Below are 72,089 nucleotides of genomic sequence, written 5' to 3' on the forward strand. Positions count from 1 at the left end.
ATTAAACAATTTAAGACAGAGAAATTAGAGTAATTTGTTAAAAAGTATTATCATCCTGTTACATTCCACAAGGATCGCTATGCATTGAAGCATTGATGTAAAAAAACAAATTGGAAGATCAGCAGTTAAGTTATTGTGTAAGATTGTCATATTGGCCTGCCTGTTGGTTGCCATCGGCAGCAGACCAAGATGCAACCTGTCTCAACTGGGACACTGTTAACCCTAGTTAGCATTGCAATCTGGTTAAATGCAATCCTTCCAATTATCTCAAATGAGCCTTCAAACTAAAACTGATGCAAAAGCATGCAAGCAGAACACTGTCATTTATGCAAAAGAGTAATACACACAGATGATCCTTTGTATAATGTCTGGTTAAAGGCAGGATTGTAGAATACACATTGAACCAGACGCTGCCCCATTTTTGGAGCGTGATGTGATTTGAGTTTTACAGACTGGTTTCATGGTGCAGATGGAAAAGTGGTATTAAGGCCTCCAGTTTTTCAAAGGGCAGCCTCCCACATGGTCCCAATCATTTCCACTGCATTGTCTAACCCTAACCATAGCTCACACTTAGACACTACACACTCTACTTGGTAGACAGTGTATGTCTTGCATTAGAACACCTGTTCTTCCAAGAACTTGACGACTGACAGCATGTCTAAGTACCTTGCATTTTAGAGGCAGACTGTGCAGCAGGTTTATCTTTATTGTTCAACATTATGAAAGGAACTGGCAAAGGCAAAGATCCGCAAAATAATGCGTCAACGATTATGAATGGGTACTTTTGTTATTGAGAGTAAATGAAGAGTTCCCAAGTGCTAATTGTTGTACCAGTACTCTGCTAGAACTGGCAGCACATTCCCACATCAGTGTATTTCTAATTCTATTAAAAGAAATCATAAAATAACCATCAATGTTCTAAAACTATGTGTCCATTTTATCCATTGCTTTCTAACAGTGTCATGGAAGTTAAAGTGAATGAAGAGCACTTTACCGTGCGAATGTTTAACAGTGCCCCCTGGTATTCATCCAGTGACTACAGGTAATAGGCATGGTTTGTGGGCTGTCAGACTTTTCTGATGGTTTTTATTTAAGTATTATTATGCTGTAGTTTCAAATATGTTGCATTAATCCTCCTAAATTCACTTAAAATTGATATTTTATACCATCTATATTTTCATAATATTTATGTTCTGTATAATGTATTAATTATTTGCCATGCTTTCTAACTATTCTAAAAATAGTTTTTGAAAAGAAAAGAATACTCAACCCTGATTATGAGGAGGTGTGGTGGGGAAGCCAAGACTCTAGTGCACAATGCTTCAGCTATGTGCTTCAGCGCATAGTGCAATGCTAAAATGGTGACATATTTGTCTTGTGGTGAAAGATAAGCAAATTATTAAAATCAGAAGGACAACAGAACACTTGTAATGATTAGGGGAATTTGGAATTTCCCATACATTTGTATTAATAATATAACAGAATATATATATAGGGGATATAATATATATATATATATATATATATATATTGTACATACAAGTAACTGTAATTCTTGCCAGCTTTAAAGAACTGTGGAATGTGCTTTCAGAAATCTCATTCAGTCAGACAGCTCTCTGCCACAAAACAAAGCTTGGTAGGGGTATTGTGTCACCATGGCAACTGTTGGAACACCCCCTCCCCCTTCCCCTTCCCAGGGGCTATCTCCTTGACAAAGCCCATACCACCATTTTCTCTGCAACTCATATAACAATCCATGAAATTCAAATCCCATTGCAAAATGTTTTGGAGGTTGTTAAACTGAATCTCTGTTACTTTTTATCCCAGACAATTTTCAGTCAAGAACAGTTGGGTTTTTACAACTGACATAGCTTTACCAAATGTGGAGGAACAGACAGACGGGTAATCCAAGTTCCATATCCTTGCTATATAGGTAAAGTAATAACAATGGGAGCCAAAAAGAACAATGGTCTTATAAAAATAAAATATTATGTGTGGTCATGAGAAAGGGTAAGGGAATCAAGTATTATTATTATTATTATTATTTAGTAAAATATTAAATGCAATGGTGTCTATTTTACTACATTATTTGCTTAAACATGCTGTCATAAATTTGACCGTTTCAGACTGATCCGACTTGTTTGGGGTTGCAGTGATATGCAGCACTAATAAAGAACCTTGGGTTGTGTCGTCTTTCCATGAGTGTATCCTTTGCCTTTAAAACTGGCGTCACACCGCTTTGACTGACCTGCGGTAACTGAAAGCGACGGAAAAGGAGGAGAACGGTTTCTTTCCAGCTGAGCGAAAAAGGAGTATCAGCGCCTTCGCCGCTCGCTTTAGTCCTCCGATCCAAACTGGAATAAAGGAATGATAATGACTTTAAAACATCTGCCAACAAAACAATATAGTACAGTACTTTACAACACAGCAACTCACTGATGGAATTGTTTCAGTTTTTTAAAAAGTTTATTTTTAGTTTTGAAAGTTTTTAAATCCGCCTGATTGTAATTTGAAACCAAAACCTATCTGCATTGTCACCTACAGGGTGCTGGGAATCGCTCGGTAATTTGTTTTAAGACAAGAAAGAGAAGAGCGACAACATGAAACGCTTTTTCGACAGCTTTTTTGTCCTATCTACAATTTTTGGTGAGTATTTTTATTTTTAATCCAGTACCATAAAAATTAAATACGTCTGAGTTAATATTCCTGTGTGTGTGTGTGTGTGTATAAATTAGTAACCCTACGGCTACATTTTATAGTCTACTTGTTCTCTTTACAAATGAAGGTTCGGTAATGCGATTCATTAATCTTTATTTATAGTTGTCGTTGTCTGTTTATTTTTGCTTGTAATTTGTGTCTGTTTGGTGCCATAAAAAAAAGAAGAAGAATGCACTTTTTATTAACTTTTTTTTTTTTTTAGTGTTATGCTGAAAAAAAAAAGTGTTCGTTTTGCTGGAAAGTCCAAATCAAATGCAAAATCCTTCTTGTCTCTAAAGTGACCATTTGGTACAGTCGTCTACTGTATGTTGACCAACAAACAAAAATACATGTCACATGATGTCATAGCTGCTAAAGATTTGAAGTACAATTTGTTGACCAAAAAATATATATTTGTTTACACCGGTTTTGTGTGAGGTTTTGTAAACCAGAATACAGTGAACGATACAGCGAGCACGTATACTCAATGGTTACGACAGCAACTAAAGCTTCAAGATGTCTGCACATATTAAACACCAATCCACATGGAGTAAAATTTGAATAGTTTAATTAAACATCAGATATATGCCCATTGAGCGCTATTATAACAATTTTAGTGAAACTGGAAGTAATTTAGCACAGTACTAGTAACACAACTAAATAACTGGAACTGATTTTTTTGGGACTAGGTTTGCAACATTAACAAAGATTTTAAAGAGACCTGAAACAGCACTCTCTACATACAGACACACAGACAACATGTTACAGTGCGGAGCACAATATGACAAAATACAGAATTGCGGAAAATGTACCACGTTAATCATGTATAAAGGGTAGCGAGCCAGTTAAGAACTGTAGGGGTAGTTTGTAAACTGTAAGGCGTGTACAACGTTATTCATGGGGAAATAGAATCAGGCAATCTGTAGAAAAGATTTCATGGAAAGGAGTGCTGTATTCCTTTACTGTACCAGATGTTTCTGTGAATCTGTGCAATTTCACAAAACTGCAGTTGAGTGCACCTGAGGCTATAGCGTCATGATGTGTCACGAATTATGTTTGTACTTGAAGCGGGTGTTATCCAGAGGGACTTTTAAGTTAATTAAAAAACTTTCCAAATTAAAATGTTTGTGTTGCCCATTGTCTGTGGACTATGTATCAGACAATGTTAGATCACTATTTCGCTACATTTAATGCATCTTGACTATTTACTGTAACAGGGTAATTATACAATGGATTGCTCCTTTACTGTTGGTATGACTGAACGTGCCACCTCTCTTTTTAAAGTTACTTATAACAGATATTAATCTTGGACATTAACACATAGATCAATTGTATTGTATGATGGTTTGGGTGGTGCATATTATTTATTTAACTGATGCCTTTATCCAAGGCGACTTACAGAGACTAGGGTGTGTGAACTATGCATCAGCTGCAGTCACTTACAACAGTGTCTCACTAGTAAGATAGAGCACAAGGAGGTTAAGTGACTTTGTGCAGGCCACAGTGAGTCAGTGGCTGTGCTGGGATTTGTACCAGGGACTACCTCATTACAAGCCATTTTCTTTAACCATAGGACCCTCTCCCTGTATCAACCTAAAAAACAACCCCCCCCCCCCCCATTGGTAAAGATAATTAAATGTTCTACTGTCATGTATGTTTTGACTTGGTTCAGTAAAGAGTATGCATGTTCAACTTTACTATAAAGCTGCACCCATTGCAAGTTATTGCATACGGGTAAAGCTGTAATAGAACACATTTTGGCATTTTCTCATCTAATGTAACACAGTAACAAGATCCTGAATATGTATTGTCCCAGCTATTGCAAGGGTTCTCCCGCCAAGCAGCTCTATTGACAGGTGCTTGTTGGAGGCACGCAAACCCACAAACCAATGCTGGTCCGTGGGAGGATTTGGAGGAACAAAACACTTCAGGGCGGAGGATAATGGGGGGCTTTGTGAGCAGATTCCAGTTAATTGTTAAGTGAGTGAAAACTGGAGAACAGTCTTAAGGGCAAGGCATCTTCGATATACTAGAGGGACCAAAGCTGTCTGTTTATTCCTGTTTTTAAGGGCTAGAAAGTTTGTTGAAACTACCAAGTGCTAATTGGAACTGTTGGTTGTAACAACATAACTTGTTTTTGGCATTTTATGTTAATTTGCACTTTAAGTTGTTTTATTGATGGGTTTAAATACATAGTGTTGCTTTTTAAGTTCTGCACTTGCAATGCTTAACAAACCAAGGAGGACATTTATTCCACACTGAGCAAGATAAAGTATCCCACCCTGCTATGGGCTCTCAGTGGATAGATTTTCTACCCAGAGGAATAGTGGAGATTGTAAAGCTTTGGGGTGCACTGTCTTTGGTTTGTTTGGTCAGTGTGCCCTGCTGCTGGAGCCTACACTGGGGGAGTACAGAGTGATCAGCTGCCTGTAGGTTGAAACAAGTCTGTGTTTGATTACGGTGGCTTGAAAATATCACATTCAAACAGCAAAAAAGCAGATTTTGTAAAGGGTAAACAATTTGCTTGATTACAAGAACCCTCCCCACCCCCTCTCCTAGAGGCTGCAGTGCTGTGAAGTGCAGCTGCCTTGGAGGCAGTAGCAGGTACTTTTAATGGATGTGTGACACTTTCTGCCTGACATTTCCAAGTGGACAGGCTATGAACTCTCTTGTATTTAAATAGAGAAATGGCTAACCTTTACCAAACCGGTTTTGCTGCATGCCATTTTATTTTGTAATTATTCATTTAGGAACTGTTAGTTTCAACCATAACTTCATGCATTTGCCGAACTGGAAACATTCTACACTGTTTGTTTGTTTTAAGAGTCACAAAGATGATATGTTTATTTGGATAAGACACAATCTCAGGGACTGTCTTAATCCAAATAAATATATAATCTTAGTGAGTCTTATAACAAACATTACCAATCCTTTTTTTTCCCCCCCTCAGCTGTTTGTCTTGGACGGATAGTAAAGGTTCCTGCTGGTCCCCTGATCAGAGTGGAGGGTAGGGACGTTGTCATCCCCTGCAATGTCAGTCACTTTGACGGCCCCCCCGAGCAGGATTTCGACTGGGAGCTGACCCAGGGCCCAGGCTCTAAAGTGCAGGTGGTCAGCACACTTGACTTTTCTTTCACTGATAAGTTTTACAAAGACAGAGTGAACAGTGGAGAGATTGCTGTGGAGCGAACCAGTGCCAGCTCTGTAGTTCTCAGGATTAAACATGTGAGATTAACCGACAGTGGGAAATACAAGTGCCTCACTCCCAGCACAGACGCCTCAATTAGTGGAAACTATGACGCGGAAGTCGAACTAAGAGGTGGGTTAACGATTTACTTATGACGTAAGATTCCCCTACGTTATCTTTCCTCAGTATGCTTGCCAATTCACAGAGACACAATGGGAGTCATGTCTGAGTAGTCTTCCATATTTATTTTTATCTGGCTGAGACCATAAACTGAAAATGCCATAATCAGTTTCTGGTAGGTGCACCAGGGTGTAAAAATTGGCCACAGGGAATAACAGGGGTGCCATACTCGCTGTTAAAAAAAAAAAAGTGGTGTCTTTTTATACAGACTACAAAACAAATGTATATTTTTACATGTAGAGGCACCTTTTAAAACGTAATTAACTCAAAACAGAGGCACCACGTTCCTTGTTCTTTTTAAAATGCCTGGAACCAGTCTTGGAGTTGAAACTCCTTTTTGTGTGTTCCAGGAACATGTTTTAAAGTTATCAGCAAAACAGAATGGGATTTACAATGCAAAAAATATTAGATTTGGTCTGCTCTTTATAAAAACACATAACACTTGAACAAAATCTTTCCGGCGCATTTTGAGTGACTTTATTTGAAGGGTTTTTTTGTCTCTTTGTTTTTCCATATCTGATTCAGACCTGGAATTACCCGTCTGAAATCCCCAGTTAATCTAAAAATAAAAATAAACACTGTGTTGACAGCATTACTTAAACTTGTGACCTACTTGCCCCAGGACAAATATCGCTTGAACCCCTGCTATATCATAACAGAAAATAACAAAATATAAATTATTCCTTGTTCTTTTTTTCTGTAACAGTTATTTCAGACAGCCTGAAAGTAACAGCACCAAAATCTAGAAGTAAAACAGGAAGTATAACAGAAGGCAGCTTGTTCGATCTGCGTTGCACAGCCTCACAAGATTCAGTGGAAGGCACCCATCTTTCGTTGACCTGGGAGGTGAGAAGAGGCGCTGCTTCTGAGAAGATCCTCTCCCTCAATCCAGATGGAGGGGTTATGGCTGGAAGTGGCTACAGACAGCGATACCAGGCCGGAGGTGTGCGCCTGGAGCTGCAGGGCAGCGGGGTATACCGCCTGGTGGTCTCGCATGCTCTGCCTACAGATGAAGGCACCTATGTCTGCGTGGCCGGCCAATGGGTGAAAGACAAGAGTGGTGCCTGGGAAAGCATCCTGGAGAAGAGCACGGATGTGGGAGAGGTTAAAGTGACGCCCATTGGTGAGTGACACAGAGGGAGGGGGAGAAGGAGGGGACAACAACTAATTCTTTTACTTTTGCCACTAGTGTTTGAATGGCTCATATTTAAAATGTCTAGTAGATTTGCTTCTGCTTTCATTTATGGCTGTGTAACCCTTCAACTATACTTTGTTTCCCTGGTAAATGCTGTGTAGTCATTACAGCAGACCTCATGCAGGGATCAGTTAACATTAGCTAAAAACAAGGCAATAAAATTGACACAAATTTCAAACAGAATACAATTACTGTAGAATGTTGCTATTACAAGCATTGCATAATTAATTAGGGTCCTTACGTTTTAATATGCAAATAAAAATGGGTTTAAGACTGACATAACACTTGTTAAGCGTCAGCATTAAAAAAATAAATAAGAGGCGTTTGCTTCTACTAGTAGCAAATGTATAAGGTTTTTTTTTTGTGTACTCAGATAGGTAATAAGCTATTCAAATAGTTTTATATTTTATTTTCATGTATTCGACTCCACTGACCCATCCCTAATTAGGATTATTATAATTCAGTTCTAGTGTTGCTGTGACCATATGGTAACAGCTTGGTGGCGGGTTTGCTTGTGAAAAAATGAGTATTATTTGTACACATTTTCAAATCTTGAATACAGTATTTATTTTCTGACAAGCACACACGTGTACATGTTAAGTGGCTTAAGTAACATATACTGAAGGCTTTGTTTAGCCACTTTCTTTTGAAATGTGGGCTCTTTGGTTACCATACACAGTTAGCAATATAAAAACCATCATGAAAAAATATATAAATATTGGGCCAGATAAAATTGTATCCGGGCCAGTAAAAAAAGTAGCTCAGTGGCCCAAGGGGCCAGTAGTTAAAACTCTAAACGTAGAGCCTTGCACTCCCCACCATTGCTTCAGTAACGTTTTTCAGTTTTCGTATCCTTGCTTTGTTGCTTTTGAAACTTTGCAGTGAAAGTAGATTGTAATCGGGAGGGGAGCAGGTACCCTTTAGTTTATAGTTCTGCTCAAGTTACAGCGTTTATCTGGAACTTCAGTTTTGGTTTGGTGAAAGTCAGACATTGAGCTCCTGTCTTTACGCACATCCTGCAAACTTACAGCTCTTCAACATAAAACACATTTTTAATTTTAAAGACTTTGGAAAGAGAGGCAATGAAATGACAGGAAATTAACCCAGAGCTTCAATATCTGGGTGACGGCTCTCCAGTCTCTTGTGACGTGGGAGAATCAGATATGCAATTCAGTGGTGGAACATTCTTCTAGTGGCTGCACAGGAGGTATCCTCATTCTCATTCTGCGTTTGTGGAATTTAAGTACAGTGGTGCAAGCTATTGCAGATGTACTGTTTATAGCCTAACTCGCGAACATTAAGATCATTATAATGTGAAGGGATATCTGTTATTATTGAAACAAACATATTTATTGAAAACTGAGGCAAAGGAAGCCATTAAAGTGACTTTATTTTGTGTTAACTTCTGAAATAGGTGGGGTGGAGTTTGAGTTTGATCTCCTGAGTGGTGCATCCAGTAAAGGCGCTCTGCGTGAGTGCAGGATGTGCCCTATAGCCTGGACGTTGCCGGTTTGAGTCTGGGCTATTTCACAGCCGACCACAGGAGTTCCCAGGAAGCGGCGCTCAATTGGCTGAGCGTTGCTGGGGGTGGGAGGGTTTAGGTTGGCCAGGGTGTCCTCTGCTCATCGCGCACCATCAACACCTGTAGTCTGGCTGGGCGCCTGTGGGCTTGCCCGTTAGCTGCCCAGGAGCTGCGTTGTCCTCCAGCGCTGTAGTTCTGGGGTGGCTGCATGGTGAATCCTCAGTGTGTAAAGAAGCGGTCGGCTGACGGCACACGCTTCGGTGGACAGCATGTGTTCATCTTCGCTGCTCCTGAGTCAGACAAAAATAATTGGCAACAACTAAATTTATAAAAATAAAAAAAAGATGGCACAATAGTTGTTTTATGACCCTGTTGAAAACATTTGCTTTAAAATGTTTTTTTTTTTTTTTTTTTTTTAAGCGATAATCTATTTTTAGTATACAGGTATTCTGCTTAATAAATCTTTGACATTCATCACAGAGTTCTAGGAATAATTTAGTGGACAGTAAAGACCAGTAAATTAGTCTAATACACTTTGTGCATCTGTGTCCGTTTTTACACATTTAATACAAGACACTGAAGCTATTTAATTGGTTATCCTAGGGTAGTGCATCGATTAAGTTGTTTAGTGGTGAAAGAGTTCATTCAATATGCACACAGAAACATTAGTTCAATTCATTTTTAATAGAGCCTGTTGGTATTGGAAAGACAAAAGGAAGCATTCAGAGAATTGCATTTTTGAACAAAGCCAACCTTCCAAACGTCTGTTTTTAAATTGAGTACTGTAATTTTCCCGTTACAGCCCACAATTAACTTCGAAACTAGTGAGGTTTTTAACAATACATTGAAATGACATATAAAATGACTGTCTTTTGAAGAAGAGTATATTTGTGATCAAGTAACTTGACATTTGTTTTTTATTAAAAATGTTTGATAGAATCTAACTGGATCAGAAGAACAAAAAAATAGAAAGAACGGATCATAACATTTGAAGATATTTTAATTGAACTTTGTCAGTTAACAGCAATGCTTGGGAATACAAGGGTCTTTAGTTTAACACTGAAGTCTTGGACTTAGCTTGTTGTGGTTATTTTTTTGTTTTTTTTTCAGCGCCATCCTTCATGGTTTCAGTTGGAGAAGGCAATGTTACCTTAAATGCAGACTCGACACTTGAATTAACCTGCACTGTTGCAACAGCAAACAGTGACGTCATCCGCATGGAGGTCACATGGTATGTTAGCCCTACGCCCAGCGCAGACCAGGGTAACTTACGATTTCTGGTGCACATGGACCGTGACTCGGTGGTGAATGGATCAGACGCAGTCACTGTCAGCCGTGTAAGTGCTGACGCCACCCGACTGGTCTACCGTGACGTTGAAAAGACGGACGCAGGATATTACTTCTGCAAGGTGGTAGGGTGGATGCCACAGCCTGGCGAGACATGGTACAAAGCGGCGGAGAAGACTTCGACACCTGTCTGCGTGACAGTTACTTTGTTAGGTAAGTTGCTGTGTGTTGTCAGCAGAAGTGGTTTTAGCCACTGTGTTCATCTGTTCTTGGGGCTTTGTTGGCACAGTTTATTGAAGTTAATGATGAGGTTAACTTTATATGGCAGTGGTTGCAAGGAGGTTGTTTACTGTATATTAAACAGTATTTTTGTCAAAGGCATATTATCCTGCTGACACGACCAAAACTTCAAAGCATGCCTAGTACCTCTGGGCAGGGTGTTCCAGAAAGATTGTGTATCTCTAAAAGGAAAGTCCTCCCCTTGTTATAATAACCTTGTTAATACATTCAAATGTATCGTATCTGATCCTGTGAGACACAATACCTTCTGTTAACGAGTGGACCTCTGGCATATGTAATTTACACATGCTGCTATCAGTTGAACAGTACAGATGGACTCTGAGCAGTGCACATTTTAAATAGTAAATTCAACCCTGAGCAGGACAAAATGGATTCAGTTGCAGATGATAAAAAAAAAAAAAAATACCCAGTGCATTTGGGAATTCACTTTCACTTTTTACATGCTGGCACTTCATGTGAAGCAAACTGGCCAGTTTAACCATGTTCAATAAAAGAAAGCAAGGGATTTAGTATAACTGCTGTACTGTTAAAAAGCTGAAACAAGATTTGTTTTCTTCTACATACATAGCCAGTTTGTGTTTCTGTGCGTGCTTTGGTTTTCAATAGTCTGTTTATCTATATATATATATATATATATATATATATATATATATATATATATATATATATATATATATACATATACACACACACACACACACACACACAGTGCCTTGCAAAAGTATTCAGACCCCTGACCAATTCTCGCATATTACTGAATTACAAATGGTACATTGAAATTTCGTTGTTTTGATATTTTATTTTTAAACACTGAAACTCAGAATCAATTATTGTAAGGTGACATTGGTTTTATGTTAGGAAATATTTTTAAGAAAAATAAAAAACTGAAATATCTTGCTTGCATAAGTATTCAACCCCCACATATTAATATTTGGTAGAGCCACCTTTTGCTGCAATAACAGCTTTTGGGGTAAGTATGTACCAGCTTTGCACACAGTGTCGGAGTTATTTTGGCCCATTCTTCTTGGCAGATTTGCTCCAGGTTGTTCAGGTAGGTTGGTTGGACGATGCTTGTGGACCGCAATTTTCAAATAATGCCACAGATTCTCAGTGGGATTGAGATCAGGACTTTGACCGGGCCACTGTAGGACATTCACCGTTTTGTTCTTGAGCCACTCCAATGTTGCTTTGACCTTGTGCTTGGGATCATTGCCCTGCTGAAAGGGGAATTTCCTCCCAACATTCAGTTTTGTAGCAGACTGAAGCAGATTCTCTTGCAGTATTTTCCTGTATTTTGCTCCATCCATTCTTCCTTCAATTGTAACAAGATGCCCAGTCCCTGCTGATGAGAAGCATCCCTACAGCATGATGCTGCCACCACCATACTTCACTATAGGGTTGGTGTGTCTTGAGGCATGGGCAGTGTTAGGTTTGCGCCACACATAGCGCTTTGATTTTTGGCCAAAAAGCTCTATCTTGGTCTCATCTGACCACAAAACCTTTTCCCACATCACAGCTGGGTCACTCTCATGCTTTCTGGCAAACTCCAGACGTGCTTTCAGATGGTACTTTTTGAGTAACGGCTTCTTTCTTGCCACCCTCCCATACAGGCCAGTGTTATGCAGAGCTCTTGATATGGTTGACTGGTGCACCATTACTCCACTCCCAGCCACTGAACTCTGTAGCGCCTTCAAAGTGATTGTTGGCCTCTCTGTGGCTTCTCTCACAAGTCTCCTTCTTGTTTGAGCGCTGAGTTTTGAGGGACAGATTATTGATCCAACTGTGCTCCCTGGGATATCCAAACACTTGGATATTATTTTGTACCCTTTCCCTAATATATGCATTGGTATTACTTTATCTCTAACTTCTGTAGAATACTCTTTGGTCTTCATTTTCCTTCAGATTCACAGCCTTACCAATGATCCTTCAACAGTGGGGTTTTTATCAAGAAAATGTGACAGCAACTTTAATGCTTCACAGGTGGAAGCCAATGGTAAAGTAATTGTGTCCTCGTTAAGGCAATTTCTTTCATCGGTGCAAACTGGGAACTTCCACAGCACAGGGGATGAACACTTATGCAAGCAAGATATTTCAGTTTTTAATTTTTCTTAAATATTTCCTAACATAAAACCAATGTCACCTTACAATAATTGATTCTGAGTTTCAGTGTTTAAAAAATAAAATATCAAACAACGAAATTTCAATGTACCATTTGTAATTCGTTAATATGAGAGAATTGATCAGGGGTCTAAATACTTCTGCAAGGCACTGTGTGTGTGTGTGTGTGTGTGTATATATGCATGCATGCATGCATGCAGTACAGTACTTTCTTGTTTTGCACACCCTGCTGCTCCTGATTGGGCTGTATTTACTCTGACAGATCTAAGTGTAACATTACTTTTACCAATCTGGTTCAGGGTGCATCCTGCAAACTGATTTCTAAATGCACCTCTTAACATGAGAGCCATGCTATAGTACACACAGACGAAGCTGGGGTTAAGGTACATCAAAAAAGAGAAATAATACAAGAGAAGAGGGAGCTTATACTGTACAAGCCAATGCAGCAGTCAAGTCAGAGGAAGTGAAAGGTCTGGGTTACAGTTCCATCAGAATACAAGCGCAGCGCAGTTTAGGTAGAGCAGTGCCGTGCCCAAAGCATTTCCTTTTTTTTCAGATAAATAACCACAAAACCACCATATTGGTGAAGTATGCACTACTTTACAGTTAATGATCATTAGTCAGTGCTTTGTAAATCATAGTGAATTTGTGACAAATGATGGAATACCTGAAGAACTGAGACAGTTTCACTAATTCTATCAAGGAAGCACAATTATTTTCTCTATATTCACCATTAACCATGGCTGGACCAGAACTGATTTAATTTATTTTAATTGCTTGTGAGACATTTCTTATTGAGAAAGTGATTCACTGATATTTTTGGTTAGCTTTTCAAATCCCCGAGGTCTGCCAGGATCAAAGCTCAGCTTTTTATTTCCCCCCCACATTTTATTTAACGTGTTGCAGTACCTTCCTGTACACCTTGTATTTTTAAACTCTTATAATTAGCTCTTGTACTACCCAGCCTGCAACTTTTGGCAGAAATCACAGTAGCAGTGATTATACATCATTATAATGTCTGTGAACACTATCCCGTTCTTGGCTATTAAACACGTTCCGACCAAGTGCATTTCAAGCTCTGTGCTCCCCTGCAAGTATGTTTGGTGTGTGTTGTTTAACCCCCCAGGAAGTGGTGTTGCTTATACTGGAGGGAATGTAATGAATTTAGCCATATGGTTCCAGCCTTTTGGCTTGGTTTTAGGGAATTTTTAATTAGGCGAGTGCTATTTAATGTCCTAGCTTGTAAAGCAGAGTCACCAGTTCAAACACCACCCCCTGCGTTATTTAATTACAGCAGGAAGGGTTTAAAAGAACACAAACAAAACTGAAACTATAACCTGAAACTGTAGAATACACCTAGATCGTGCTTCATTATATACCACACTTGGCACAGGTCATTGTGTCAAATTCTGACAAGATGCATGCATTTTGGACCCCCCCCCCCCCCCCCCCCAATATGGCTTTCAATGTGTTTGGATTAGCATTAAATTATTTCCCTGCTTTGGGAATCCCAAAAGCCTCTTACTGTAGGTCAACATTGATTATTTAAGTGCTTTAGTGATCTTTACCCTAAAAGCTTCACATCCTCAAGCACCTTGTGTAATCAATTAATCCATTTTAGCACTGAACAGTGCAAACAGGGAAACTGATTTATAGCATCTTCACAAACAGATTTACCACAGTGTTCTTACAAAAAAGAACTACGCCAAATAAGAACATGCATGTATGAAATATTTTGGTTATTTGCTTATAACACCGTGTAACACTTTTTTTTTTTTTTTGTTCCTGGGTAGTAAGTGTTATTTCCTAATTTCTTATGCCTCAAAAGTATAGAAAATAGCTATTATTCCCCACAAACTTTGCTTTTGTGACCAGGACAGTGATATTTCAAAATATCACTATTTCCAATGGGAAAACGGGCAAATGTGTGTATTTTCGTTCACATAGTCAGTAAAAAACAACATATGAATCCAAATTAACATATATTTATACTAAAGTAATACAAAAATGACTACAAAAGATTTAGAAGTGTAGTTTTTCGAGATTTACGATTATACTGTAAATACAGTATAATCGTAAATCTCGAAAAACTACTCACTTTATGTGAACGAAAAGACACACATTTGCCCATTTTCCCATTGGAAATAGTGATATTTTGAAATATCACTGTCCTGGTCACAAAAGCAAAGTTTGTGGGGAATAATAGCCATTTTCTATACTTTTGAGGCATAAGCAATTAGGAAATAACACTTACTACCCAGGAACAAAAACTGTGTTACATAGTGTAATTAATAGTAAATTCAGTAATCTGAATAGTAGATGAGACCCACCAAACATTTAAACTATCGTAAAAGAAAGCATTTTTCGTACATCTTTTATGTAGACTACCATGGAACATTCTACTTTTATCAAGAGTAATAAACTTGCTGTACGATCACAGTTGTGTAATGGGATAGTGTACACAATATCAATAATGATTTTACAATCTCTCTCTCCCAGAACCTACCTTCAGTGTTCTCCTTAGCGCCCCTACCACTCCACATTTCTCAGATGACCCCACAGAGCTGGAGTGTAAAGTGACTGATGTCAAAAATGCAAATGGTACCCGCATGACTGTTTCCTGGCACTACAGGAAACCCTCACCCGCTGACTTGCCAGTCAATGACGACCTGATTGCCACAATGGACCAGAACTGGGACTTACAGGCTGGGGAAAAGTACAAGGAGCGGGTGCGGAAGGGACACATTGTTCTCACCAAGCTGGACCCAGCAGTTTTTAAACTTCAAATCCTGCACACCCGAGACACTGACAGGGGAGAGTATTTCTGTACTGTATCAGCATGGACCCAAGCAAAAGATCACAGCTGGGTGAAGACCAAGGATGTCTCATCCAGAAATCTCCCAGTATCCTGGGAGCAAGAAGGTATGTGTCTTTCATATTGTGTCTTGAGTAATTTTATTGTTGAATACCTATTTTGTGTTTTAATGGCTTTCTAATTATTAATCAATTACAGTTATATATTATTTAACTTTTGTATCCATACTGTGTTTTACTGTGTGAGTACTGCACATCAAAGACATTTATGAGCGTTGTATCACTTAAAAATCAGTGTATTACATGGTTTTATATCCGATGGAAATGTTAAATTAAGATTAGCTACACTATTTAATTATTCTTATATAAGGCAAATCCTATATGATACTAAAATATATATATCTGTAACATTTAAACCATGGCCAGATAACTGTAAGTTCATTTTCAGCCTTTTAAAACAATGCAGTTACTGTACTTAATTTGTCCTGGTTTTCTAGACAATACCTAGAAAGACCGGGCAGATTCATTTTAGTTTTCAAGTAAAACATGTGTGTTTATTTTTTCTTAAAAAAAAAAAAAAAAAAGTCAGTGTAGAGATTTAGGAAAATAACACCAGTCAAAACAACACAACACTGCTATCACAGTCTAATGAAGATAAAAATGCAGACCAGTTGATCTGCCCTTTTAAGTTTATGGTCCTACAACAGTTTAGGTATCTTCTGGTTGTCTTTCTTTGTAGTTATGGGTCACTGAAGGGGTAGAATAGGAGTGCCAAGTAAGGAAACTGTGCTGACTCTGCAGTTGCTTTGTGAAAGGAATAAGCACGAGTTTATTCAAGGGTTATGCAAAGTTTATGGTTCCAGCTGCATATTCTGTATCCTTCATGACATTTGGGTTTGTCAGCACTTAGTGGAGCCTTGGTTACCTTAAACCAGAGGCTATAGTTCATTCGCTCCAGCCTGCCTTGCTGCTTTCTTTATGTGATACTGTAAGAAAGGAAAGTAGTATTCATGTATGTATGGAAAATACTGAGAATACTGTGTGTTCTTGTTCAAGGAAATCCGATTTAATTGTAGAAATCTGCTGTTTTAAATTACAAAAAATTGTTTTTTTTTTTTTTTTTTTTTTTTTTTTTAAACTGTAAGAAAACCCGGAGGTGTGCATTTTGACCTTTTGCTGGCTTTGAATATATTTGTGTCACCTCCTCAGCCTGTGCTGTAAATCACAGTTAGTCAACTAGTCCTACTTTTACCAGATAAGCGTTCTGGCATTTACAGTACAGCCCAAAGGGCTGTTACATATGCTTTTATTTAGGATGTTAAACAGGGTTGTTTGAGATATATGATTCATAGACCACTTTAGAATTTTGATTCAAACAAGTCTAAAGTGCAACACAAAAGTGTATGTGTGACCATTTAATTGGCCTGCTCCTACAGCTTTTTAATTTTATAGTTTGTGTGCGTTTTATAGTTGTGTGAATTTCAAAAAGGTTAATTCTTTTGAGTTTTCCAGACCATTGCAGAGTTGAAACGAACATTAATCATTTTGTGTCATGGATCGCCAAAGAAACGTCAGTGGAAGAATGTCATGTGAAATAGTCCCAGTGATTTTATCTCGTGTCAGCAAAACCTGGGACTGGCACATTGCTGTCCCAATAGCTCATATTCTTACCAGGAAAATCTTAAGTTCTTGACATGAAAACAAAATCTCAAGTTCATGAAAACAAAAAATTAATAAATAAGTAAATAAACTTTGTTTTCTGGACCAGCCAGTGAAATAATGGTTTAGGCATTTTAAACTAACTCTAAAAATATTTCTTGCATGATCAGCAACTGGAATCTTTAACATGTAGATATATTTCAACCAAAGAATTATGTCATAACTATATAACTATATTTTGCTGGAAATTCAGATTTGGAAATTTAGAATAACAAGTTATGATATCAGCAAGCTTGGGTATGTTGTGTTTTTTTTAATTATTTTTTAAAACCAAAATTTGACTTGTCTAGCAGGTGTTTGGTTCACATTGGTGTAACTACTATAATTAAACAAACCATATTTTTTCTACAGGAAATGTGAATCGCAAAATAACTGTCCTATTGTCCATTGTCTAATCAATAAAAAGGAAATGGTTTATTTACTATCCTTTTACAACAGGATTCAGGAAACCAAGTTAATCTCTGTAGTAAGCACCATACAGAGTGGTTTTACTTGACCTGTTCAAGGATGGACGAGAGAGCGATGAAACTTGTCAGGTTGTAAGAGAAGACACTGGGTAAAAAAAGACAGCAAGGCAGAAACCATGCGTCATGGGGGACTGTGTCATGTAGCTCAGTCAGACCACACTGTAGACCTAAAACGTTCCATTGCTCTCTGCTGCATGTCCTTGGCATATCTATAAACTGATGAAGTGGCTTTGAACTACACTGAATGTTTTTTTTAATGCAAAGACTGTCTTTGCCATTGAGGAGTTTTACATGTATTGAGAAGCCATTAGATGTATTTTAGTTGCAGCCTGGTTGAAATATTTGTATCTGTTCTTTATTTATCGACTTTTTAGATCCAAGTCTCATAGTTGTTGCTACCCCTCTTAAAGCGGTTTTTGCTGGGGGAGACATCTTTGAGATGGCTTGCAAGGTTACTGGAAAGAAACTGAAGAACCCAAAGTACTCTGTGCTCATTAATGTGGAGGAGCCTTCTGGCAGGAAGATTAGGAATATCCTGTCTATGAGTCAGGACTCCGTGACTCATCTGGAGGAGTGGAATGAAAAGGATCGCCTGGACAGTGTAGTCCTGGAGAAATCCAGTGAGGACACTTTCCGCTTTAGGATGTATGGAACTCAGATCTCAGATGCTGGATACTACTACTGTGAGGTCACAGCCTGGACGCCTGATGCCGGGAACACATGGAGAGAGGCCACCAAAGGTATTTCAAACAAGGTGAAGATCGACTTTGAAAATACAGGTAATAAAAAAACATTCCTCTTTTCATTTCATTGTTTAATATTAAAGGCTAGAAATAGGGAAGCTGAATTTCTCAACATTCCTTTCAACAAACCTGTTCCTCTCACACAGCAGTGTCTGATGTTTCACAAGGACCTGAGGAGATTATACATTTGCATAGTAGAGACACTTCTTGAACCATTAATAATAGTGGCTTCAGTCATAAGTAGCACACAAGCATTGAGTAGTGCACCACGATGCAGGCTGTGTCTTTCCTAGAACCACAATGACAGGGCCCTGTTCATAAATCTTCTACTCCTGCTCTGTTTATTTAAGAAATTATGTTATTCATGAAATCAGACATGAAATCAGGTAGGGGTGTTCCAGCAATATCAGGTATAAAAACGTTTTACTTGTTCACATCAGAGCTACTGCAAAACCAAAGCCAACTGGGCTAAAGAAGCTGAAGTTTGTGTGTGCGTGTGTGTGTGACAGCGAGTGAGAGAGCACCGGAGTTGGATACCAAAGAGTGAGTAAGCAAGTCGAAACCGCCAACAGCCGCGCATGAAGCCACAGTTTGTTTAGTGTTGAACAGAGAAGATTAGTTCAGAGATTGTAGGTTCCGCTAAAGTTTTCTTGCATGTTGTATGTACACTGGTAGTGTCACGTGAGCGGTTCAGTGTGTTTATATGTAAATAAATCCTGATTGTCTGCAGGGCTTATCAACTTCAACCTCCGTCTCGACCTCCTGCCTGTCACTCAGCAGCAACTGCATCACCCACACAGCAGACGGCTACCCTGGCATGAATATTAATACCCTGTATCTTTCTAAACAAGGGATTTAAGGGAGCTCCCTAATAAAAGCTGAATCTCAAAACAATCATTGTGTGAAATATAGTAATTGTTTCAGATGTATATAATGGTATTTAAAACAGGATTAATTTATCCAACTTTTTACATATCAACCCTTGCTCTGGTCCCATTGTAATCGGAAATGCAATGGACTAGTGTACTTGCGAAGTGAGATACTATACTATGCAGAAAAAATTGGTGCAAATTTAGCACAGTGGTAAATGCTGTGAATATGGTGTCACGACTGATAAGTTACCGTATTCTGCCTTAATAACTTGCATGCCTCAAAACAGAACCACCTGCACAGCACTTTAAATCTAGCTGCTGGTGGGGAAAAAAAGAAAAAAAAAAAAAAAATACAAAAGACAATTTTGACTTTGACAGTGGAAGTGGAATTGCGCCCTCACTAAGCCGAGGAGTTATTGAGAGCTTTGCTACTACTGATGAAATGGTCAGAGGGCTCTCCCGGGACTAGTTCAGCGAGTTCTTACAAAGAGCCTGCTGTATAACATTTTAGCAGTATCTTATCTGAGAAGTCTTTTGTTTCCAGCATGCTCCTTGTTTCAGACACATCTGTGTGAAGCCGAGATGAAGTGACTGTTTAACAGCAGGTTCAAACATGGATTTCTTGAGAGCTGATTCCTTGGCTGTCCTTGACAGTACGCAGTTCACACGAATGATACGCTAAAGAGCATTGGTCTGAACTAAATGGTAATGCTTCTCAGCTCCCTGACAAAATCAGCTTTAGGTTAGCGAATAGGGTGTGGACCTTTTTAAAAACTGTTTCTTTGTAATTGTCTCAGATTTATCTCTACTTTATTGCTGCAGGGCTTGCTTTTCTGGGGTGAAATAAGTCATGTTGCTTCACAAATCTGTTCTCATGAAAGAAAACAAAAAGTGATGTTAAAGAAACCCTTCATCTTCCGGACATGCTAATTTTACATTTTGTCAAAGGGTACACAAATGCAGGCTACAGCAGAAGTACCACATGTGTAAACTATGTCTCGCAAGGCAGTATACTTACAGTATGTACAATGTATTATGAATCCTATTTTTGGGATTATAATTTTGGTAAACAAAATGTGGCGAAGGCTCTCTCGGATTCAGCTCTACAGCTAAGGCAAAAAGTTTTGCATCACCTAGAATTTTAGGATTGAAACATTATTTAAAAAAAAAAAAAAAAAAATTGTGAACATAATTTTGATCTTATATTTAACATCACGTAATCCAAGAAACTACTAAATGATATCGCAAAAGTCTGCAAGAAGCCATAATAGTAGTACAGTTCTTCATATTAGATTTCAAAATGTCAATTTTGAAATTTGTCAGTTTTTCGTTAAATATATGGAAAACTACAAAGCATATGTAATTCAGCATGTTAACATAACATTCAGCAGGTTGTTTCGGTCGACTTTATGAAGCAACACTTGTTAATTCTATAGGGCAATGCAAAACTTTTGTCCATAGAGGTACATACTGATTGGAAAACATTTATGCGTGTTGAACAGATATCCTCACTCCTGATTGTTTTCCACTCTAGGTCCAGCGTTCAACGTGTCCCTTCGTTCAGACAGACTGAGGGTATACCCTGGGGAGACTGTGAAAATCGAGTGTGTCATCACTGTTCACATGGCATCGGCTGATACAGGTACATTCCAGTGGTGTGAAGTCCATTTTGTCTGTTGGGCATTTTAAAGCCGTCTCTTGCCTTGTTAATAGCACATCGGTTATAAATAATGGTTAACAATTAACTTACAGTTGATATACAGTAAGAAAATAAGTTTCAGTTCAGATTGTATGCCCCCAAATTCTTACAGACTTTGAACTGTTAATTGTATCACTGCATTACATGTAATTCATTTTATACAGCATGTGACAGTCTTAGATCTGTTATATTGTTTCTTGTACTGTACTGGTTAAGCTAAATAATCAAACCCAGATTATTATTATTATTATTATTATTATTATTATTTTGTTCTATAAAGCTGTAACAGTGGTGTATTCTAGTCCCTGCTACCCTTACCTAATAACTACTACAAAAGATACCTTGGCGATTGCCAACAGGAAACCCTAAGCTTACCACTCTGAAGTTCAGTTATATACACAATTACATCAATTACTTTTCATACCTTAGTATTTTTGTGTTTAACTGATATTGCAAATCTAGCTGGCCAAGGTAACTACAAGTGAGGTTTGACCAGTGAGTAATGCATGTATGACTTTTTTTGTACAGACTGTATGGATTAGTGGTATTCTTATTTTGCCCTTGTAATGACTGGTAGTAGCAAGATACAAATGTTCACCTGTAATGAATGATGTTGTATAGAGTCAATGGGTTAAATCTCCTCATCGATTTAGTCTGGTACTTTCAACTACATCCAGATACCAATTTATTCATTTTTGTTGCTACTGTTTTTAGTTATACTTATGAAAGTAGCTACAAGGCTGGTGTGTTTCAAAGTTTTTAGAATCAACTTTAAAACATGTTTTTGTTAATGGCAGTTAGTCTCACCTGAACCAGTTTAATAATTGTTAAATTGCAAGGCTGGCAGCACACTGTCTAATGAAGCACCCTCTCTTACTCCTGGTAACAGGAACATGGTTGAGGAAAACAGCTGCAGCTGATGTGTTTGTCCACGCACTTGAAGGATGAGGTCATTACACTGGATGGGTTGGGGGTTAGAAATATAGAATTGTAGTGGTGATGCCTCAGGATCGTGTGATAAAGCATGTAACTGACTGGGCTCCATGTGGTGGTATTTGTTCAGCTATTGACAATTTTAGCACACAAACAACTGCCAGTTACACAAAATGGAGCCACCCAGTACACAATTACATTCCCCAATACGTACATATTTGGTGCATATTTATTTATTTATGTATGTATGTATTTATCATGTAGTATTGCTCTCAAAGATTGCTTAAAAACCTTCACTATATTCACCTCCGTTGGTTCTATTGTGGAGGCAGGTTTAGACAAGTGGTCTAAATTATGTCTGTGGCAGTGATGATAGCATCAATTTTTTTTTTTTTTTTTGAGAATTTGTTTTCTAAAGACAGCATGTCACTGTGCTTTAGGCTCTTGTAAGAAAGGCAGACGAATGATATCAGTTCCTGGAAATGCAAGCCATGCTTTGTCAATGGGATATAAATAAAGCGATTGTCCCACTACATGTCTGTAGTCTAAACCATACAAAAGCTTCTCATAATTTAGAATGAACTGCTTGCTTACTGCATGCGGAAATGTGTCAGTACTATAGAGCAGATCCTTACAAACATGAATTGAGAAAAGGGTGTAGTGCCTGGTAATTCCAAGGCATTCAGTACTTGTGTAATACTGTACATGCTGTGAAGAGGCTTGTTTAAGCGTGTATGTTCAGAAAGCTTTATTCCAGCTGAAAGCCTCTGCTGTAAGACTTTCTTTGGTTCAGGTGGAAACAATTATACTAAGAAAATGTGCTTTTGTGAGATGAAGTTTTTTTTTTTATTTTTATTTTTTTTATAAGAATTGGAAAGAAATGATTACTCAATGGCATATACAGTACATCATCACTTCAGGGGACTGAGCTAATTCTGATACTTGGACACGAGTACTTTATGAAGGCCACCACTAAGAACAGGGGTGGCCAAAGTTGCCCCTTTCACTCCTGGTCTTTCCAACACTGTTCTAAGTTGTTTAATGGAACCACTTATACCTACATTCAGACCCTGAAGTAGTAGTTCATTGTCTCATTTTACCTGTTAAACCTGGAGTGGAATGGCCCTCAAACCTATAGATTTCATATGTGCTACAGTAAATCTAAACTATACCATAAGATAGACTCTGAAGCAACCTCCAGTGTACGCTCATCCCTCCATCACCAAGAATCTATGGGCCATATTTTCAGTGTTTCCTCCATTCTTTAATTAATGTTGTTTTTTTGCTTTTTTTTTTTTACAAAGAAGAAATCATGTTGATGTTAGAAAATGAAAAACAAAACACCTTGAACTTTAGAGAACTTTAAAAGTATATATTATATTTTTTACATTATATGTATTTTTATTACATCTCAAAAAAAAATAGGAGTTAATTTAAAGAATGGAAATATTGCCCTGCAGCATATGTCTTCTGCTGGGTTTTGGTGTTAAATATGCTAATAATGTTTACGGACCAGGCACAGCCTCAGGATGTACTTTTAAAAACACTTGTATTGTGAGAACATGACAGAAACAAGAACTGGACAGCAGGCCTGGTTATCTACTCTTCACTAGCAGGCTGTATGGCAGAGCACTCTACCAGAACTAATGTGCCATGCATGGATGTGCTTTCAGTAAATTATTCCTAGTATTTTTGTACAGTATGTAACCAAAAGCACGTACTAAACAGTAATTTTATGTTGCTTGGGATTGTATAGACTGTTGCTGCAAAACAGAAGTAACCAGGATTGTGTCATAAGCCAAAGTGTGTATATCCTATGAATAGTGCAGAGTGAATGTGCTTTTTTTTTCACAAAGAATACTGGTTCTTCTGGGCGTGGTTGTCAGTTTTTGTTCTTAATTTCTATCCTGCCTAAATGGAAAACTTAATGACTTGCTGAAATTCTATAAATTGAATTTTGTCAACACTTATGAATGACAGAAAAAGTGCTATGAGCTATAGTTTCTGTTTCTCGCACTCCACCACAAGCACATTATTACCTTACTGGCTGAAACTGGAGTTATTGTTTGATGCACTGTTGGCTCAGAAACCAATCTTCAGTAAATTTGAGATTTGATTCACCAAATTTTAACAGTAATAGATATAACTCTTGAGTGACCTCCGCTTATAGTGTCTTTTTTTTTTAAATTGTTTTTGAGTGTTCTGGGTTTCATTTGTCAGGAGATTCTCGTTTGACACATTAATAAAAATGCTTTAGTGCCCTGAGGGATAATCTCACACAGAAACAGCAGCCCAGAATCCACCTATGCGCTCTTGTTGTTAATTATGGGTGACATTAAAATATGCTATTGTGTTTGATACACCAGTAGAGATTTAACAGGACCTGAGGCCGGCAGATCTGGTTATCTGTTAATAAGTTATACTGTGATGAAGCCCTGGAAAGGATACTTTTCAGGTTATATTAAGCATATTCGATACTGAAAACACTTGCAACCTCATTAGAATGGTCTGTCATAGGCAAGGCACTTTATTCTCCATCTGTACCAATTTTAGCTGAATTATTTTTTCACAAAAGCTATAGGTCGATATTTACAGGTGTTTTTTTTTTCCCTCCCACTCAAGCATGTGTGAATTCTTATTTACACCAAGAAAATCCACTACATTCGGTAGATGCATTAGGGTTGGTGTAATCTAGATGTGATGGATATGTCTGTTTAATATTCTAAACTTGAATAAAATTACACAGTTTGCGTTCACAAAAAAGGAGAACTACTTTACTATCCAAAATTATTTACCTGAAAATCTGGGAAATTAATTATTTTCACAATTTCAATTTTTTTTTAATTTGATATTTATTTTTATTTATTTATTTATTTAATACACACTAGTGTAAAGTATTGAAGATTTTCTGCCTGCTTGATATTTAATCAACATTAAAAAGCCCCTGGTGTACTGTAATCATTTAGAATGTGATTGCTGTTTCCTGCGTGTGTTTAATTGACTCTTCTGCATCTTCCTGTTTCCTGTCACTGGTTGACTCACTTTCTGTTATATACTCGTGATTGATCCTATAATTCCACTTGGGAACCAGTTTTCAAGTTACAGCTAGGGTTTATCAAAGTCCATCTATGCAGATTGCACAAAGCAGCTTTCAAATATTTATTTTGTTTTTTAAATCAGTGTTATGGATTCTTTAAAAAATCACAGCCAGAAAAACTGAGTAATTAAAATTTAAGATGACAAACATTTTTAAGTTAAACATGAAAACTGTTTGTGTAAACAGTTGTTTAAATATGTCCAGTGAAAAATGAATTCATGTTTTTTACAAATAATATTTAAATACATTGGTTTTAAAATGCATTAAGATACAATAAATGATTAAACTTAAAGTCTGTGCATAAACCAACATTTTCAGTTAAATGCTAATGAAATCCTTTTTTTTTTTTTTTTTTTTTTTTTTTAGAACCTTTACAGTTACTACAGTTATATTCAGTTAGAATTTTTTTTTTTTTTTTTTTTTTTTGTTATGTGTTACTGTAGAAAAACTACTGTTTTATTTATTTGTCAGCTGAGGAGTAGACCCCTTTGCAAAATGCAGTCACCCAAACTAACACACAACTTGTGGTACATGATTTGCAACGGGCAGCAGTCGTACCTTGAACTCTCTCTTACCTTCTTACCTCTTTTTTTTTTTGGGGGGGGGGGGCTTCTGTCTTTTTTTGTGTTATCAGAAACTCGTCATTTACAGGCCCTAAGACTAGCGTCAAAGATTATGATGTTGTTTTTAAGACTAACACACTGAGTATTGGCAACGTCTAAGTAAGAACATGAAACTCAACTACAGCTCTCGAGATCCTTTGATCTCCAACATTTTTTTCACTGAATTAAAACAACCCCACAGCTGCTTTTGAGGAGCAGGATGTCGAGGAATACATACATACATTATAACGTGGCGAATACCAATTGGAAAGTGTGTTACACCAACACTATCAGGTGTTAAAACTAAAAATGAAACGCTCTATAAATGCTTTTGAAGAAATAAGAATGCCATTGTGAATTATTATCCCATGCTGTGGATGCATAGTGTTTGATTGAGGTTTGACGGCATTTCTGGAGAAACAGTCACTTGTAGTCATTTGAAATGAATTTGGAGATAGGTTGTCACGAGTCCGTCATCATAGTAGGGAGATCAGTAACAGACTTTGTAAAAGGTTGTGGGCATTGAGCTTTCTTATTAGTGTCCTGGAAATACGATTAACAACTGTGTAGGAGCTGTACAGTTCCGATTCATGCCAAAATGGTTAAGGGATTTAAAAACGTATCCTATCCACCTCCCTACTTATTTTTCTTGTATACAGCTGTTTTTTTTTCCCTTATTACTTGGAATTAATATCTGTCTTGTAGGTTGTGTTATGAACTTCAGTTTCAAATGCTTTGAACTTGCATGCTGCTTTAAAACCAATGCTACAGCCTGGTTGTCAGGATTGCCCCTTTATTGATGGAATTCAGCAAGGTCACCAGGGTCAGTACTCTTGTTCAAGCGCCACTGTATCTTAAAGACTTGATAAAGTTGGCACATTTAAGGTATTTGTCCTTGCAAACCTGCAGAACATTGATTTGAATAACCAAACTGCATTTTGGTTTATGTCTTGTATTATAAATTAAATGAGGACAAAACTGCATTCACAGTTTTGAAATGTGTGTGTCACAGTCAGTATAACACAACAGTTTTTTTTTTTTAAATAAATATTTAATAGTGCTGTATACAGAAAAGCCTTGCACCGTCTGACCCCAGTGTTTCAAGTGTTATGGTGCTTGAAAGTTACCCAGGTCACATTGCACATTCTTGTGACAAGAATGCAGCATGCGTCTGAATCTCGAGTTCAGTGGTCAGGGGGTTGCTGTCTGTCTTGATAACTGGGAACTTGAAAAACAAAACACCCAGCTGACCTGGGAGCAGCATTCTATGGGCTGTGACGGCACTCTTCAGAGCAGGTTATGTTGTCTGAGGGGTTCAACGGTGGTGGACAAGATAAGGCAGAATTGTCTGCAAAAAAAACCCAAAAATTGTTGGTAATCATATTTTTAGTGTAGTAGAATCGACTCTAGCAAGATCTAACTGCACCTTTCGCTTTGACATGTAACCTAAGAATACTGACCTATTGGTGTGTGTGTGTGTGTGTGCGGTACACAGCTGTATTCCATGAAACTCTAGGTCAAGCTGGATCTTTGGTACACCGCTGTATTCTATGATTTCTTAGTCCAGTTCCAAAATTAGCTGTTTCACTAACACATTGTTTTAATCTGTGATATACACCAGACACTTTGAGATTCTGCATTTTTTTGTTTTGTTTTTGTTTTTCAGTGAACTGCTTCACTGACATTGTTTGAACCACTGGTACTAAATCAAACTCTTTACAATTTGTAGGTGTTTAATAACTATTCTATCAGATATGCCATTCATTTGACTTAATACCACTGAGGATACTTTATTTTTGATTTCACATACGTTTAGTTCAAGTTTATTCCTTTGTTTTAATACCATCAAGTTTACAAGCAAATATGGTTTCAAGAGCATGGCCCAGCGAGTCATGAGTTAAAAAGATGTAATGCGATGTGTTTTCTAGCTGGCTGTGTTGGAAAGTGCATGTAGGAGCATTTCCTTGCAACCCGAGTAGTACTGACTCATGTTCTAGGTGTGGCAATGAGCTGAGGTAATGAAATATGTTGGGGTTCATACAAATTGGAGAGAGCTGGAGGTGACCTTTACTAACTGTTCTGGAACGTCACCAACCTGCGTATGTTTGGCATCTTCCAAGGCTGTTGTCTTGTTAACTGAAACCTTCACCACAGCTTTGAATCCCATTAAAATAACATCAGACTTATCCATTGTTTTAATTCATTATTATATCATTTTTTTATGACAACCTTTTTTTTTTTTTTTTTTTTTTAAATAGCCACTTCATCAATTGCAGTCTTCATTTTTGTTTCTTCAGTGTTTTATCAAGCTGGGAAAAAAAAAAATACATGCTATGTAAATACTGCTAGAATGCTCTGTTCATTCTTAATTCTAAAAGGTTGCACTAAAGCAGCTAGAAGTCTGTATACTTGCATAGTCTGGCATACATGGAAGATTATTTACACCATTAACTAATACATTTCACTTACAGATGACATTTCCTATGATGTGAAATGGTCAGTGAGCACAGAGAACGAATCGGTCTCCCTGGTTTCAATGGACCGATGGGGTGTGGTGGCGCTGGCTCCACACAATGGCAGCAGCGATTGCAGTCTGGAGAGGATCAAACCCAATACGTACCGCCTGAGTATTCACAACACCAGGGACGTTGATCACGGGAACTATCAGTGCTCTGTGACACCCTGGCTCAAAACATCGGACGGATCCTGGCAGAAATCGCTGGAGATCCAGTCTGAGCCTGTTCTCTTAAAAGTGGACTTTGCAAGTAAGTGAACCAGCAATGCAATAACATTTAATGTTTTGAAAGCCATTTGTAATTTGATTGTTTGCTTTCAATCATTTAATATATTATTTGTAGGCGTCCTTATAACTTTGTATTACCTGTGCTACGTCTTGGATTAAAGTGTGGCTGGAGGCTCTAGACGCTGCTGACAAAGTTCATGATAAAGAACGAGCGCATACTCTGTAATGTGTGAATCTCAAGTTTGATCATGTTTATCACACACACAGTCATACTGACTCTTTTCAGGGATAAATAAACCTTACATGCTAAATGTGTTGGTGACTTTGACATTGACATCTGACCTAATGTGCCTGTCTGATTTTGAGGTCATATGACTTTTGTTGTTTGGGTATAAACTGTCCACTTTTGAGTTATCTTAATTTTTTGGTGCACAGCTGTGTGCATTTCTCAATTAGGTTCCATTTCCTGTCTTGTCCAGTAAAATAAAATAACTATTTCAATGCAACATTGTTTGAACTTCTGGTCATCTCAATGTCTTTACTGTTGGTACATTACAAGTGGGTATCAAGTAGAAATTAACCGTTACATTGACACATTGTTCTAACTTGTGAAGTAAAATGGATAGGAGAAATAGATCTCTGTCTTAGATATGACATTCCGGGGAGGCTTCGTTTTTGCTCACTGACGCTGTCATTTCTGGTTTTAAAACAAATCTATACAAAAGGGTTATTCTTGTAGTTAGACAGATGTGTGTTTTAGTAATTGCAAACATGTTTGCTGTTGAACATGACATTAAAAAGTAGGCTGAAAAGGTGTGTTTCTGTTTTCAGTGCTGGAATCCCTGAAGTACCCCTTGCTGTTTGGAGCTGCTGCTGGACTTGGTGTTGGGCTCCTGGCCATGCTGATTGGTTACATTGGTGCTCGATTCTGCTGTAAGAACACTTTGCAAGGTGACATGAAGGGTAACCGGCGGTTAGTGTCCATGGAAATGGACTGAGCAGAAGAGAAAGAGGGCAAGAACTGGACAATCCACAAAGAGCCGTAGTAACCATCTAAACAAAGTGACACCTTTAAACTGTAACCCTTTTCTCCAAGACGCTGGTGCAGAAAAAAAGGGCTCCTGCAAATGTTCCATTTGCTTTTGCAGAACTAGAGTGAGACGATATTCCAGTCCTTGTGTGCTGCATTGCTGAGAGCTACAGAAATGCGGATCAAATTAAAGCGGGTCATCAGCCTTTTAATTGCCTGCTGCTCTGCGACTTAAGGGGGAAAGAGAACCACTTCTTGATTTAAGAGACTTTTATCTATGAACGAATATTGCATAAGACTCAGGAACTGTTTCAGTGGGAGTTTTGGAACACCTCTCATTCGAAACAGACTAAATTACATTTTGTATCCAAAAGATTTATGAGGTTTAATTTGAAACACAAGATCTCTTGTGTCCGGCTCCCTCTATCAGATCTCGCAAAGATATTGATACTTACCAAAGGGTATGGATTTGCCTTTGTTTACAGTATTTCCAGCCTTTTTGATTGTAACAAAATTGTTCATATCAGGAGAAAATGCAAAAGCATGACTATGAATGTTGAATAACATTATCAAATGCCTGCTGTTGCAATGCTGTACAAAGTGTGACCTTTAGAAAAAAAAAAAAAAAAAACATACTGAAGACTATTATTCTTTCAGTCTGAGCTCCACAGTAAAACATTTCTTTGTGTTGTTATTTAGAATTATGTGCCAAGAATGGACTTAAAACAGATATTTTAATAAGATTCTACTTTTTAAGAGTGAAGACATTTATTTTTTTACAGGTATTTCTCTGTTTCAAAGAATCACTGGTACAAGTAGGTGTTACTCTTATAAACGTTGTGCCTTAGTGAAGCAGTTTTTTTTAAATGGGGGAAAAAAAAAAATTGGCACAAAGATGGTAACAGTTACTTTATGGTTTTAGCATGTCTTTTTCATTTGAAGAAAAATTCTGATTCAGATTGATATATTGATAACTGAGATTGAGTGCAGTTGCTTCAGAGCAGTTACTCATTTTGAACTATAGGCCTGTTTTAAAATATAACAGTTTTAATAAAAACTATAGCAGAAGATTAGGTAGTTGACCAGCAATGTCTCAAGCCGAACTGAAGTTGTATTTATTAAGTCATTTTATTTTTGTGAGTGTTGTGTTCAGATTACTAGGTTTGCTGGTATCGTGTACAGCCTCTGAACAAAAAGCTTAATTCTAAAATGAGCACCTGGTCACTAGCATTAGTGAAAGGTCATCTGGATATTCAATAAGTATCTAACTGCATGTTAATTTCGTATTGAGAAAGACATACTTTTATATTGCCACCTCACCATGTAAAATTAGGGGTAAAGAGGGAAAACATTATCTTTAGAAATAAATTCATCCATTGATTTAAATTTTTTTTTTTTTTTTTACAAATATTTTGTTTTATTTAAGGAGCTTACTTTTTAATTATTATTTTATTTTTTTTGTCTTCGGATTTATTAAACAGGAATAAGATTCTTTTCTTTTTCTTTTTTCTTTCCAAAATGTGCATTTTTTAGGTACTAGAGAAAAAAAGTGTCGATTGTAGAGGCAAGCTGTCACAATGCAGACACTCCCCAAACAGCTTGCTCAGTTAACGATCCACACCCAATGCTGTGCCAGGCTTCTGTTACGCCCAGCTGATTTCAGTGTTACTCTTTGTTCATTGTGAGCGGAACCTGTCAAATGTGGTGATGATTCTAGACCTGGGTCTGAGCTATGAGCTGCCTTTTAATAGAAATGCCTGGATTTCCTTTCATACCCTCCCAATGGGACAATTCCCAAAGCCTCCCATTTCCCTTTTACTTCTTTTACATGTGTGTTTTTTTTTTTGTCTTCATTCTTTTAAGGAACAACTTGGTTTGGGGGGGGGGGGGTTGCCCCGGTGCTGGCCCCTGCCCTGAATGTGATGTAAATTATGTTTTTGTTTCCAGAAGTGTCTTTTAATACTAGCGTTTTAAAAAGGATACACTGTGATTTTTTTTCTGAGCTTGTGTTTTTTGTTTTTTTAATTTTTTTAAAATTAACATTGGGTATTAATCTGCTACTTGGCATCAGATAGTTAGTTAGATATAGTTCAATTTTAAACCTGTGACTGTTCAAATAAACAACTTTATTTCTCTTGGAGATTCTGTACATTTAGAGGACAAGTTAGGTTGGCAAACAGACAAAACCATACTGAATTGGACTGGTGAAAAAATATACACAGCCTGCATCATCAGTCCTAGCCAGTGGAAATAAATGCATTGGTACTTTACCCTTCAACTGTATGCACGTTTATTGGTTTGTATTATCAGTTGATTAAAACAAAAGAAGTAATTTTTCAGTTTTATTCGTTTCCATTACTGGGGTTTTGTGGAGACTGGCTCAGGGGTTAAACATAGGTCTTGGAGTCTCTGTGATTTGTGTCAGGATGACATGTGCTAGAAATGGAAATCAAACCAAATGCAAATAAAAGAAACTTGTTTTGGTTTGCTTTCTAATAAACCTCTTGATTTCTGTTGTACATTCCCCAATTCGAAAGGAATTTTAAAATGTTCGTTGTAACAATTATGTGACCTCACTCTGACCCTGGAGCTGCAATCACCCAAAACCAGTAAGGTTTCTAGAGCACCGAACTTGAAACAGTGCATTAAATGCCTTCCACTCCTTCATGTTGTACAGTATGCCAAAAGAATTGTAGTGGACATAATTGTAGTAGTTTATAGACATACATAATAATCTGTCCAGAATATAAGAAGTCAAAAACTATATTTTATTTTCAAAATTACATTTTGAATATTGATGTAGAAGAGATTTGGGGTATTTTCCTATCCTAGGGAATGTAAATATTACCAGCCACAGATCAAACCCCAGGTTTTCAGGTAATACGTTTTGTGTAGAACTGATACATTCCCAGGGAACTCTAAGTAAAACCATCAGATCGAACATGGTGTTTCATGCTTTTAATCTCTCGGTAACCATTTGCATTATGATGTGTTTTTGTTACTAATCCATGTTTGTTTTTTTTAATGTGTTTTTAAAGAAAATGTTCTTTTTCCAAAGTGTTTTATACTGTAGTTAGGAAGTAAAATATAAAGTTAGGTATGCACAACATTCAATTTGTCTTTGTTAGAGAACTCCTATTGCAGATTACATTTACTGGTACTTTTCCAAGATTCAAATATCTGCTAAGTCCTCATTCTCTCGCAATTCATCTCGGAGAGAAATAATAGAATCTAATTTTAGGTGAGGTATCCAGCTTCAGCCTCCTGCGCAAACTCTTTATATACATACATTGGTTATAAAGAGTACAACATGGCTTGCTCTGCATAAGACTGTGAAAGTGGAAACTGCACCTTTGAAACTGTATCCCTGACTAATCATGTATATAAAATGTGTTCTGTGTTATGCAATTAAACCAGTACAGATTTTTTCATTTACAAAATTGCTTTGCAAATTATTGATTAGCAATTACAAACTAGTGCCCTGTAAGTAACAAGTAAAAGTGAGTTGTTTTTTGGCCATTGCTTTGCTTTTTTTGTTTTTGTTTCAATTTCTGGTACAAAGTGAGACCAAATAGTTCAGCTGCAAGAGCAGAGTTATTCTTTGCTGCGTATATGTCACTCAAACTGCATTCACACAAGCATTCCGGGATAATGGCATTTGTTGTTGTTGTTATTATTATTATTATTATTATTATTATTATTATTATTATTATTATTGTGGAATGTTCTTTAAAAATAAATGGGGATTTGTGGACATGTGGGTGAGTGAGTGCAGGTGAAGGCAATGCAGCAGGGTAGAATGAACAGACAAGACAACGATATACAGGTGCAAGGATGTTTATTGCATGAACACTGTCCAGAGCCTGACGGCAAACAACTGTAAATAATAATGCTGGAGTGATAGTGGCGTGTGTCGCTCTGTATTTATAATTCCTGGGTTTGACCTGCAACCAAAAGTCCAGCCTTGTACACCGACACAAAACAGACACAATTAACAGTGAGTGATATTAGTGCTCGTAGTGCAAAGACAGTTCTCTGTGAACAAAGGGAAAGTGCTGGCTGAAAAGCAACATCTCCAGATTGTGTTGTTAGTCTAGAAATAACAACGTTTTATTTCGACAGACAAACAAACACAACTCTTACATTCTTGATTTACCCGGAACAGATTACTTGCACTACGACCCCTTATATACTCTTAGGTTAACGAGCGCATCCGCTCCTCCAATCCTCTGATGCCACGCCATTTCCCCTCGAGTCATTGAGTTTGGGTACCGTAGCTCCGCCCCTTTTCTAGATTACCTACTTCCATTTAGTCCAGGGTACTCTGTTCCATTTACACAGCGCCCTCACAGGTCGGAAGGGAGATCTAACATCAAGAATCATTCGATCTCCGTCACAGGATTATATTATAGGAACTGAATTATGATTGAAGTTTTGAGAATGATGCATGCGATCCTTCATTTGATCTTCTTAAAGGCATTTAGGTAACAATAGTCCCTTGACTGAAGGCTAACATCAATAATATAGCATCCTTTGTGCCATTCAGCAAAATGAATTTGCAACATGGGCACTAAATGGTCACTAGTGGAAATCTGATGTTATATTTAAACAGTATTACATCACAAAGTTCAAGTCTTTTTATTATTTCAATATATTTATAACTTAGGATAAAAATCCACTTAGATGGAACATCTCATTTACAGTGGTGTTCTTAGAGTACTTACTTTCCAGTTAGTTTTTACACACTTTACTGTACATCTGTGCATCATGCATACTTTTAATCATCCTAGTTTGGTGTGGTGGTGTTAGAAGAGTGATCTGACATATTCTCTTCTATTGTTCTGAGGAATACTGTTTCAGTACACCCTAAAGTGCTGGTATGCAGTTTTTTCATTACTGAAGTCTGGAATGGCACAGCAAAATCAACACTGCTTAGGTAAATATTTGAGTAGCTGGACCAAACTACAGCAAGCAGACTGGAAAGGGGAAAACCAAGAAAGAAATAAGTCATTTATTTAACACTACTTGGTAAGGGTTGCTTATTGATACTATTGCTTATTTAAGTCTGACTAGAATCAGAACTACTCTTTCTTGCTCTAGTGTGAATACATCCGTCAGGGAGTGGGCTCACACTGGGGGATGGCAGGAGCAACCCCCGAAAACTGAAACCATACAAATTCATACAGAAAAATATCTACTGCTGAAAAGTTCAAATATTTGTCATCATAGCTCATTTGCAACTCTTGATTCGTTTTAAATCTTTAATTATGAGGATTATATCTCTGGCTCATTCCAGATTTGGTTTAATTCATAACGTGAATAACACTTATTCCGTGTGAGGTCTGAATAGTAGTATAATGTATTTTTTTGAGGCCTGGGATTCCCTTGGAAAAAAAGTGGCGTGAGATCAAAGGGCTTAACTTCGTAAAGCAGAAAATTATTCATTTACTGTATCATCTCCATATCTGAGAAGTGATAAGGGAATTTAGAATTTACACAATTTAACATCAGACTAATTGTCCATTTATTTATAATATTATTTCCCATCAATAATATTATTTCCCTCTCAATGTGATTCTGTATATTTTTCTCAACGCTATAGTCTTGTGCTGAACTCGCATGCCAGAACCTCTGGAATGGAGTTGTTAAGTTATGCTTGCGTGATGTTATTAGACAAGTCAGTCAATCTTGTATATCAGTACAACATCTGTGGCAGTTTGGAAGTAGGATATTAAAGATGTGGGTTTTTTTTTTTTTTTTTTTTTTTTAAACAGGCAAAACAGCAGTGCAATAAATGGCAAGCCACATTTATTGAAACTGAGAAAAAAATGCTTGAAGGTCTTGACATTTTGCTATTGTAATTTGTTTTATTAGTCTGACAAAGTATCATAAATCCTGCTTATAGGAGTTTAACACTTTTACGCTTAAACTTCAGATCTGTGCCTGCTATTTATCTACATTGCATTTACAATAACAAGATTTTTTTTTTGTATGTTTTAATGCTGTTGTGGCCCGATTAGTACATTTCTATTTTGCTAAAAGGATATGGATAGAAAACACTGAATCAAGAGGCACCATGACAACAGACCCTGATGGAAACAGTTACTCAGTAAGCTTCTGTAATTTGTATTATGCCTCTTTTATGATTAAGTTATTATAGGGTTGCTACCTGTCTGTTTTTTAACCAGCCTGGCTGTTTTTTGTACTGCCCTACCTGTTGCCAGTGAAAAGATTTAATGAGATGCTTTTTTCACTTGAAACAAGCAGTTAAGCACACAGTGACCGTTTATTTATTTATTTATGTCTCGGAGGTGGCAGTCCTTATTTATGATGCTACCTTAAAAACAAAATGAAACCTTGATTCAAGTTGTGACCTTGTTGTTCTGTTATGCTAAAATTTAGTGGCAACGTGTTGTGTTACCTCAGTACGAGAAGTTGGCAGGGATTTCAATTAAGGTCAGCTGTACCTCACCCACTGAAGTTACAGTATTTCAAAACCAGGCGGCTCAGTGAAGTTTTTCCACTGTAGAAGCTAAGAGACATGTAAAGGTAAAGTGAATATCAACATTTTTAAGTAATAACCAGAACAATACTGATGGGTGTTCTAGCAGTGCACTATGTGACATAATCCTGGAAAAGCTTCAGGGAGATGTTAATAGTTTAAAAAGTGGCAACTGTAGTCAAGATGTAGTCATTCATCAAAAAATAAAACATGAAAAGGTTAAACTATATATATAATATATATAGATATACTAATATATATATTATATATATATATATATATATTATATATATATATTATTAACCACACATTATATATATATATATAAATATAAATAATAACACAACACACACAACATAATATATATATATATATATATATATATATATAAGAATATATATATATATAAATATATATATAACTGTATATACATAGATACGGCATATTACGACCCTAGCCAAAAGAACATGTTTATTGTAACACATACAAGCTATATTTAAACTTAACCATAACTTCAGAAACAATCCGACACTCTAAAAAACTGACTCGATGAAAAATTGGACATTTTTTAGCTAAAACTTTTATGTATCAATGTCAGGGTTGTCATATTTCAAAATCAGTCACAGTATAAAGTGTTTGTTTCTGCAGCTTGGTTCTATTGTAGTAGTTGTTATTGTTGTTGTTTCTATAGTATTTAAATATACAAAAAAACATAAATAAAAAATAGCTGTTTCTGTATAGTTAAATCTCAAGCTGATATGACCAGAGAGAGGACAGAATGAATGTGTTTCTTTAAATCATTCAGTTTTACAAATTAATTAATGTACTTTCTACTTACCAGCAGTCAAATCAGAAAGCTGTGCGTTTTATAGCCAGTTTCCATGGTAATGTGCCAACGTATGGTAACCTTTTGGTTGTCCCTTATGTTTACTGACCTCTCAACTTGAGAGCTGGAGATTGCAGGAGCAGCTGTACTGCTCCTACTTTTTTCTCTTCATTTACTTTAGATTTAAGCTGAGATAAGTGATGGCAACAGCAGGATAGCAGTGCCATAAATTCAACAGGTGAGGACCCTGCTCTGGTCTGCAGTTATATCTTAAGATATCCAAAGACCAGATTACTTTTTGCCTGCACATGACTGGTTCATTCCCTTAGAGGCCAAAAAAAAGAACTTGGCAGTCAAAACTTTCAGGGATAACTTCAGTTGCTTCTGACAGTAAGGGGGATCTGTCAATTTCTAGAACAACGATACATATCTGGTAATGCTATCAATTATTTCTCTCGAATGTAGTGATCACATTGGTAAATGCATGAGTCTACATTATAAACAATCCATTGTCTTACCTCTTATTAGCACTAGCAACATTATTTGGTCTCCCTTTTCTTATCCTGGATATCTTACCTGGTATATACTTTTATTTCAAGATGTTTCAAAGACAAAGTTAAAGAGAGTCCTGATACTTTAAAGGTTAGCCTTTATGTGTAAGTCAGGGAATGCCGTAGAGAATGTTCTCATTGCGTAAAGTAGTGCATATTTAGCAGTGAATAATCATTTTTTTACTTTAAAAAAGTGACGGAGGTGCTGACTTCCTCAATTGTCCTGACAGGAACATTTTGTGGTAGCCTGGGGGAAGTGATCTGCATGGAAGTGAAAAACTCCCCCAAGGACCTGAAACATATTTGGAATGCAGTGCAAAAAGCACTCAAGATGAAGAAATTATTATTATTAATATTATTATTATTATTATTATTAATAATAATAATAATAATAATAATAATAATAATAATAATAATAATAATAAATACTTTTTCAAACCTGGATTTAAACCTGTTAATCAAAATGGATCTCTGGTGTGAACTTTTGTTTTGCAATTTTTGAACTGGAGCAAAAAGGGAAGAGTGGGCTTTAATCATACAATCTCAAGCTGACCACAGATTCAAGACAGTCAGAAAGTTATCATGTTGATAATACAAAACAAGCACGTTATGAACAGGTGAAGTGGGTGTAAATCAGGGCCAGCTCTGTCATTATGTCCTATTTTGATATTCTGTAAGTGCCAAGGTCAAGGCAAAAATTTCCCTCTTGGGAAAGAAAAGCATTAGCATAGCATGGGTTACCTAATAGCATTTTAACAAGGGCACACACTGCTGAATTAGGAGGTTAGCCAGCAGAGAATGTAGGGCAATTCATTGCCTTTCCAGTCTTAAAAGTCTTAACAGGTAGATTTTAGGCAGTGGTGTGTGGTAAAATGGGAAGACAATAAAACAAGAAAAACTGGCTGGCTGTGAGCACAGCCCACATTCTGTCTACTCTCCATTGCAAACCATGCATCTGCTTACTGCCGCTTACTGACTTGCTGCAATAGAAAACCACTCTTTGTTATTTCCTCTTGCAGCTAAAAGACAGTGGTCTGTCTCACAAATTGATGTGAATTGTAGACACTTCAATGAGGTGTCAGGATGGTCCGGTTCAGTATGAATCATCAGAGCGCCTCTCTGTTGCGCTTCCTTACTTTCCTTCTGCTATGGGGTAAGTCCCAGCCCTTTGTTTTTAAGTTAGACTATCTTGTTGGATTGGTATACACTAAGCGTAAGCACACATCGAAAGACTTTTTTAATTTTATTTTTTTGTCACCATGGTTACCAATTGCTTTTATAGATGTGGCACAGAGATCTGCTGTAGTCATAAAGAAGTGAATTGCCCTCCCTTTGAGGGTTCACCACACTGTTCTACTCATATTTCAAAAGCCAATAAATCAGTACAGACAATACCAACTTGGATGACAGACTGCAATTTTAGTAGCCATTTTAACTGTATTCACTAATATTGTAACTGCCATTTGACATGATTACCATACTGCTGTATCTATGCTAGTTTTGTACCAAGTGAGTTACCTTTTAAATCTATTTACCTGAACCTGCTATTCTTTTTTTACTGTGAGATGAATCAATCCACTTGTTTTGGTTTGACATTGTACTTTCATTTGATGCCTTTTATTGGACTAACTAAACAATAATTAATCACAAGCTTTCAAGAACTTTTCTTCAGGTAAAAGTAGGTGCTTGCCTCCTTTCATTTGAAAAATAAACATTTGAGGTCTTGAAAGCTTGTGATTAATAATTGTTTTTTTAGTCCAATGAAATGTATTGCTTCTCCTTCTTTGTCTAAACATATTTTAAAATCATTAATACATGATGAGGTTGGTTATTCCAGGAAGAAGCAAATCTAACTGCAAAAGACACCTTTTCAAAATTGGTTTAACATAAGGGAGTTGCCAGGACAGCCTCAACACTAATCTTAGTAGATCATTTTCAAGTCCTTTTGTCATTAGAATAGGTAACCAATGGAGAGCGCTCTGGTTTTTTAAACAATCTAATCATCTATGGTAACAAGAATATTGTTTGCAAGGATTTTTTTCAGTGTAAAATCACTATTGGATTTGCCTTCAGTCTATTTTTCTTTGTTGATATTATCAGAATGCTCCTGCAATATTTCCCTAAATACCAATTAGGCAGCCTACTAGCACTGTTCTTGGATATGGATGTTTTAATGTTCATCATTTGTCTTTCAGTGTCTCTATAGTTTTGGACCTCAATACATGGATACTAGATTTCTTACAATAACTCTAGATACCTTTATTTTGGTTCGAAAAGATAATATGGGAACTTCCCTAGTTAACATACAAGTAATCAAGTCATGATTCACAATATTTGTGATTTGCTGATTTTCACACATACTGGTTTGTAAGAAGGTTTGGTTTTTCTCTGATTTGCAAGTTTGGTTTTTGAGCTATGTTTTGTTTTAACAGATTACTCTGCTAGCCAGAGAACAGTCCAGATACAACAAGGACGGCTTTACAGAGCAAAGGGCTATCCAGTGACCATAGCGTGTAATGTGAGTGGACACGCAACAAACGCAGAACAGGATTTTGAGTTCTCTATCTTCAGCCCTGATAATCCACAACAACAAATAAACATAATCAGCACAAAGAACACCAACTTTGCCTATGCTAAATATGGAGGAAGAGTTAGGCAAAAAGACATTTTCATTGAGAGACGCTCCAGAGACTCAGTTTTGCTCCACATCAGAAAACTAGTAGATGGTGATTCAGGAGAGTATGAATGTCATACTCCAAACACTGATTCGAAATACTTTGGAACCTACAATGACAAAATGAACCTTACAGGTAGGACAGTAACTTCCTACAATGTTCGTAATCCCCAAAATGATCTTGTACCCTTGACAGATAACTTGCTTAGTTTTCTATGATTCTTGCGTCTTCAAAATTCAAACCTGCTTTCAGTTTAGGGATAGGTGTAGAGGTGTCATTTTGTCAGACAAATATATTCGTCAAAGCAAGGGTTTACAACCGGAACTTTTTTCTTTTAAACCGCAAATAATAATAAAAAAACATTTCAGCCCATTTCATCTCAGCCCTTTCTTACGGGTTCTGGAAATTTACTTCAATCATAATCTTAAACCTATAGTTGTTGCTTCTGTGAATTTACTATTTTATTTCAAGGATATTAGACAATAGGTTGCCTTCTAAAATAATATTTGCATGTTAATCTGCTGCAGATTTTTTTTTTTTTGCGATAGGCATCATATACAATATCTGCAGCTCCAGTGAGAAGACCATTTTGGCAAGATTCTTTGGATTCTCTTACATTCCTGCTTCTGAATGTAGAGCTGTAGACCAGGGGTAGCACTGGACAGTCGGCCTCATAAACTGGTAGTTGACTAATCGCACACTTCAAATTCAAAGCAGCAGCACTATAGTGCTGGCTGTTTGAATTAAACAAAGCCATTGTGAAGTGTGTGATTTCAGATGGATGGGATCGCAGTTGCAGTAGCAATCCATTACATAACGACATTTTGGAACATTCATAGTTTCAAAAAAATTTCAAGCAGCTGACATTATCATCTACATGATTTATTAATAAAGTGTGTGTGTGTGTGCGCACGCACGTGTGTGTATGTATGTATGTAAAGCACAAAGAGCCAACTTAAAGTGGTGAATTAAATAATCATTCTACCCCTACTGTGCACAACACCTTCTCTGTATATGACAATGTAAAGGGCTATCCTGTAACAGTGTTGGTAACTTTCTTTACAGATCATATACAGTATAGCATGTTCATTACTGAGGAATTGTTCTAAATTACAGTGCAATTACGTGGTCATTATAGTCCAATACGTAGGTAGTTATTGTAGCATTACATGTAATTATCATTGAACTCAGTGTGGTCTGATGTAGTTGTTGTGCTGCTGCTGCATGGTAGTGTATGAGCATGTGCCTTGGAACAGAAGGCTTAATTACACATTTACACTGATCACTAAGTTGTTGCCAAGTTATTCATAAATAATAGTTACATTAATAAAACTTTGTGCCCACTATATGATTGTTTCCCTTTTCTTAATAAGCAGTGTCAAATATCATCACTATTACATCTCTGACTATATGTAACATTCAAAATCCGATCTGAGAAATGCTAAAAATGTTTAGAAGTATGGCTCAATATTTTTTTTTTAATGTGATTTTTTTTTCTTATTATTATGCATATACAATTAAACAGGTACTATATTTTTTTAGAACTTTTACCTTATACAGTGCAAATATCTTTTTGCAGTTATTGAAGACACACTTGATGCAACACTGGGTAAGGAGACTCTTAATAAATTTGAAGGGGACCCACTGCAGTTGAAATGTGAGGTATCAAAACAAACCCTCCAGCACACACACATATCGGTGACCTGGTACCTTAATAAGACAGAGGACCTGAGACTTCCAATCATCTCATTGATGAAGGATTTTGTCTTGAACCCTGGAAGTGAATACAGAGTCAGGTATGAAGCAGGACACATCAGATTGGATAAGATCGGGGAGACAACGTACAGGCTGAGTATCTCCCAGCTGCAGCAATCAGACCAGGGACAGATCTACTGTGAAGCCGGCGAGTGGATCCAGGATCCGGACAGATCCTGGTACCAAACTACTTCAAAAACAACAGCAGCCACTACTGTTAATGTTCAGAGTGTGGGTGAGTTTTTTTTTTTTTTTTTTTTTATTTATTTATTTATTTATTTATTATATATTCATGGGACAGGAGCAAGGGCTGAGTGAAGGAAGAACCTCTTGAATTGAAATAGGAGAAAAGTGCTTGTGACCAGGTAAAACACCCTTCCGTCCTCTTTTCTAAAGTAATCACTTTGAAAATATGGCTCAATAAGTGTTAAGGACTTAGATGGCAATGCCACTGGCTTGGTGTTGACCAAGTGTATTATTCAAGCAAATTGGTTATTGGATGTTGGTTAGCATTTTAAATTGTTGGTATAAGCTAGGTGATTTGAGAATGTAGAAATAATGTAATTTCAAATTAAATAATATATATTATTCTGTTCCAGGGAAAGATTTCAATACACAGATTGTGACCAACCAAGGACCACTTAAAGAAGGAGATACTTTAGAGATAAGATGCACGGTGGAAGCACAAAATATTCCAGACCGCTATTTCTCAGTGGTTTGGTTAAGAAACAATGAGGAAATGGCCAGCTTCGGACCCACTGGTGTACCAGACATTGGGGATAACTACAGAGCCAGAGAGAGCAATAGGCAGGTGAAAGTCATCAAAAAAAGTAACAGCGACTACTTATTTATAGTCTACCATGTCAGCAAAGAGGACAGTGGGTCATATCAATGCAGAGTTACCGAAATGGAGAAAGGATCAGGGGAAAATTTCATAGGGAAGACACCAAAATCCACACTTGAAGTAATGCTTGATATCCGCCCTTTACGTAAGTATTGCATGACTCCAATCAATAATTGAAATCAATAATTTGTGCTAAACTTGTTAAGGTGTTTGTGATAGCCATAGAAATGCCTGAATATATTCACACCCAACAAGAAGTTACAGAAGACTAAAAATAAATAATAAAAAATGGGGCCAGTCTTAACTTTTGAGATGTATGTAATTATATTTACCAATGATGGTGATGATGCGTGAAAAGGACATGCAGCAGCAACTGTAGCGAACTGCTCTTATGATACTTTTTCAAGTTATAAACTGCTGAAAGGTGAAGTTGCTGCTAAAATTATTTGTTTGGTTATTGTTTGCGGTATTGAAAAAAACAAGGAGGTCAGAGAGGGTTAAAGAATCATAACCCTAATGAATTACATCCTCAGGGTGTTATAATGCACTGTTTGTGTTAATCCAGCACATCAAAGCATATTCTGCATCTTAGATCACATAATAATTGACCTTTTATGTTAAAACTACTGTACCATGACATACAGCTATTACTTCACAAAGGAGAACCCTTTGTACTCCTGTTCTGTTTTTTATGTGTGAACATAATCTGTCTGATTATATCCCAAATATGACAAAACAAAAACTCGGAAGGGTTATTCAAACAATATTTATACTTGTTTTTCAATAAATGAAATACTATTTCATAAAGTATAATTTATGATAAGGGCACTGTATGGCTTATCTCTTGTCAATGCAATATATGCTGGATTGTACACAGGGGTCAAACTTCAAATCATAGTTTTTTGCCTGATATTGTTTTGGTTATTGGCTGCTGTTTTAAGGATTTTTTTTTTTTTTTTAAGAACTGTGTTTTAAAGAGTTGTTAAAACTGCTTTAAAGAAAATATTGTATTTGTAAACCTTTCTAAAACCGCATGTCTCTGAATCTGCGAAAAAGCGATTTTTAAAATGTATTTATTTATCTTTTTTCAAAATGAAACTAAGTAAATGTAAAGTGTTGGGCAAGTGAAAATCGCTCTACCCTAACATCCATTTCAGTGCTAGACTGTCACATAAATTGTGTTTTTGTGGTTCCTTAAAGCGTGTCAGGCTATGTGGAGGAGGTAGAAGCACAGATAAATTGAGCTTTTTCTCTTCCAATCTTCCCTTGGGAGGTAAAGAACCTGAAAATGGCAGTATCCTGTTTTAGTATTGCAGCTGATGCTATGAATTCTTATTTGCATATCAACTGCATGTTGTTTTATATCAGATTCATAAAAGTGGATAAAATAATTTTTTGGGGTCTACTCAATTGATCAGAACAACCTATGTGTGTAGATATGTAGATATTTTAAATAGAGGCCCTTTGAGTACCAAGGTCAAGAATTTCAACTTGTGCATGCAAGTCTCTTCAGTGAATTATTTTGGTGTGAATAAATCATGCAAAGTTTTTAGCTCTATGCTGCAGGTGGTTCATTGTGTTTTATCTTGAAGTGTGAATAACTAACTCTGTCTAACTCCTTTAAATCAGGGGTCTCCAATCCTGGTCTTGGAGAGCCCAAAATCCTAATTGTATAGGTGTCTATGCCATCAGTGGCTAAGGATCTGGAACACCAGTTAATCTTGAATAATTAGCCAATAATTGCTGCAAATAAGTAACTGAGAGCTTAGTTGAAATGAAACTTAGTTGAAGTTGAAATGAAACCAGAAGGCCCAGTAGCTCTACAGGAGCAGGGTTGGAGACCCCTGATTTAAAGCAATACTGAACAACAGTGCATATTTGTCATTTCACCAAAAACGAAGTAAATATGAGTGGAAGATAGGGCCAAATTAATATATTTATTTAGCTGAGAAGAATAATTTTGTAGGCAGTAAATAAATTCATACAATAAACTGTGAAACAGTATTTGTTTGGAGTGAATTATTATGCTACTGATAACCTTTCCAAAACCAAAATTGCTCATAGACCACAGAAACTAAATAATAAAAGGTTAAGATGCAAATTATAGTATTGTGATCACCAGTTGAAAAATAACAGTTTTTTCTTCACACAGTGAGCAACTTAAGTGTTGTTGTTTCAAGTAACACAGTCGATATTACTGAAGGAGATTCTCTTCATTTTGACTGCAAGGTCACTGGTTCACAAGGGCATCTATCAGTCACCTGGCGACTCAGCCAGAGTCATGATATCATTACTCTGAACCAGATTGGTGTGCTAGAACCTGGCAACTCATACCGGGAGCGCATTAGGAGTGGAGACATCCGCGTGAACAGAGTAAGCCGAGAACTATTCACCCTGGATATTACCAACTCTCTGGCTTCAGACCAGGGCACATACATGTGCGTTGTGACAGAGTGGACTGTCGAGGCCAACGATAAGTGGAAGCAAGAGGAAAACAAGTTCCACGAACTTGCTGTTACAGTAACCTTGCTAGGTAAGAGGAATACAAACTTGAAGTCATACCCATATCCAAATATGAAATGTAGGACAACCCTCTAATAACTCTGTTAACAGTGCATTATTTTTCCTTGCCTGTCTTTGTCTTAGACATCCATGACGGCCCTTTACTTCTCATCTGCTACTCTTTGTGCTGCCAGATTTCCCATTAAAAACAGTGTTTATTTATTTATTTATTTCATTTTATTTTCATAAAATGGCAGAACCTAAAAAATATCTAAAACCCATTAACACAATAATAGATTAAACATGACAAGATGAAAAATCCAATCTTTCTCCAATGAACTTGGTTGTGACATAAATTTACATAAATATGCATTTGCCCTGAGGTGCAAGGGAAATACATTGTGTATCATCCTTAGTTAAGCTTGTTTTTCATCTTTCATAAACTAGCTAAAACAGTGTAAAAGTTAGTCAAAGTAATAGAAATCACTGCTATCCGGGAGAAATGATATAAATTAACATGCTGTTAAAATGTTACATCCACACAGAATGTATTAATAAATATGCATTTGCATTTAACCAACCAAATATATAGTATATAATAATGTGTAGATACATTATTAGAATCACAGGTCTTTAGTCCTGAAAATCTATAGTATTGTTACAAAATTAGATATTGTAAAATTCGATTTTATAACAGTTTTATATAACCTTCCACAGACTGTCAATGTTTGACAACTGAAGGCGTGTTAGATCATTTATGTTTCAATTCCAGTTGGTTGAAGAAGAACATTGACATATATCTTGACTGAGAGTTGACCAACAAAATGATAGAGAATCGCTATAATGTTGAACTAAAAAGTAGTGATGTGATTTTAAAAAAAGGACATACAGTAAACATAGTACCTGTGTTGTCATTCAGCATCGTAAAAGAGCTGAATAAAGAGCAAATGTCCCACCCAGTCCTTAAGCATTTTGCATGCTGTAGATTTGAAATATTTAATAAGCAGAGGAACTCAGTGGCTTATACAGGGCAGCAAATTCCTTAACACCAGTCATCTTCCATTTATTTATTTTTATTCCATTTTTTTTCAGGGTCACTCCTGACTGCAGAGCTGAAGAGTCGCACAATAAATGTCAGAGACAATGACAGTGTAATTCTGCAATGCAAAGTCAAAGGACCCAAGGTTCCACTAAGCATTACCTGGACATTTATGTCCAAGGGCTCACAAACAGAGAACATAGTGGTGATCCACTATGATGGGAAAATCACCTGGGGGAAAAAAACCGGTAACTTTAAACTGATCTTACTGACTCTGGAAAATACTAAAGTGACTCTAATTTAAAAATCACCAGGGCCAGCTTGACAGAGATGGGGAAGTATCAATGTGCGGCAGAGGCGTGGATAAATGAAGTACAGTTGGCAAGTGTTTCTTCCAATGAATTAGAAGTGATTGTCAGTAAACCAGGTACGATAACCCTAAAAAGCATGTTACATATTCCGGTCCAGAAGGCTGGTAGAGTATGCATGTATTTTCATTAGTTAATTGAATGTTAACATGAGTTTGAAACTTAGGTGTTTAGGTGCACACTATGGAGAGCCAAGAACAATCTGGTAGAATCATTTTGCAAAGCTGTAGATAGTTTTTGAGGATTTGGCAGAAAGAACTGTTTCCTAGAAAGGTATTTTCTTTATTCTGTTATGATTTTATATGGTATGTGTTTTCATTAATCCATAAGATACTACATATGTGTCGGTTTACAATTGGTACATTTTTCTCTTAAAGCATGACAGGAAGCTTGAAGTTTAAGATGCGTCTATAAATTGCATCCCCTCTGTGCTTTTTTGTTCCTTGCTGCCTCAATGTTATTTGTAGCTGCCTGGCATCTGTGAAACTTTGAAGTAAAATGTTAAGGGAGATTAATTATAAACCAAGGAGAGGAAATGATTGATGTTAGGTCACAAATGCAAGGCTACTTAAATGTTGTAGTATAATTTTAACCATTAAACCCAATTACCCCTTTTTCATTTTTAGTCAGCAAGCTTTCCATCTCCAATGAGCCTTTGGCTATTAAAAGTAAAGTGAATGCTAACGTGGAGATAGAATGTAAGATTACAGCCAGTACCTATGAGGACTCCCAGTTTAAAGTGACCTGGTACGCCAGTAAGTATGATGCCAAGCTCCGCAATAAAACAATTCTGATAACCGACCGCAACAACATCCTAATGCCAGGAGAACTGATGAACTCACACGAGATGAAGAATAAATACCAAAGCAAGAGGTGCTCTAAAAGGTCTTACAAGTTGAGCATCCTGCAGACTGATCTTACTGACTCTGGAAAATACTACTGTGCTGTAGAAGAGTGGCTGCAGGACGCCAACAACATCTGGTACTCTCTGGATAAAAAGAGCGTTGAAATAGAAGTCAACATTTTATCTATAGGTATGTTTCTTGCTTTGTGCAAACTGTTTTTTGATTGATTTGCCTTCTCAAAAAAGAACAATCAACAATTAAAATGGACAGCTTTTGCAAGACTACATTGTTTTCTGAAAGGACCCGTTTAATCAGACTTTCACCAGATGCATGTTAAGAGTGTGAAGGAAGTGGAATTAGCACAAAATTAAACAAAAACAAACAAACAAAAAAAAAGAAACCTTGACAAAATTTTGAACTAAATTTAACAAGTTTTACTATGAAACATTCTATTTCAATTGGGTCTGGGCTGTTTCTGACTTCAAACCCGTTTTTACCTTGTTTTTTTCATTTTTAAACGAAAAAGTTAGATTTATTTATTTTATTTACCCCTCAGTAAAAAGAACATTTTTTTGAAAATGAAAAACATAATATAATAACCTACTAGTCAAATATTGTGACACAATAAAATCATATATAATTAGGAAACGGATAACACATGACAGAGCGTTTTGTTGATGGCAAGGTGTAGTTAGATCACTAAAAAAAAAACATTTTTTTGAAAATGAAAAACATAATATAATAACCTACTAGTCAAATATTGTGACACAATAAATCATATATAATTAGGAAACGGATAACACATGACAGAGCGTGTGTTGTGCTTCAATAACCCATGACTCATGCGTTCAGAGGCCTATGTCCTCGTGCTTTTAATCACCTAGACTGAGATCTGGGCTCCAGCAGTCAAGCCACAAACACTGGAGTGTGTTATCGTGGTTGTAACATGTCTCAGTATCAATTCTTTGCCCATTTCTGTCCGTATGTATATCTGCTCTGGTGGCATTACAAAATGGCTGCCTGTAGGTCACATGGTAAATGAGATGTAGTGCATTATCTTTGTGACAATGCCACAGGTCATGGGCTAGACTGATATCCTGCATATCCTGAGGACCTGATGTCTTCTTTGAAACATAGCATCTTTGCTGAACAATGTTGTGGGCAAATACTCTACAGTGCTTAATGAAAGTCTTCCATTAAATATATATATATATATATATATATATATATATATATATATATATATATACACACACACACACACACACACCAAGTGTACAAAACATTAGGAACACCTTCCTAATATTGAGTTTGCACCCCCTTTTGGGCCTCAATTCAACTGGGCATGGACTCTACAAGGTGTCGAAAGCGTTCCACAGGGATGTTGGCCCATGTTGACTCCAGTGCTTCCCACAGTTGTGTCAAGTTGGCTGGTAGTGGATCTCTACTCCAAAAGCTTGTTCCATTTGATCCCACAGATGCTCAATTGGATTGAGATCTGGTGACTGGGCAGGCCACTGTAGTAAGCTGAATTCACTGTCATGTTCTTGGACAATCTTAGTCTTGTGGCATGGGCCATTATCCTCCTGAAAAAATCCATTAGCAGATGGATACACTGCTACCATGAAGGGATGCACCTGATTGGCAATGATGTTCAGCTATCTTGTGGCATTCAAACTTTGCTCCACTTTTATCAAGGGGCCCAATGTGTGCCATGAAAACACACCCCACACTATGACACCACCACCACCACCAGCAGCCTGCAATGTTAACACGTGGCATGATGGATGCATGTACGCGTGTGGTTTTCTCCATTCCCTAGTCCTCCCATTAGCGTCAAACAGCAGGAACTGGGATTCATCAGACCAGGCAATGTTTTGCCAATCCTCCAGGGTCCAGTATTTTCATTCCTTAGCCACTGCAACCGCAGTTTCTTGTGTTTTGATGAACTCTGTTAGGTCGTCGGCTGCCATACCCCATTCGTGTCAAGGTACAATGAGCTATGGGTCTTTTATGGGTCTTTCGGCACCAATGTACTGGACTGTCAGTTGACTAACTGTAGCCCGTCTGTTGCTCTGCACAATTCGTGTCAGCCTCCTTTGGCCTCTTTCATAAATTAGCAGTTTTCGATCACTGGCCTGCCATTGGCTGGATGTCCTTTGGTTGGTGGACCATCCTTGATGCACATGGGAAAAACTGCTGAGCGTGAAAAACCCAGCAGCGTTGCACTTCTTGACACACTCAAACCGGCGCTCCTGGCACCTACTGCCATACCCTGTTCAAAGGCACGTAAATCTTTTGTCTTGTCCATTTACCCTCTGAATGGCACACATACAAAATGAATGTCTCAGTTGTGTCAAGGCTTAAAAATCCTTCTTTAACTTGTCTCCCCTTCGTCTACACCGATTGAAGTGGATTTAACAGGTTACATCAATAAGGGATCATAGCTTTCACCTGGATTCACCTCATCAGTCTATTTCATGGAAAGAGCAGGTGTCCCTAATGTTTTGTACACTCATTGTATATATTACACACACACTTCATTGTAAGTGTTAAAAGGCAGTTATCCCTTAATTCTACTGGCATCCTTATTAAACCCTTAGCATGTTATAGTATATTTTAATAAAATAATAAACCATAAAATAAGTGTGACAAGGTAGATATTACGTAGCTTTAATAAGATCTGAATCTTGTGACAGTGATTATGACCCTCCTCTTCCCACAGAAAATAAGCTACAAGTCTCAAAAACCAACACCACCATGACAGTCCATGAAAACAAGGAATTCGAGGTTAACTGCACCTTCAGCAATGAAGTTCGGTCAACTTCTCAGTTCTCTGTTATTTGGTATTATCAGAATTCCAGTTATACCAAGAAACCCCTTCTGAAACTTAAGCACAATTCTATGTTTGAATTTCTGGGGGGAGACAAAGACCTGATGAAGAGAATGCAGTTCTACAGTCCTTCTGTTGGGACTTACAGTTTGGTGATACAGAAGGCGGATGTTGGCGACAGTGGCATTTACTCCTGCCAGGTAGATGAGTGGATAATGAACTCCAAGAATGAGTTGCATTTCCAATCTAGTGATGTATCGGGGTTCACTAATGTTGAAATACATCATCCAGGTAAGGTGCCTCTTTTCTTATTTTTTCTGTATCTGCGCATTCAGGTTTCTTTTTTTCCCCGTTCCCAACCTAATAATAATTGGAATGATCACAATTCCACCGGGTGCTACAGGCTAACATCATGTTCTATATTATCTTTTTTTCTAAATGCATTTCCAATGTATTTGCATTGGAAATGCATATCTCTGATAGTCATTTGTCTCAAATAACTACAAAGGGATCAAAATAATTTACCATATTATTTTTTTATAGAGGAAAATAGGAAAATATACACAGTCCAATGGTACAGGCAGTAAATAGAAACAATATTTATATATACTGCTTCTGGGTTTCCTGTAGGACCAGAGGAGAGGAAAAAGTCCTGTCATTGGTATTGTTATTTTTCAGATTTACTGGTCTTGATACTAAATCCAGATCAGAGATGGGCATTTCTAAAGTAATAACACATTTGTTTAGACCCAACAATCACTAAGATAAATGAGTGACTGCAGTCTCCTATTATATTAAATTAAACATTTATCATACCAAATATTTAACAAAGCCAATTTAATAATGCTACGATTTAAATGCCACTAAATAAGATTTCTCCATAATAACAAGCCATGGGCCACAAGTAAGTTTTATAGAAAAATTATACATATAAACAATTGGTTCATAATAACATGTTAACTACAATAACTGAATGTTAACTACGGATGTTGCATAGTACGAGTTTGCATGCAGGCAGAACTAATAGTCTGTTAACAGAAACCTTATTTAGGATAAACCCTGTCAATATTGGCCTTGCATGTTATTGCACTGTTTTATCTTTATTATGGAATTGAACACAATTATTTGTCGCTTAACCTAGAGTTTACGTAAAGTAGACGTGTATTATTGCATGAAACTAACCTTACAATTATATTTTTATTCATCCAGAGAAGAAATTGCATGTGCAGAAACAGGATATAAGCATTTCCTTAGTGGAGAAGCAGGGTAGCTTTAAATTGAATTGTAGCATTGACTCCATCTCAATCAGAGAGTCCACGTTTGAGGTAACCTGGTGGAAGAGGACTGAGCAGGGAGAGAACCAGGCCATTTTTATATCCCAGCGCAATTCTACATTCCGCTTCCTAAATGGGACCAAGAGCAGCTTACTGTTTGAAAGACCCACTGCCGAGCTGTATACCCTAACTGTGCAAAGGGCAGTAGTTACGGACAGTGGGAGGTATTACTGCCGTGTGAAGGAGTTGCTGCTCTCCCCAAGAAACCAGTGGCATGAAATTGCAACAGATACTTCTGGAACTTCAACAGTTGACATTAAGCAAGAAGGTAGATAAACTGCTTAATAATCTTATTCAGGAAAACAGGGACTGCAGCTAATAGGGGTTTCGACTTTTCATAAGAAAGGCAATGAAAAGCGTGATCATTTATATATAATGTACAACTCCAGTCTGTTATTTACTCAAGTGTTTTTAAAGGAGAAAAATACCTTAATGTTACAAAACTAAAGCCAAAGAAATAAATAATGTACTTTGATTCAGGTCTGTTTCTCTTTGTGTTACATGAAAATAAAGCTTACAACCTGAATTGACCACTGCACAACTTATATAAACTACAGTGTATCATAGACCATGTATAACAAGTGTGGTTTATAATGAGGCCTGACTCCATGAGATCAAAGACAATGAAAGGCTGATTAACTTGATGATGGCCAGAACTAGAAACAAGTCTATGTGTGAACTAGGACAGATAAGGACGAGCTACCCTGCTTTCTAATTTCATTAGATTTAAAAACTGCATTAACTTGCTTTGCTCCTGCCTTTGAATGTCTCATGCACTCAACACTGCAAATACTAATACATAAGTACTGTATCTAAGTGCAGTCCATTTCAGCTGCACTTGATATTCTTGCAGGCTAAAATATTATCAACCCCAAGAAAATATTTCACTATTTTCCACTCTAGATGTGTGAAATGTAACACTGACAGCTGGGTAGCATTAAAACACAAATACCCTCTGATTGTATGAATATATCCAAAAATATGTATTACAAATGTATTTCTTAAAAACAAAGTTATTGAACAGTTTCACTAAAACTTTTGAACACAAACTCCCCTGTTCTGTTGAAATGGTTCAGTTAAGTTGCACTAATCGCTCCACAAAAGAAGATGAATATTCTCAGAGCAGCTGTGAAAACCATGTTTATTGCTCATGTTCCTTTGTTTATGGATATTAGTTACTGAAGCACAGGCAGACAGACTTATGTTCTTTCAGTTTATTTGTTTTGGGATTGTGATTGAACTGCATCTGTTGGTTTGTAAGGAAACCATTTTATATCATCGCAAATGATGAAAATGCTACTTAAGATATGAAAGCTATAAAGCAAAGGGAAGTAGATTCGATATTGTCTTTGGAAGAAGCACTGTTTGCAATGGATATATCGGACTCTTTCTCCTGTCGGCAGAGAATAGAAAACAACAATTTCTGTATTTGAGTGTTAATGAGATAAGCATGTGTTAGCAAATGTGTGCAAGCGTAATTAGGTTGTGATGGAAACTTTTTAAAAGCGCTGTCAGTAGCTACAGTTTCTATTCTATTTAGAGGGGTCTGTAATATTGTTTCTCAGAATAAACAGCTGAAACAGATCTAAATATAGTCAAACCCACATAATATAACTCCTGTTAATGTCACTCTTCACTTATTAGCACCATATTGAAATGTCAGAATGTACAATGGGAGTCAATAGGACAAGCTCCAGATCAGTCACTTTGGTTATTATCAGTCTTGTTAATATGACTCACATTTAAGCACATGTGATTATTATTATTATTATTATTATTATTAAGCATACGATTAGATTGTGTACATGTAGTTAAGTTGCTGTACAGTATTGAAATGTTTACAATATGAAGTATGATATAGCATACAGAACGCTGTAGCTCTCATGTCTAATTATTATTAGAATGGTTTTGTGCTTGTACAGTATTGAAGACATTTTAATAATCATCACAATAATCAAAGCAATACCAAGTTGTGAGTAAAACTGTCCACACCGCTGTATTTTAATGCTTAACTGTTAACTTGTGTGAATTTAAATCCCTGCAGCACCTGACTGTCTCTTTTTTTATTATTATTTTGTTTTCCAGAGCACAGCATCTTCTCTACTGTCTGCGCCTCACAGTCTCTATTCAGCTTTGTTTTCATCTACCCCTTCATTGTTATTGTGCTTCTGATAATGGTGATATTATATTTATATTACAAGTTATGGAAAACTGGGGGCAATCACAAGTCATGCAAGAAAAATGGCCCGTCTCTCTGGCCGGAAGGGGATCCACTTAAATTTTTCAATGAGATAGATTCCCAAGATGAAAATCCAAATGGTGGTGATGTAGAAATGAACAGTGGCAAGCGAGAATGAACTAACTTTCTCAGCTTTGATTCGGAAAGGAGTAACAATGCACAAAAAGTGTCCTAAAAACCATGCATCAAGTTATTGCAGTATTTCTTTCTGATATACAGCACTACACAAGGGAATGATACGTTTAGATTTAAAAAAAGAAAAATAACTTGGACAGTGTGCTGCATTGTAATCTCTGAATTGACCCCTAATTTTATATGTTTACAGCTGGTTTCACAGGCCTAGCTCAAATCTTGGATTACTTTACCTAAATTAACATTGGCTAGTCCAAGATTGTGCAAACCGGGGTCTGTGAAACTAGTCATAAATTATTAAATATTCAGTATACCAAAAAGTGTATTAGTCTTTACTCCTTACTTCACTTTTCTTTTAGAAAAGTGAATTGTATTTGTATATTTAATGAGCCAAAGCCTTACAAAAATACATTTAAAAAAAAAAAGCTTTTTGTGTTGCCTTAAAATTGTCACTATATTTATATTACCTTATCAGAGCAAATACCTGTTAACTACTTCCTGTCAACTCCAAGCAAGCTTTTGTATGTTTTCAGTGAAGGGGAACTTTACTAGCTTAATATAATGTTCTGTATATTAATACATGATGATTTGTGTCAAAAATGTTCTTATGTACATGGTTTAAAGGTACATAACTGTTCAAGATAGATCAAAATGCTTTCATGTTGAGGCCTTTGAAAACTGTTGTTTTGTTCCTTTTGATAACTTTGAAGTACTTTTCATTTATATTTTTAAAAAGTCTTTTTATTATTTTTAATTTTTATTAATTTAGTAGTCGCCAATTTTTAAATTTTTTTTATCATTTTCTCCCCAATTTGGAATAGCCCATTATTTTTAGTCTCAGCTCATCGCTACCACCCCCGCGCTGACTCGGGAGTGGCGAAGACGAACACCCGCTATCCTCCGAAGCGTGTGCCATCAGCCACCCGCTTCTTTTACACCATGCAGCCACTTCAGAGCTACAGTGTCGGAGGACAACGCAGCTCTGGGCAGCTTACAGACAAGCCCGCAGGCACCCGGCCAGACCATAGGGGTTGCTAGTGTGCGGTGAGCTGAGGACACCCTGGCAGACCTAAGCCCTGCCCTGGGAGATCCCATCCACGGTCAGCAGTGGACTCGAACCGACGATGTCCAGGCTATAGGGCACATCCTGCACTCCACGTGGAGCTTCTTCCCCGGATGCACCACTCGGGTAAATCAGATGCCCTGATTGTGTAATGAATGTAAACCCCATGACATTGTTTATCAACGTGTAATTTTAGCTTAAAATGATTTGAATCATTCTTGTGATAGCTTGACCATATCGTTTCACCAGTTTACATTGCAGGTTAATTGCAATTATGACAAAACATACCCCACCTCTTTCCTTGCAATACATTTGTATTCAGTAGGTTTAAGCTGTGGTTAAATGAGCAGTTTGTTTAGACTGTGAAATAAACTGCACATGTCAATAAAGAGCTAACATTTACAACAGATTGTGTTTCAATATGAGGCTTAAATTAATACAAATTTTCCATCTAGTACTAACTTCTAATTACAAACTATATGTACAGTAAATAAATGACTGGAGCTAGAGTAAAATGGAAAGAGTGTTTGTGTGAAACATTTAAAATTATTTTATTGTGCAGCAGGGTTCTCTCACGCCACTTACAATGCAAGCTAAATTGTTTTAATTATTAAATATCTTTAAAAGACTTGTCAATTAAACAGGAAAGTTTTAAGAAAACTTTATTGCATATTTGTATTGTTTTTTTCTGACATTTAAGTTAAATTGGGATGTTGCAGAACTTCTTTGGTGTGGGGTGCAGGTTACTGTCGGTAAGTACAAGGAGAAGCTTGCATTGAAACTCTGCTTCCTTTTCTTATCTTGAATATTTCTCATAACCATGGTGACAGGGCAAAACTGTCAGTCAACATTTAAAAAAAGGAAATCATATAATGGGTTGTGGTTGGCAGACTAGACCAGAGTGTGGCAGAGACAGATTTTATAATGGATGAATTGCAAAGTAATTCCCTAGAACTTCAGTTTTAGATCAAGTTTGTACTTTTTTCACCTTATTTTTCGATGGTTCTTGCAGCAGTAGGGGGCAAGACTGTGCCTGTCAGCTCTTCTGTATGTACAACACGTTATTATTATTATTATTATTATTATTATTATTATTATAATAATAAGAGTATTTGTCTTCATTCAAGTACGTTCTTCTTTTAACCCTGGTTAAATCTGCAATTGTACAATGAGTTATATGCAATTGTACAATGAAGTACATTAGCACAAATGCTATACTCACAAATCTGTTTAATATATGAAGTGTTTCTGACCAGGGAATTAAACATGTGCCCCTTTGAGTAGGGGGCGGTGTTGAAGGAAGAAATTATTAGAGCAGGTCCATCTCAGACGGTCCTTTCAGAAACCAGACATATATATATATATATATATATATATATATATATATATATATATATATATATATATATATATATATATATATATATAAAACGACTTTCACACTCCATTCGTTGCCCCTTTTAGAAAGGACATGCAAATGGAACTTTAAGCAGAGCTGACGCGCCGTTTTGGAGCGCTGCACTACACATCGCACTGACCCCTGATAACAATTGTCAGGGACTGCACAAAGACTATATATATATATATATATTATATATATATTTATATATATATATATATATATATATATATATATATATATATATATATATATATATATATACACATATATACACACACTGAACAAAAATATAAATGCAACATGCAACAATTTCAAAGATTTTACTGAGTTACAGTTCATATAAGGAAATAAGTCAATTGAAATAAATTCATTAGGCCCTAATCTATGGATTTCACATGACTGGGAATACAGATATGCATCTGTTGGTCACAGATACCTTACAAAAAAAAAAAAAAGTATGGACGTGGATCAGAAAACCAGTCAGTATCTGGTGTGACCACCATTTGCCTCATGCAGTGTTGTCCCACTCTTCAATGGCTGTGCCAAGTTGCTGGATATTGGCGGGAACTGGAACACGCTGTCGTACACGTTGATCCAGAGCATGGCACGAAAATGAGCCTCAGGATCTCGTCACGGTATCTCTGTGCATTCAAATTGCCATCGATAAAATGCAATTGTGTTCATTGTCCGTAGCTTATGCCTACCCATACCATAACCCCACCGCCACCATGGGGCACTCTGTTCACAACGTTGACATCAGCAAACCGATCGCCCACACAACGCCATACACGCTGTCTGCCATCTGCCCTGTACAGTTGTAACCGGGATTCATCTGTGAAGAGCACACTTCTCCAGCGTGACAGTGGCCCACTGAAGTCGGTTACGACGCCGAACTGCAGTTAGGTCAAGACCCTGGTGAGGACGATGAGCACGCAGATGAGCTTCTCTGGGACGGTTTCTGACAGTTTGTGCAGAAATTCTTCGGTTGTGCAAACCCACAGTTTCATCAGCTGTCCGAGTGGTTGGTCTCAGACTATCCCGCAGGTGAAGAAGCTGGATGTGGAGGTCCTGGGCTGGCATGGTTACAGGTGGTCTGCAGTTATGAGGCCGGTTGGACATACTGCCATATTCTCTAAAACAACGTTGGAGGCGGCTTATGGTACAGAAATGAACATTCAATTCTATGGCAACAGCTCTGGTGGACATTCCGGCAGTCAGCATGCCAATTGTACGCTCCCGCAAAACTTGAGACATCTGTAGCATTGTGTTGTGTGACAAAACTGCACATTTTAAAGTGGCCTTTTATTGTCCCCAGCACAAGGTGCACCTGTGTAATGATCATGCTGTTTAATCAGCTTCTTGATATGCCACACCTGTCAGGTGGATGGATTATCTTGGCAAAGGAGAAATGCTCACTAACAGGGATGTAAACAAATTTGTGCACAAAATTTGAGAGAAATAAGCTTTTTGTGCATATGGAAAACTTCTGGGATCTTTTATTTCAGCTCATGAAACATGGGACCAACACTTTACATGTTGCGTTTATATTTTTGTTCAGTGTGTGTGTTACTAGAGCAATTACCAAAGGCAACTAACGGTCTCTAGTAGTTGATGAAAAAAGTAATTATCCTTCTTAATGCAAGATAATTAAGTACACAGCAGAGAAAAGGCAGCGCCTCTCTGTGCACAAATTAACTGCATTCACTCCTCCTGGGACTTGAGAACTTCACCTACTACAGTTCTCAAATGTATTAGCAATGCATTTCATTATTCTACTGCTTCAATTATGAAATATCCTACTGTATACAACTATTTAACCCTTTATCATCATTGTTACTGTATGGTAAAAGCTTGTTTACAATGGTGTTCTTTAATGGGGTAGCAATGGCATGTAAAGTGTATAATTACCTGCCATTTTTGTTACAATGTGCATGAATTAAAAATAGTTTTAGGTGTTGCTCAGTCAGCCTTCTTATGAGTTTAAGACAGTTTGAAATTATTATAGCTCTTGGAAGCATTTTAAAAGGGTTGTTTTCAACTAGTGTGAAACTATAACAGTAGCCATTTATACAGTATATAATATACTGCTGGAATGTACATGCAATAAGTTTACTTATTTTCTTTATTCAGTTAAAATGACATTTTATTTAAATGATTAGTTGTGCACTTTTTATTCTGAACAAGCACTTCATATGTGCAGGTGTCACTCCTCCTCCTGTTGACACACATTGATTGGAGGTTGCTGTTTCATTGGATAATTGCAATCAGGGGTTCAAATTCAGCTGGCCAGGAGCTGGAACGTTGTGAAGAAGTGGAAAGAAGTAAAAGCGCTATGTTTGAGCATAAAAGTACTGTAACTGTTGCATGATGTCCACAGAAAGGAAGGAGAAAAGGGATTAGGTGCTGTACAGTAGTACATTGGGATATATGTTTGCTTAACATGTTTTTTGAAGTTTTTTTCAGCCAAATTGTGGGTAAATATGATTTGCATGTGCAGCACCGCTGTAAAGTGCCAATGCCCATTATATTAATTCTATAAAGGTATCTTTAAACAGACAGAAATGAGTTTAGACATTCTGTGCTTCACTATATCATATTTTTATAATACCACTGTAAATTTAAAAGGGATAAGTGGCCTAAACAAATGACCCACCCCTGTCACCAATACTTGTTGAATTCATATTTTTCTTTTTGTATGTTTTTACATTTTTTATTGGGAAAAGGCTATATGAGCTATAATTGGCTCATTTACAACAGCATCTGACAGCAAATTCCAATGGCATGAAAACACTGTATACACATTTAAAACTCTACACATCATACACATACACAGGGCTTTTTCAGAGAGTTCTTCTTCACATAATTGATCATTGCAATTAATTATGAATTGCACAATTACAATCGCAATTGAGCCCAGGTCTGACAAACATACACACAATAGTTTCTACATTGGAAATGTTAATCTGGCCATATTCACAAAACGTTCCAGATTGTTTGCAGTTGTAGTTTGTGAAACAGTCCTTAAAGCTTTGTGAGTACGGCCCGTTGTGGTGTTGAATTCAATATTGATTGTTTGAAGGCTTAGAGAAAAAGGGTATGTACAGACTGTGTATGGAAACCTTGTTAATCTCAGCTGCTAAGCAGGCCCTACTGGATAATACTGTTGGTACATTGTCACCTTCACAAACAAGTCTGACAAGACTGAAGAGCTGCCTACAAACTAAAGGGCAGGGGAAGTTTGCTTATCCAAAATCATCATACAGACAGAACAGAAAAACAGTAGTTTTACAAAATTAATCTCTACTGAATAAATAACTTTGAAATGTAATTAGAGCTGAGGAATATGTCAGACCTCTCTGCTACTCTCGCAAGTTTTAAGATATTGTCACATTTAATGGTTTCTCATTCAAATCTAACCATATTTAATAAATTGCTCCATTTGTGTGGTATATTTTTATTTTTGTTACGAGGCATGTTTAAAACGCCCCTGAATACTATTTTTCCATTGGTTGTAAAGGTTCATATTCATTTTTTCAATACCACCTTCTGTTTTTATTCTGACAATTAAAATAGCGACGTCCCTGTTGACCTGTATACCAATGCTTGAAAGAGCTCCCTGCACTGTAACTGTATACTGAAAATAGACTTGTCCTGGTAGTTACTGCCTTTGTTTCAATCAAACAGCTCCCTCTGGTGGTGTCTGATGAAGTGTAGAGAAGCAGTGGAAGAACATAGTGTACAATCGACCAGGAATCATGTTTTAATATAACATTGAACATGAGTGCAGCTGTGCTCATTAGTTAGATGGCAATCACATTCTTCTGATAACTTATTTTCCACACAAGGCTGCTGTGGCAGGTTGAAAGCCTTGGCAGGGCAAGGGTGTGTGTTTGGGTGGGAAATATGGGTGTACAGGTACAGAATCTATATTGCTTAAGGAGAAAATATTATTTTAACAGGTTTAGCACATCAAGTCAACAGTGGTACATGTAAACAACTGTGTGGTGGCCACAATGGCTCTGTAATGAACATTAATATAAAAGAGAGTGCCAATAAGGTATTTGGTTAGAACGTATTTGTAATGCTGTCACCGGGAGAGATAGCTATGCAGACATCCCCTTTATTATTCTCTGCCCTACACTGACAGGGAATTAACCACTCCTATACAGGAAATGTTTCCTAACATTTGTCAGCTCATTTTCAGTATCCTCTATATCCTGTATCATCAGCAGAGGTCTCAGTTGGCTTCTGCAGTAAGTGTCAAACCGCCTGGAAGCTCCTGTCCCACTGTGGTCCTCAGGTTTGCACTGCACAGCATTGTGTTGCAGTGTTTTGTGCACAGGATGACAACTGCTCACAAGATAAGTTGTAGAGCAAGTGTGACATCTGTAGAAGTATGTGATTTATAATCATACTTGAATATTCATAAAGCTGTTGACTTAATTAACAGAAAGTTAGAATGGATTCCAAACTTTCATTAATTTACATGACACTAGGGAGAAGGCTTTAACAAAACCTTTACAATAACTCACACATTAAAGCTTTGTGAATTGATACAAAAATGATCCAGGAATGCCCCCAGTAGAAGGTTTGAAATAATTCCCAGATATGAGTTAATGTTCCTGCAGTTTCCCAAATGAGCAAAATACCTGGTAGCTACTTCAAGGGGAATTTTTCTGTACTGAAATGTGTTTCAGCATTGTGATGCATGGTAATGTATATATCTCATGGACACACGCAGCACTCGAAATACATTATTTACTTTATTATTTACATACTGCAATAGATTTTTTAATAGATCTCATTATCACATTAGCCACACATGGTTGAAAAAGTTCTAATTTGAAACAATATAGGCTATGGGTCGAGTAATAATTAACAAGTGCATTTAATTTCTGGGTGTGAGTAACCTGGTAACTCATACACACCTCTGAGTCATGTGGAAGCCTCACTCAGGTGAGAATTCCCACTCCCATGCTTCAGTGATTTAATTTCTCTCAAATTTGTATCATTCTTATTTCTCTGAGCATTGAATGAAAGTCTAGTCCACTGCTCTTTCAATAGAAAATATGGGTCCTATTTTGAAGCAAATTGCAAATGATCTGAGAGGAATAAAACATTTGTAACTGTATATACCTGTCAGGAAACAGCTGGTATTTTCTTATTAGATTAATATTGTTTAATGATAATATTTTTTCTCAGAATTACTTTTCCTTTTGCATTGTTAAAAGGACATTACAAATACATCTTCAAAAATCTTTATTTACTGTTTTGTTGTTAATTTTTTTTAATAAAGCCTACACATTATGTTTAATAAAATATTTTATGTGGAATTGTGACTTAAATATTGAATAAATAGAAGAAGAAAAAAAACACTGTTGTAGACATAATTACTGAAGGTGTTATAAGCGATAACTTAAGTCCAATCTCCAGTCTTTCGGGGTGGTGATAGAATTAGGTGCTACGAGCTACAAGTGTGTCCGCTGTGCTAAAAGTCTCTCAGACTAGTGTTATTTTTTAACTTACTTGTCAGTTGCCATTTATTAGGGTTACCTGCTGAGTAAAAATGTGAATGCTTCTTCTATTGTGCACCGCAGCTAAGTTAGGATGCCACCATTTTCAAGGTTCCTGAGTCAAATCTGATATGTCCAAATACTATAGATTTTCAGTCTTCATTTAGAGTCTCAGATCATCTGACATATCATGTAACTGTACCTGCTTCACATGAATTACACTTCATTCTAATATATGTGAAGAATTGAGAGTTTTGGTCAAGTGGCCATTTTAAGTTTATAAGTTTATTTATTTATATAGCACCTTTCACACAAAGAGTTGCAAAGTTACAATACAATGCAATAAAAAAACAACAGAAAATACAGAATTAAACACAATTTTTACAGTAAAATTGGTAATAATAAAAAGTAAGCAATAACTTGGTTAAAAACAGAAATACAGTGCATTTCTGCATTTTGAACAAGCTGCAAACTGAATAAGGCATGACTTGGTAGCCCAGATAACGGAGCATTGCAGTAATCCAGTCTAGATGACGCAAATGCATGAATTAGCTTCTCGGCATCAGGCAATGATTAAAAAAAAGACCTAATCTTGGCAATGTTACGTAAATGATAAAAGGACAATTTAGTGGTATGACAAACATTTTTGGGACATCCAGCTTTCCACCTCCAACAGACATGCAGTTAGGGTGGAGACAGCTGACATAGCCCCAGGTTTTACAGAAATGTAAAGTTGTAAATGTGTCATCAGCATAACAGTGAAAATATACCTGTTTTTTACGGATAATCATGCCCAATGGTAGCATGAATATGGAGAATAATAAGGTGCCAAGAATGGAGCCCTGGGGGACACCACAGGAGATAGTAGATATGTGACCGGAGTCTGCGCTTATTAGTAAATCATTCAGCACGTTGACTAGGGCAGTCTCTGTACTGTGACCAGATCTAAAGTCCGGTTGAAACTTTTCAAGTATTTGGTTATCACCAAGAAATATATTGAGTTGACCAGCTACCACCACCTCTAAAACTTCAGCAGCAAAAGATAAATTGGACATAGGTCTAAAGTTTCTTAAAACAGTCGGATCTAAGTTAGGTTTTTTGAGTATGGGCTTAATCAGGGCAGTTTTAAAAGTAGCAGGAACTATTCCAGTTGATTTTATTTACAATTTCCAAAACAAAGGGACACAGATCATTACATGCCTTTGAGGAATTCAGTGGGGACTGGATCCAAAATACAAGTGGAGGAGTTCATCATCATCACTACTTTATTCAGATCTTGTAACGTGATAGGAGAAAATGATTCCATGACAGAACCGACTGGTCTATTGGGTACATTCAAGTTCAAGTTAGGGCAAATTCTGAGAGATTTGATCCCTGATATTGATAACTTTATTTTGAAAACAATTAAGAAAATCTTCACACTGAGCAGGTGTGGCTTCAATCAAAGACGGTGCAGTAGAAGATGGGTTAACACATTTATCAATGGTTGAAAAAAGAACCCTAGAGTTATTTTTATTTGCTTTAATAATAGTGGAAAAAAATGTGAGCTTCTGACTACCCTCAGAGCATTACTAACATTCACCTGATGCTGTTTCCAGATTTCAAAACGGATACACAGTTTTGTAGTCCTCCATCTGCGTTCCAATTTACAACCTCCCCTTTTTATCTGGCATATGTCAGCAGTTACTCAATTTTGTTAATTCTGTCTGTATTAAGGTTAAATGTAACTTCTTGAACATGGGTGCATTTTTATTTTCTGGTTTAAAAAAAATAAAAAATAAATAATGGAGACTATTAAGTTAAGGTTAATATGGTAATACCAGAGGCATTCTTCCAGGACACTAGTCAAATAACAGGGGACTTACACAGGTGTACACTGATGTGTAGACCAGCTAGTCTGTAAATCACTTTTAGATGAATTTGTCTGCTAAATGACTAAATTATTATTATTATTATTATTATTATTATTATTATTATTATTATTATTATTATTAATAATAATAATAATAAAATAAATAATTATTTATGTAGATCGACGTTAAAATTACAATTGTATTTTAACATTTTTCTTGAGCTAAATCCCACCAGAACTGAACAGCTACAAAATTACTAGTTTACTCATAACTGTAGATTCATATTTAATATAAACTAAATGAAAATGCGCATTGAGGAATAAGTATGTCTGTGTTGTTCACTTTATAAAAGTAATGTGCTTGGTTACCCTAATACTTTTTTAAATTTTGTTTTCACTGCAGGTGCCATAAACTGCGTTATATAGGATGCGGTTGTTTACGTGTCACACTACAGGAAGTGGCTGAAAACCGGAACTTTTTAAAGATTTTGAGAAAACTGTCAGGACACCGGGACCTTTAATGGAAAACCAGGACACGTAGTCCCCCTACCTCAGCTAGATTGGAAAAGCTTCCAGAAGAGAAAGGCACATGAGACTTGTGAATTAGCTTACTGCGCCTCCTAGCTTCCTAATCCTCAACTGTTTGCCTGATTAGGTCTTCTTGTTTTTCACTTGTGTTTCTTCTTCAGGCAGTAAATGAGTTATCTGATCCCCTTTAATCTTGCTGATTTTCTCTCATTGTGCACTGTGACAGAAATACAATGAATCTTGGTTATAAATCTCCTTCCTGACCTGTGAGGGCACTAAGCAGCGAGAACTTTGGACAGGCTGATCTGACGGTTTTCCAGGGTCGGCTAGTCTGGAAGGCAGCGAAGGAGTAACGTTATGTTGTAAAGAAATTACACACAACACTTAACATTAGAAGCTATCGGTATTCAAACTGGCACACCTATTAAAACTTAATAATAATAATAATAATAATAATAATAATAATCTTTTTAAAATAAAAAAACAAATTGCACAGTATTTGTAATTTTAAAATATTTTTTTTCACCAGCTTTCTCTGTCAATTCTGTCATCTCTGAGAGAAGCTGGAAGAGTAATGAACTATTAAAAACACACATTCTTGAAAATGCATTTGTAGGCAAAATGTGTTTGGCAGTCATAGTTAAACTACAGAAAACATGTACCTGTTACGTTGTTCTTCATATAATTGAATATGCTTAGGGATTTGTGAGTTGTGTGCCTTGTATATTTTCTTGTTGAATGGGTTTGAGTCTAAAGCCACAGAAAACCCCCAGAATACAGATAGTGTCAGTTAAAGTAAATGTAGTGGTATTTGTTCGCATATTGATTTGGGTACACACGATTCAAAAAAGCATTATTTGTACAGAGTTTCAATCTATCTGCAAAACTGCAGACATGTTATATATAAGGTATAATCTGCATCAAAGCAACACATTGGGAATGAAAGAATGAGGCAAAATCAATTCATACTCAGGGTTAATATCCTAAAAGATTAATCAAAATCACTTCCAACTGACTGTTTTTAATTGTTATTATTAGTATATCTCTCGTCACAGTCTCTGTTGTACTGTACATTATATTATTATGTTAACAATAGAAAAGCTCAAAGCAATACTTTATGGATGATGAATAAAGATGGTAAATTGTCAGAATTTGAGGAAACATCCGAGTCATTGTCGTCTCTGTTGTGTTTCAAAAGAGGACTGAGTTCAGATCAGAGTGAACTGTTGCACCACAAGAGCATAGATTAAATATTAATAGCGCATACTGGACAAGTGATGCAGAAATATGGAATCCTACTCATTCTAGTGTCATGTGTAATAACTGCAAGAATGCTGGGAATTCAGTTACCTGTCAGTGCATCCTAATAATTACAGTTTAAATATACAGCAATTCTAGCTCCTGTACTTTGTAAAATATACAAACAAAAAAAAAAAGGATAGCTACAAGGCAAAATCTTATATATGCATTTTCTTTGTGTGAAAAGGGCAGATTTTTCCCTTTCAAGCCTCCAAATGATGAAGACAGTGACATAATTAGGCTATGGAAATCTCCTTTGCCTTTATCAAGGCAGATGTTAAAATAACAGTAAATGAGACTAGAAATGTAATCGAACCAGTAGGGGCTCTTGTAACATCAGGGAGGTTTGGGAAATAGATTCCAGTGGGAAGTGTATGTGTTTTTTGTAGAAAGTTACATCCAGGGTTTGATTGGTATGCAGCTTCTAATTTCAAATAGCATCCAGCTTCTGCCCAGTTTTATTGCCTGCTGCCTATACTAGTGCCAGTCTTGCCCAGTGTATTTACTGGTGCGACAGTGTTACCATTGGCCTTCACTCTGTGGTAATAACATTGAATATACATGACTCAGGCATCCCCGTTCAGAGTCACCTATGTACAGCATTTTATACAAACTCTTAAGGAATTCATGCCATAGTCAACAGCATCTGATCTATCTAAGTGACCATACATGCATGCATGAAACAGTTTCTACAATTTTTCTGTGTTTGCCCCCTTGTTTCTATGTGTTTAATGAAACAAACAGGACAAAAATAGAAGATCCCTCTGTTTAAGTTATCTGTTTTGCTTGCAGCATCACAGGTCTTTTGATGTATTGCTTTATTTTAAAAAGCAGCAGTTAAACTAGATTCAGATTACAGAATGATGTATTTCCTGGAGTGCAATTTGCAAGGCACTGACAGTCATTGCAGACATTCATGAAAGTAGGAACCATTTTACATTTACATTAGCATATTCATATGTATCAGCATCGTGTAACCAGTAAAAGTGCGCGCAGTAGAGCGATGAAGTGGTGATAAATAATGTTAGATTTCCGTTCCTCTGCTTTCTATTTCCAAGATGGATTTTAAGAGTAAACAGGGTAGTTAATCGGCAGAAATGGATGATCAGGATGCTAAAGTCAGGAAAAGTCTGTTTAATTCAATGCAACAAAAGTGAGAACAAAATCCATTACCACTTACAGAACTGCTTTGTCTAAATTGGTTGGATGTTTAATGCATGCTGACCCCTGTTCCCCCATGTTATCCTTTTTGTATCATTAATTTATAATTTTGGTAGATCTAGTGTTGAGTATTAAATGTTAGAATTCAAAAATCAGTAAAGTTACTGGAGAATTCAGTCACTTCTTACAACGTCTCCTCCCACATTTGAAGGTCTATGCCATAAATGTAAAAATGTAAATGTCAAAATGTTATACTGTGTATTGTTACACTGATATTTTAGGATATGTAGGGTTTAGAGAAGATTTCCAACCAACAGTCAGGTAAGACTTTGAAGTTAAAAAAGAAGAAAAAAAAGTGCTCCTGAATCTTAGCGTTTAAGTCTCTACAGAGGTATAGTGCCCTTCTTCAAGAGCCTGGTTCCCTTCCCTGGATCTTGCTGTCCTATGTTGGCTTACACTCCTGCTCTGTAGTGGACAGACTCACCAACAGACTCTCATTTCATACTCATTATTGTCTTTCCATATTTGTTTACTGACCATCCGCCTGGAACCGTCTTGATTTATCTTAGTTGCTTATCGATGAACAGCTCCTGTATATCATGTATATCATGTTCCCATTCACCTCTTACTGAGAACAAGAACATCCTAACTGCTTCACTCAGATTGTAACTTCTCATCAAACATTTTGTTATTCAAAGGAAAAAGCCATCTACTTACAAGGGTGCCTTGAGGGAAGAGACAATCATTGTGAGCAATGCACAATCATAAGCCACACTGGGAAAAAAAACAACATAAAATCATGTATTTTTGATGCTCTGAGGCAATGACATTGTTTTTGATTTCAGTTACCTGTTGAAAAAAAGATGATTTTTTTAGGGAATACCAGATTTCTATGGAATGCATTGAACTGCAAAACGTCAGTATTTGTCATGGTTTTTAATTGGCACTGCTATCTCTGTCCTTTCATAGGCACTTAACCACTATAACTCCCTTTATTGTTTTGCTGATTTGGATGTTTTTATGTTATTATGCATCATTAAGAATCACTGAATTGAATCAAAACTACTTTTACCTAGAATTCGCAGAAATTTTGTTACTGCCTCATTTGAGCTAGAGTCTCTTGTAGAATGTCAACTCGTGAAACAGTTTCTCTGGATGGGTGCTCTAAGTCAGATTTTGAAAATCATAAAATGTTGAAAAAAAGAAAATGCAGCGACACATTAGACATTCCAGATTCAGCAACATATGGCTTTGGCTACAGGTGAGGCAGTCGTAATAAAGAACACATCTGTATAAAATTTAAGCTCTGCCCCAAGCTGTGACCAAAGCTCTCATTTTAGGACAGAAAATACAAATAGAAAATACAAACAGAAAATACAATCAGTCAGAAAGAGATCACAGGATGAATCAGTGTCTGACATCAGCAGATAAACCAAGTAGACCCAAGGGCTTAAATAAGCAGTATGTGTTACACTTGGCTCTGTAGCACAGAACCCTGGTTTCTAGAAACCCTGTGGTATTCACATATATTCCATCCACAATAACTTAATAATGTACTATAATCATGCGTAAAAAAAAAGGGAGTTTTGAGTGAAGTGAATCGCAATTATATGCTTTCAAATTGTGTTTATTTGACAATACTTAGGTATGCAATTCAAAGATTGCTATGATTTAGTATAAGTAACATAACCCACTGGATTAGACGTCACAGACAGTTTAAGTTATACTACAGTTTGGGACACATTTCTCCTGGTGCTTCAATTTGGCACTACATTGATTCACATACTGTATGCAGCAACTGATGTTAACCCTAAATAATCACTGTTTAAACATACAATTGTAGACGATGTCTCTGAAAGGGATCGTGTGGGAGGAGTAATTTGATGCTGTCGAGTTACAATTAAACGCTCATATTAACCATGAAGCTTGGAGTGGAATCGGGGTCCTAAAATCGAGTAACCACTAACGGTGAAAAAAAAAAAGTGAAATTGAGGAAGACGCATTTTAATTTGTGTACCACGTTTTAACAGATGCAAAGATTCCAAAAAGATAAAAAGCATTCTGAAAGCTATCCATACTATGTCAGCTCAACATTACGACAACATACCCGAAACATAATTTCTCATATTTTACAAATCACAGAGCTCTTGTGCTGTATGGTGTCTCTGAGTGGATGAATATGAATGAGCATCTTCACAAAAAAGAGCAAGTCATTTTAAGGAATTTGTTTTAGGGTTTTATAGGAACAGTTGTAGGACGTGGAAATGAGAGCTTGTGTGCTTTGGATACAGTGTGTGAAACTGTTGATATGTTAAATAATCACAACTGCACCCAACTGCAGAGGAAATCAGCCACGTGGTTTGAATTTGATACCTGCCACCTGTTCTAGCTGCTAGGAAAAGGAAGCTTACGTCAACAAGGAGTTAATTGTATCACCACCTGTCTTGGATTTGAATGCATGTCCTTTCATTTAAGCTCATGTTCCATTTCCCAAGCCTTGGGGGGTTAAAGAGTTTTTAAAATCACACGTTTAGGAGAGCCATTTCCACACCACTGGGAACTTTGCTTATCTTTTCTCTGTTCCCATGACACTTTCTTCCTTCTTCACTTGTATTAACAATACAATAGTAGCAGGAACTAAAATGGCACAATCCCCTATAAAATAAAATCCCCTATGACAAATGTTTTGTTTCAATTTGATAGAGTGTTCCCTCTTTATAAGTGGCCCTTTACACCCCTGAATAGGTTATACGGTGTCATGGTTGTGGCTCTGTGAACAGACTGGCTTCGTGGTGACATCAGGCCAGGAAGAGAACAACACACACACGCACACACAGACAATACCGCAGGGTATGAAAGCGCTACGGCACGTTTTAATTATAAATAAATAAAAAAAGTAACAAAACAGAAACACTTTACAGAACAAAATGGCTCGCTGGCCAAACCAAACAGACAAAACTCAAAACAAAGTGAGCACTAAATCAAACAAGTAATGTGTTGGTTTAAAGCCAGCACGAGTAGCATTTGTTTCCTTTCAGTATCTGTTCTTGTCTCTTTCCTCCTCTGGTCAACCCACCCTGGTCAGCCAAAGCTGCAGTCTTTTATATTGTGGCCGAGGGGCCTACTGGCTATCAATCACCTAATTTAACCCTCAACCACATTCAGTTTAATCGTATGCGTGGTCAACAGCGACTTTATCAATAAGCACTCGCTGTAGACCACGCATTCTCACGACTTTATCTGGATGGGGCATTTTAACACCATACAAGCTATAAACAACAATAAAAAAACATTGTGTTTTATACAAATTAAACAATATATTTAAATAATAATACAACAAATGCAAAATAATACACACACAGAGGGGCAGGGTGTACCCTGTCATAGGCTCCTAGTCACAAAATAATACCATTACAGTAACAATTTTATCCTCGTTACAAGGTGGCTCCTGACTAGAGTTCAATGTTTATTAAGTTATTTCGCTAATGGCGTGGATTTATAAAAGAGATAATGATCATTTTAATGCATGTTAATGTTCTGTAAAGTGCTTTGATTTTAGACACCATGCTACAAAAAATGTGATAAGGGACTGGACAAAAAAGTGATAAATTGTTCTGGAGACATGACCATTCTTTAATGGTTACTATCTCCAATTCCTTCAGGGAATGCAGGGTGGGTATCTGCAGTAAAAATCTATTTTCTAAAACATTCCACACACTGCTCCTTCTGAAACATCAGTCATTTGTGCAGACAGATTCGGAAGAACGTGCAAACACAGATTTAGCTTCACTATATTGTATACCAGAGATTCCATTTGTATATTAAATGACTGCTTATTCAACATTACTCTCGTAGCAAAGTCTTCAGATGATTGTACTGTGACAGCAGCATTAAAGTGCAATCTGCATCATCAGGAATTCTTGATCACAGTCTCTATCAAACATGGAAAAAATAAATAAGTCTTGTCCCTCTGGTAAACTTTCCAGTGCTTTAAGTTCATATGGTTTTATTATAAAAGAAAACAATTGCTGCTGCAGTCATCGTTGAATCACATTTGCTTATGAACCTCCAATTCACAGAGCAGTCCAACCCTTGCACATCAAGCCATGAAGTGTAAATGGATTTGTAATTCTGTACTATGAATTCATTGTCCAAAAAAAGAAAGTTTAGTAGCCTGTTGTGACATCTAGTAGCCTTGAGCTGCAATAAACCTTAAATTAAGGTTTTTATGTGCTCTGTCATCAGGACAAGCTGAGAAGCTCAAATCCTCTAAAACACGTCTCGTCAGTTATGGATTTCAAAATGTATGAATTGCACATCTGTCAATAACTAGATCTAAGAGTAGTGCTGCTAAAGAGGCCCTTGTATTACCTTCAGAGTCATTTAAGCCTGTGCGAAGCTCCAACAGAAATCCCCTTGAGAATGATTGAAAAGATAAGACATTACTCCTAAGAATCCCTAACGATAACAGATACCAAACATTAAAGAAACAAAGGTCACTGTCAACAATGTCTCACAGTTGTTGCCCTTTAGTGAATATAATATAAAATGTATGGATTCCTACTTGAACATGCAAGTAACCTGCTGTTGGTTTTTTCTTTCTTCTCTGAGCGTTAACTAAAGATTTGTCACAGCATGGTTTTCAAAAAGGGCAAAGTGTAAGAACTGGGTCCAAACTTGATTTGGATCACTAACAGGAAGTTTGATTTATGACCACTGTTTAATCTTTTAATTTTTATTTTGCTAAGTTCTTATAGTGCCCCTTATTACAGGTAAAAACAAATAAATTAAAAAGTGCTCAAAAGTAGAGAAAAAAACATTTAAATTTTACTCTTCCATATTTTGTAGGGGTCAACAATCTAAAGATATTTCTTCTACCTCAATTGGTTTGCTTGTCAATAAAGGACACAATTTCAGTAACTTCAGTCACTTATTCTGATGTTTGGCCGTTGATGAAAGGTATTGGATTGAGTGTTTGGAGGCTGCATTACTCACTGTTTATCCACAGAGAAGGACTGGTACAAGCTCAAAAATAGTAGATTGTGTCAAATTGACCTCAGCTGAATGCAAACCAAGGGTTGAGTGCATTTATCCATCCAGCCCAAAATCATTTAAACAATTCTTATAGCCTGTGGCAGGATGGAAAAAAAAAACCCTGCACATAATTAGAGGGGCATGGCAAAGCCCTGCTTGTAAATAAACCTATTGTGTTTATTGTATTACTATTTAAAAGAAATGTATTGTTTGGTGTTTATTGTGAATGGGAGAATGCATTAGGATTTGTTGTATTTAAATGCATTTTGTGGTTTGTCTATTGGTAGTGGTTGGCAGTGATGGGGTTAATTCCTAGCCCTGCCAAAAACATGTGAGAATGTGGCTGGTGCGGTTTATTGAATCATCGTTTGAGTGTTGTAATTATTGTGAGATGGTCGCTGGTATAAAAACCTGCAGCTCTTGTTGTTCAGGTGGGTGTTTAAGAGAAGGAACGTGTGGGTGAGACAGCAAGGTAATGAGGAAGAATTCTAAAGCGAAAGTAAAAACAAACAAAAAAAGCAAGTAAGCAATTACTACCTGTCCTAGGCAGTATTTATTTATTTTGTCTACACTTTTTGTTTTGAATA

General features: G+C 36.8%; 3 protein-coding genes across 5 annotated transcripts; all 3 read left to right on the forward strand.

Annotated features, from left to right (window-relative positions):
- Window positions 1-2,222: 2,222 nt before the first annotated feature.
- Window positions 2,223-32,724, forward strand: LOC121327648 (prostaglandin F2 receptor negative regulator-like). Of its 3 annotated transcripts, XM_041271782.1 has the most exons (9): window positions 2,223-2,646; window positions 5,648-6,016; window positions 6,771-7,187; window positions 9,892-10,281; window positions 14,986-15,408; window positions 17,861-18,265; window positions 20,636-20,743; window positions 27,904-28,197; window positions 29,007-32,724. In XM_041271782.1, the coding sequence occupies exons 1-9, from the start codon at window positions 2,601-2,603 to the stop codon at window positions 29,171-29,173; spliced, it is 2,619 nt and encodes an 872-aa protein (XP_041127716.1). In that variant the 5' UTR covers window positions 2,223-2,600; the 3' UTR covers window positions 29,174-32,724. The 3 variants fall into 3 exon arrangements, with proteins under 3 accessions (XP_041127716.1, XP_041127717.1, XP_041127718.1); XM_041271783.1 differs by lacking the exon at window positions 5,648-6,016; XM_041271784.1 differs by lacking the exons at window positions 20,636-20,743; window positions 27,904-28,197; window positions 29,007-32,724 and adding an exon at window positions 18,960-20,284.
- A 2,580-nt stretch (window positions 32,725-35,304) lies between these two features.
- On the forward strand, window positions 35,305-46,203 carry LOC121327535 (immunoglobulin superfamily member 3-like). The gene is made up of 7 exons (XM_041271607.1): window positions 35,305-35,754; window positions 38,104-38,237; window positions 39,517-39,894; window positions 41,339-41,749; window positions 42,114-42,503; window positions 44,511-44,891; window positions 45,953-46,203. The coding sequence occupies exons 2-7, from the start codon at window positions 38,168-38,170 to the stop codon at window positions 46,201-46,203; spliced, it is 1,881 nt and encodes a 626-aa protein (XP_041127541.1). The 5' UTR covers window positions 35,305-35,754; window positions 38,104-38,167.
- Window positions 46,192-54,421, forward strand: LOC121327649 (immunoglobulin superfamily member 3-like). Its single transcript, XM_041271785.1, has 5 exons — window positions 46,192-46,326; window positions 46,894-47,301; window positions 49,838-50,236; window positions 51,155-51,547; window positions 53,365-54,421. The coding sequence occupies exons 1-5, from the start codon at window positions 46,230-46,232 to the stop codon at window positions 53,634-53,636; spliced, it is 1,569 nt and encodes a 522-aa protein (XP_041127719.1). The 5' UTR covers window positions 46,192-46,229; the 3' UTR covers window positions 53,637-54,421.
- Window positions 54,422-72,089: the final 17,668 nt, after the last annotated feature.

The sequence above is a fragment of the Polyodon spathula genome, chromosome 15, assembly GCF_017654505.1.
Source record: "Polyodon spathula isolate WHYD16114869_AA chromosome 15, ASM1765450v1, whole genome shotgun sequence".
In the NCBI taxonomy this organism is placed as follows: domain Eukaryota; kingdom Metazoa; phylum Chordata; class Actinopteri; order Acipenseriformes; family Polyodontidae; genus Polyodon; species Polyodon spathula.

What these genes read in the sequence shown, in the direction of transcription:
- LOC121327648 (XM_041271782.1), top strand. Translation starts at nt 2,601, where the DNA reads ATGAAACGCTTTTTCGACAGCTTTTTTGTCCTATCTACAATTTTTG. An exon ending in TGTCCTATCTACAATTTTTG is followed by an intron (nt 2,647 to 5,647) that starts GTGAGTATTTTT and finishes TCCCCCCCTCAG; the next exon opens with CTGTTTGTCTTGGACGGATA. An exon ending in CGCGGAAGTCGAACTAAGAG is followed by an intron (nt 6,017 to 6,770) that starts GTGGGTTAACGA and finishes TTTCTGTAACAG; the next exon opens with TTATTTCAGACAGCCTGAAA.
- LOC121327535 (XM_041271607.1), top strand. Translation starts at nt 38,168, where the DNA reads ATGGTCCGGTTCAGTATGAATCATCAGAGCGCCTCTCTGTTGCGCTTC. An exon ending in TGACAAAATGAACCTTACAG is followed by an intron (nt 39,895 to 41,338) that starts GTAGGACAGTAA and finishes ATCTTTTTGCAG; the next exon opens with TTATTGAAGACACACTTGAT. An exon ending in GCTTGATATCCGCCCTTTAC is followed by an intron (nt 42,504 to 44,510) that starts GTAAGTATTGCA and finishes TTCTTCACACAG; the next exon opens with TGAGCAACTTAAGTGTTGTT.
- LOC121327649 (XM_041271785.1), top strand. Translation starts at nt 46,230, where the DNA reads ATGGGGAAGTATCAATGTGCGGCAGAGGCGTGGATAAATGAAGTACAG. An exon ending in AGTGATTGTCAGTAAACCAG is followed by an intron (nt 46,327 to 46,893) that starts GTACGATAACCC and finishes TTTCATTTTTAG; the next exon opens with TCAGCAAGCTTTCCATCTCC. An exon ending in AGTCAACATTTTATCTATAG is followed by an intron (nt 47,302 to 49,837) that starts GTATGTTTCTTG and finishes CTCTTCCCACAG; the next exon opens with AAAATAAGCTACAAGTCTCA.